General features: G+C 40.1%; 1 long non-coding RNA gene across 1 annotated transcript; it reads right to left on the bottom strand.

Annotated features, from left to right (window-relative positions):
• Positions 1-20,408: 20,408 nt before the first annotated feature.
• LOC110293748 (uncharacterized) lies at positions 20,409-49,339 on the bottom strand. Its single transcript, XR_003836399.2, has 3 exons — positions 49,263-49,339; positions 38,896-39,001; positions 20,409-21,218 (listed from the first exon to the last, which is right to left on the bottom strand). It is a non-coding gene; the product is annotated as an uncharacterized LOC110293748 (long non-coding RNA).
• Positions 49,340-72,089: the final 22,750 nt, after the last annotated feature.

Below are 72,089 nucleotides of genomic sequence, written 5' to 3'. Positions count from 1 at the left end.
TAAGGTTTGAATTTCACTGGTATCATTTGCTTGTATGCAGTCTTGGGCAAGCTATTGATTTCTCTGTGTCTCAGTTACATCAATGTTAACACAAAGATAATGGTGGTATCTCATTGAATGATTATGATATCCAAGATAATTCAATAATATTCTAAGTATAGAGCATTTGCCATGGGCCGTGCTCAATTAATGCTATTATGTTATTTGTGCTAGACATGGCATTGTTGAGTACGGCAGTCTTTTCACTGAGCTAGGAATAAGTAGTTTCTACGGATTTTGCAGCATCCCCCTATAAATAAGTCACAGCTAGAATTAAGATGAAGTATATTTAATTTTCACTATTCAGTAAATATTCCAAAGGACTAGAACCAGAACTTATAAAGCATACAATTGGAACTGGGCCACATGATGCAACAAACTTTTATTGATTAGTTATTATGTTCTTGGTTTTGTTCCAGGTGTTTTTAGTAAGCCGGATGTGGGGCTCTTTAAAATGGCATTTAATTAGATTAGATTGGACAAGCGGATGGAAACAGTAAAGCATAAGCAAATTGTACAGCATATTAAAGATTAAAACATTCCAGAATAGTTGGGAGCATCTTTTCTTTCCAAAGCCATGAGCGACTTGGCTGTGGAATTGCCATGTAAAGAACAAAATGTGCAAATAGCCTACGATGAACACTGGGAAGCAGCATAAAGTGAAACAGAGGGTCCAGCTCAGAGGGGGGAAAGCCAGGTGAAGGATGCAGGAATGTGGGCAAAAATGCTTGAAAACATTTTAAAGTTAATGACATGGACATTAGCAGTGATGCTGACAAGTGGAATTTTCAAGAATATTTAGAAGTCACCTTTCAATCTTTATAAAAAGAAATGGAAAAAGACAGGCAATGTAGACAAAAATTTGATCACCATACAGAGGAAAAATCTAAGTGGCATCAGCATTGGAAACCCTTGTTTTTCGGTTTTAAAAAAGTGATCACTATTCTATTTGGGGGGGGGAAGGATATAAAATGTTAACATGATTACTTGCTTTCTGGTACACATACTTTCAAATGAAAGTAAGAAAATGATAGCTAAAATCAAGAATATAGTATCCATTAGCCACTTTTCTTTTTTCTTTTTTTTTCTTATTGACAGTATCCAGTATTTATTTTTTTATGAGAATAGATAACATGTAAGAGATTTCTAGATTCATAAGATGTTCTTTCCTATGAATTTCTCTGATATTTCCAACACTCTGAGACAGCCATATCTATGGCAACGAACTCACAGATGTAGTGATCCAGCTTCCAAGCTATACTGATGATCAGTGGCCCTGTGGAACTATGGCTCAATTCCATCTGCTACAGTCTGTATCTGGTTTCTGTTACTTCTTTTATTTCCCTTACATTAATCAAAATTCTTTGGTCAAATACAGTAAAACAACATGGAGTCTATTAGATCAACATATCCAAATTATGTTGGAAGTAGCCCAGATGTCAAAGAAAATATGTATTCCACAGATGTTCCTTTCTGGAAAGATTAAAAGACCCAAAATTTTCAAAGGCAACTGTTAGAAGACATATGAATATGTATGATGTAGGCAAACATGTCCATCATGGTCTGAGCATACGCCATCACATGGCCAGTAGTGAAATAGAAAGCAGGGTGGAGAAAGACAGACTAGGACAGTCTGAAATGAGGCAGAGACAATGACAGCTGTGAGACCCTGGGCACCACTTAAGAATTCTCAACAAACTGAAAAATCTCCCTCTGGGAATAACTAACGAGTAGTTTTCATGCCTCCAACATCAGCTCAGCCAGTGGACATCTTTTTCATAGCAGACAGTACCTCATGACTGACCAAAATTATTTAAGTAATACTTAATATTTCTTATATGTGTAAAGGAATTTTAGGTTTCATTCATATTATTCACACAACTACCCTGTGAAGTAAGTACTACTCTCATCCCTATGCACAAATACAGAAACTCAGATGCAAACATATTAAATCCAAATAGTGTGCGGACTAACAGGATGCATATAGTATTGTTATTTCTAATCCTTATAATGTTATTGGCAGTTAGATCTTATGAACATATGATTACATTTTAAAATGGAAATGTAAACACACACAGACACACACACACAGACACACACACACACACACACACACACACACACACACACACACTGATTGGAAAAGCTAAATAGTAGTCTCCAGCAGTCAGTTGGCACTCTATCTCATTATGGGCATGAGGAACTGACAGGGTTAAAAATTACATCCACACTATAAACAACTGGAGAACTAGACAAAATATAGGGCATATCTACTTTCAGCTCTTGGATCATGGACAGCACAAGATAGAAATTTAGAGAGGGGGAAGCCAGCAAGGCTTTCTGCATGGGGAAATTTCTCGACTGTGGTGCCAGGAGAAATCTCCCTCGACATTCACTGGACAGGAAAGGCAGAGATTTAAGTTTGAAAAAGCAAAAACATCTACACTTGCGAGGCAGACTACCCAACGAGAGGGAGCTAACTGGATCGTTCCAAACATCTTCCTGAATGCCTCCCTGGTTCTCTGATGGATAGTAATGTATCAGGAAAAAAAATACAGGGCAAATTTAAGACAAACACAGTCAATCTGGAGTGTTCTCAAATTCCCACCAGCCACAGGAAAGAAATCTTGCTGATTATGTAGAGCATTCTGTAAATATTCCCCCAAACAGAAATGTAAAGGCAGGGCTAAGTCCTAAAATAAAAACTACTCTAAACTTCTCCAAAGGGGCTTAAGAACAGTGACATACAGCTAGCATTGCTGCCTACCAAGACAAAAGTGAACATTTTATTACAATATAAAATTCAGCACACAAAACATCAAACTAAAGTTTATTAAATGCCTGGAATATTAAATACTACTGTAGATGTAACAGTAAAATAAAATATGGCCTGTAATCAGAAGACGATTTAGTTAATAGCCTGTGAACAGGAAATGACAAACTTAGCAGACTGCAATGTCAAAATCGCTTTGAGAAATATACCTCACATGCTCAAGGACGGAGAGCAATCAGGTATACGCACAATGGAAAGAGGGATGGAAACTAATAAGGACCAAAGAGAGGAGGCTAGAGAGATGGGCCAGTGGGTAAGGGCACCTGCTGCTCTTGCAGAGCTCCTGAGTTAATTTCCCAGCACCTACATAGCAGCTCACAACTATTTGTAACTCCAATTCCAGCGGCTCTGACGCTTCCCTCTGACCTCCAAGGGCAGGTGCTTATACACACATTAAAAAGACAAGTTTTTTTTAAAGCAAAGAACCAAGAGGAACTCTAAGAATTAGAACATGGAATATCCGAACATGTTGCTAGATAGGATTAGTAGCAAACACAGCAGAAACAATTGTATCACAGGTAGAATGAAAAATCCATGGGTTCTAAGGTCTTTCCTTTTCCTGCAGTGCTTTATCCTTTATAGGGTTATGTAAACCTCTGTAGCTACCAATTAAAATTCCCCCAGTTCCAGGGGCTAGGAGCAGAGGGCAAATGTAAACTGATGAAGCGAAGAGTGGTTTCAGACTCAGAATACCTAGGTGAACATGCACAAATCTAAAAAACAAAAGAAAGGAACAGAAAGGCCTACCTCACACACAATGGCAGCAGAGAATACTGGTAAGAAAATGTTAGTGGCAATAAATACATCTATTAATCTTTTTCCAATAGATGGTGGCAGAATAACCAGAACTTATCAAATAGAACTTAAGGAACTAAGTGTGCACCATTGACTAGAGGGCCTGAACCAGCCTTAGGAAGAGGGCCATGTGGAGGAAAGAGGTTGCCCTAGTTGCCAAAAGAGCTTGTGAACTAAGTGTGGGGTATGTTTAAAGCCAGCAGACCAGATGACCCAAGGGAACACATACTCTTCTGATGCAGGCAAAGTAGGTGGAAATCTCATAGGTTATGACAATTTGCCCGAGGGGGAAAAATAGATAGCTAATTTTACAGTGGGATGGATACTTTTTATATTTCTTTTATTTTTTATTTTTCTTCTGAAATATATTAATTCTTCAGAAAGATCTTGACTTGGACACTTGGTCAATTTAGTAAGACTTTAATTTTGCAAAAAGAAGCGTTCTCATAATGATTTTTCAGAGTGGATAAATAAGTAGATACCACCTGTACATTAACCAGCATTACTAATTTAATATTTACTGCCAACTTTTTAGAGTCCCTCCCTCCCTCCCCCATCCCTCTCTCTCTCCCTCCCTCCCTCCCTCTCAACACCCTTCACTCATGGTTTCTTTACTTCTCAAAGTCCTAAGAAGTCCTCTTTTCGTAGGGAACAAAACAAAGTTCCTACTGGTGTTACTTCTTCCTTTCCTGAAGAAACATCTGAGGGATTAAGAGAGACAACCACAGAAGAATTACTGGAACCTCTGAGGACATTACATTCATTAATGTAAGCTTTGAGAAAAAAAAATCCCAGTTGTCTTCATTTGTTGGTAGAACAAAGAGAAAAATAATAAACCAGAAGACAATAAAATATTAAAGAGCTCTGAACTTTGTTCTTGGCTTTCTTAATCTAGGGAGCAGTTTCCAAGGCTCTAAGCAATTACCAAGTGACAGAGTCATCTAAAATCAATACTGCATACTTGTGTAAGCCCTGGACATCAGATTGCAAGACCAGTGCCCAACCTGGCCCAGAGATTAATGAGTTTGCTGAGCAATGAAATCTAACTATCTGGTCACACCTTTTTCTTGGCATAATCAGCAGCCAAGATGAAGGCTGACTGGTGTGGAGGCTATGACCTAAAATGGTCAACAAAAATGCTGAGATCATGCATGTGTATCAAAAGATCAGATGGGAAGCTGTCCAAAGGACCTTTTGACCGTAATACCAGGAACCCAAGTTCATGTGGATACCAGGTACTACTGTGGCTTACAGAATCGATGTCTCTCACACACAAGGCACTCATCCACACAAAAACAAGTAGCAGGTGAGGTACTGCTACTTAAATACTTAAAAGAACTAAATTGAGGTAGAATGCTATTTCTGTAAATGTTTTTGTAACCACAAAAAAATCTGAAGTTTGAAGAGGGACGTGTTGAACATATTTCTTTAAATTCAAGTTCATTTTATCCTGGGCTTAATTACATCCATTGACATTAGACCAACTTATCTTCATGATCAACTTCCTGAGGGCATCCTTGTTTGATGCCATCTGTCAGTGTCGGATTCACTTCAACTAGTCTAGGAAGCCATGAAACCCAATCTGTGCACCTCCAGTCACATAGAAAGGCAAAAAGAGACCATTCTAAGGACTGTTGTTCAGAGTGGGCCCTCTTGAAATTCAAGAGATGATGGCACAGAAACTGAAACACACACCCAACAACAGGCAGTAATTGGGACACAGGTAGAGTAGGCTGGAAAGCTGTTAGTGTCATTGATAAGCATCTTGTATGGTAATAGTTCTTCTCTGTGGGGCAGGAAAAAAGGTTCTTAACAAAATCTTACACACAGAAACAAATGTCCTCTTTGTCACTGTGGCTGTGCAAAAGATATAGGTAGTCCCATAATGGAACCATTCATATGCCTTGGGAATGTACACAGAGCCACTGCCTATTTGTCACATCCACCCTGAAGGTAAGAACAAGATTATGATCACTGTTAAATAAACCAACTCCTAGTTGGAGGGTACTGATAACTTTTAAGGTTGGTTATAATTGTTTCTCACACCTCAGGGTTGTTTTTGTTTTGTTTATTTGTTTTTTAATCATCAGTATCTCATGCACAAAGAAGAAAATGGAATAGTCAAAAAATATAGAAGTAGAAACTGGGCACACACCCACCTTGTGTGCTCATGAGCGCACCCATACATACATACATACATACACACACACACACACTACACACACATACACACACCACACACATACAACACATGCATATACCATAAAACACACCACATACACATAGCACACATACATACTACAAAACACAGCACACACACATACACACACCATGAAATAAATAAAGCAGGACACCATAATGACTGGTATTAAGTACTGAGATGGAAACTATCATAGTATGTCATATTGAGGGTTATCACATGGACTTCTCAGGCAGTATACTTAATATAACTTATGGTCATATCTTTTAGATTTTCACATTACCTTTCCACATGGCAAAAGAAAGATGATTCTTGTATGTGTTGGGGGTGGGCATGTGTCTGAGTACACACAAGTGGAAGTCAAAAACAGACATTGAGCCTTTAATTTTGAGAGATCCTTCTTGTAGTTCACAAATTAGCTAGACTACTGTGTCAGAAAACTTAGGGATCCTCCTGTCTTCTTCTTTCCCAGTGCTGGGATTATGGATTCCATTGCTCTATCAGGCTGCTTGTTCCATGGGTTCCAGGGATCTGACAGTACTTAACAACCGAGTCATCTTTCTGAACCCAGTGGTTGATGTTTGTTGTTTTCTTTTCTCCCCCTTTCTTTAATATTTTCTTCTCTTTTACCCCTCCTCTCTCTTCCTCTCCTTCCCTTCCCTTTACTCACTTCTCTTTCGAGACAACATCTCATGTAGCTTAGGATGGCCTCCAAATCACCATGTAGCTGATGTAGGCCTCAAATGCCTGATCATCCTGCCTCTACCTGAGACTACATGCATCTATTACCAACCCTTCTCCTCATTTTACGTAATATATTGTCATACCTATTCATAGTTAGAACTCTATATACCAACGAGAAAAGATGCCCATGTATATGTGAGAGAGATAGGTGCTTGAAAGGGAGGACCTCAGATTGTAGCTCAGTGGCACAATGCCGGCTGGGCATGTATGGTGCACTTGGTCCCATCGCTGGAATCACTAAAGCCAAAGGAGATAGGTACAAAGCAGTTTGTAATTTATTGAAGTATAGGCCCAGTCACTTTTAAAGAGAAGGTAATAAGGGAGCTGGAAACACGGCTGAGGTTAAGCACTGATTGCTCGTTCAGAGGTCCTCAGTTCAATTCCCAGCAACTACATGAAGTCTCAAAACCATGTATAACAGGATCTGGTGGATGCCATCTTCTGACCGGCAAGCATTCATATTGACCCTTATATATGTAAAAAAAATAATTAACTAAAAAAATTCACCTTTTCAGGGGACATGGGGAGGCGGTGATAACTACCCTGCAAGTCTAAAACTTTTATATTGGACTTTAGTTGATTTCTCATTGTTTGTTAGATGATTATCATTAAGACGATTGGTTCAGATACAGTGGAACACAGGTTTTATAAGTTAAAGCTAGGTGCTTTTCCGCTAACATTAAGTAATGGGCTTTTTCTAGATCATATGCAAATAAGCTAATGGAAAGAGCTTTTTAAGTTGTAAGCATTCCCCAATATAACGTTGTCTCATGCCACTGGTGCAAACAATGGTTTATTTACTTTGGCTTCTCCATGTGGTATCTGATTTGTGTATAACATATACTTAAAGTCGTCACAGAAATAATTCATGATGTTCAGTTGACAGTGCTATGACTTCTGGAATGCTTTTTCTCTTAAAAAGTCATAAAACAATACACTAGGAAATTAATTTATTGGCAGGTGTGCACTTTAGAGCTCTCAGAGAAAAGGGAAGGCAACCAAGCCTGCTTTTTAATTTGAGATAAAAAACAAATTTGAGGGCACCTGATGTAATCCGTGGAAATAAGCACAGTGCACTTAGGCAAGGTAGATGTCTTTGGCAGTCTTTTATTTCTTTTATATTTATTATTACTTCTATTTATTGTTACTATTATTGTTGTTGTTACTATTGAAAACCAGATGCATGGTGTGTGTGGCTGTGTGGAATGTGTAGGAATGTGGATGCTACGACACACATGTGGAGATCAGCGGACAGCCGTTTTTCTCCATCTACATTCATGTGTGTTCCAAGGATCAAACTTGGGTTGCCAGGCTTGCTTGACTGAGCCATCTCACTTACCCATTTTTTTTCTAAGTTCTTTTTTTTCTTTTCTTTTTTTTCATTTGAATTCTTTTAATTTTTATTTTTTAATTAGGTATTTGCTACATTTACATTTCAAATGCTATCACAAAAGTCCCCCAGACCCTCCCCCCTACTCCCCTACCCACCCACTCCTACTTCTTAGCCCTGGCATTCCCCGTACTGAGGCATATAAAGTCTGCAAGACCAAGGGGCCTCTCTTCCCAATGATGGCCTACTAGGCCATCTTCTGATACATATGCAGCTAGAGACAGGAGCTCCGGGGGTACTGGTTAGTTCATATTGTTGTTCCACCTATAGGGTTGCAGATCCCTTTAGCTCCTTGGGTATTTTCTCTAGCTCCTCCATTGGGGGCCCTGTGATCTGTCCAATAGCTGACTGTGAGCATCCACTTTTGTGTTTGCCAGGCCCCTACATAGCCTCACAAGAGACAGCTATATCAGGGTCCTTTCAGCAAAATCTTGCTGGTGTATGCAATGGTGTCAGTGTTTGGAGGCTGATTATGGGATGGATCCCCGGGTATGGCAGTCTCTAGATGGTCCATCCTTTTGTCTCAGCTCCAAACTTTGTCTCTGTAACTCCTTCCATGAGTGTTTTGTTCCCAGTTCTAAGAAGGGGCAAAGTGTCCACACTTTGGTTTTCGTTCTTCTTGAGTTTCATGTGTTTTGCAAATTGTATCTTGTATCTTGGGTATTCTAAGTTTCTGGGCTAATATCCACTTATCAGTGAGTATATATCATGTGAGTTCTTTTGTGATTGGGTTACCTCTCTCAGGATGATGCCGTACAGGTCCATCCATTTGCCTAGGAATTTCATAAATTCATTCTTTTTAATAGCTGAGTAGTACTCCATTGTGTAAATGTACCACATTTTCTGAATCCATTCCTCTGTTGATCACATGCCCATCTTTGGCAGCCTGTTCAAGTATGAAGCTCTAGCTTCAGTGTGTGACACACAATTCATTTTGAGACTTTTCTGGAAGGCACTGTTGTCTTTAGTTCTTCTTTTTGTTCCTCCCAAAAGAAGTGTGCTTTCTTTTCTTCTTAGCTTACTATATAATAATCTTGTTAGTGAGAGGTTTTTTTTTTTTTTTAAGCCATAAACATTTGTTTCACTTAATGACAATCCTGCCCATCATACCAACTACTGTGTGTTGAGAGCAGAGACACAAGACCAGTGATTTGACCCCTTAGAAACCAGGATTAAGATTATATTACATTGGCTTTTTATCATTCCTTTCAGTCTTGCTGAGAGGAAGAACAAGTCATTAACTGTTAGATTCTCTTACAATTTTATCATATCTTAAAGGAAGCTAACAACACAGCCCACATACCAGAACACAGTACAAGGGATTACAAAAGACAGTCAGAGACTAGAGAAATGCCAAAGAAAAATTCTGCTCATGACTGCTTCCTAAAATTCAGTCAATTGATGTTTAAAAAGTAAATACAGTCAATGATAAGGGAATACTTGCGTCTGATTCTAAGTACAGTCACTGTGTGCACGGAGTGGCTTAATGGAATGCTCGGTACTACACAACAAGGAGTAAGAGCAAAATTTTAAAATCTTGGAAATTTCACAGAGTATTAGGCCTGTTGACTAGAAAAAAACCTCTTTCTTCTTTATAGACTCTTCAAATTGTTAATTTAGTAAATTACAGAGCAAAACTCCACCTGTAGCTTGAATCAAAATAACATGCTCTGCTAATCAGATATGGCATGAAAAGGTGCAATATTGCATTTTATTCTCACATAATTTATCAAAATCTAAGCAGGTAGAAGAAAGGGGTGAGCATAGAAAACTGGGGAATCACATGGGTTCTCTTTGGGAAACCTAAGAAAGAGAGGCACTAAGTCCTTAAGATTTGAGACTGCGTCATCAGCAATCCTGTCTTACCAGTGTGAAGTCTAGACCATAAAATACATTAAAAATAGGTAGAAAAAAGAGGAAGACAAGAATTGCGGGTATGATTTTATCAAAAAAATCATCTGAGTGCTAGTGGAAGTCGTATTAGGATATTTAATTAGAGTATTATAATTCTAAATGTTAAATGTACAAGAATATGTAACTGTTTATCTTAGTGGGGGCATTTGCTAAGTGGTGACAGGACTCACAGCCCTATGAGGCAGACATGCCTTGCTCAGAATTTGTATGATGTCAGCAGTCACGGTTTGTTGCAGGTTTGTCATGCATGGACTAGAAGTACTGCATGACCAAGGTCATAGTCATTCAAGAAATCACTGATGTGTTCAGTCCCTAGAGAGGCTAGGCACTATCATGTCACCATATTGAAAAGTGAAATTGTGACACATGGAGGGTCTGCTGCAATCTACAGTGAGGAATGAAGATGAGAGGAGATGATACACAGACCAAATCTGGTAGTATATTACACACACACACACACACACACACACATACACACACATATATATATATACATATACATATACATCCTACCTGTATTCATCCCTTTCGGGCTAAGGCTACCGTGACACATATGTACAGGAAAGGAAAAGTGAAGAGGACAACTCGATGATCTCTCTAAGGGGATGGGATTAGAGAAGAAATGAATAATAGTGACACAGAGAATGAAGGCTGGAGAGAAGAGTGGATCCTTCAAGATGCTATCTTTGGTGCTGGATCCCTTCTACATGCATGTCTTTCAAGTTCATACACTGCACATTTTCTTTTCAACGTAGCCTGAGACAGTATCTGATCCTTAAGCTCTATGGACATAACTAAAATAACTTATGTGAGAAAGTATTCTGGGAAGTAGCTGCAGTATTTCAGATGCATATCTGTGCATATTGGAGTTGTTTTTTTTTGTTTGTTTTGTTTTGTTTTGTTTGTTTTGAGACAGTATTGCTATGTAGCCTTCACAGGCCTGCAACTTGCTATGTAGACGAGTCTGGCCTCAAATTTTGGAGATCTGTCTGCCTCTGCCTCTTCAGTGCTGGAATTAAAGGTGTGCACCACCATGTTCAACCTTGGAGGTTTTTGTATATAACAGAATATTTGGTAATCAGGTACTCAATAGATATATTATGACACAAGCCTTTATTCTGGGTATTGCAAAGATTCATAAATACACAAACTACCATTTTAATATACTTTCAGAAAAATCTCTCCCTTTCTTATAAAAAAGCAGAAGAATAAACAGCTGCTCACCTATGGCAGGTACACAGTGCTGTTTTGTCGAAATCTGTAGTTTATGGGATTAAGTTACAAACAAAATACCATTAGAAAAAAAGAAATTGATTTCATTTGGGAAGATCAGGGACAATTTCACTAAGGAAAAGTCAATTTTTGTATGGATGGTTTCACATCAAAAAGGAGCATGGAAAGTTAATACACAAAAGAAAATATGAATGAATATAAGATTTTTAGAAGAGTTGCTAAGGTGCACATATTTGGAAGACGAAGGGGAAAGACAGTGTGGGGGTTAATGTTCGCTATCACCTTGACTGTATGTAGAATCAGCACAGGAGCACATCTGTCGGTTTGTCTCAGAGGGAGCTTCCAGGGACTTTAACTGAGAAGTAAAGACCCATCCTCAACAGAGGCAGAACTAGTTCATGGGCTCTGGTACTGGACTGAATAAAGAGGAGAAAGCAAGCAGAATACAGGCATTCCTTTCTATTTGCTTCCTGACTAAAGAAACAAGACAACCTGTCCCTACTCCTGAAACCATGTCTTTCCTGCCATAATAGGTATCACCCAAACTGTAAGCTAAAATAAAGATGTTCTAACTCAAGTTGCTTCTTGTAAGATTTTGACCACAGCAATGATGAAAGAAACAAATACAGAGAATTGGCACCAAGACATGGGGTTGTTGCCGTGGAAGACCTGACTGGGGTCTGTAGGTCTTTGGAATGAGTTTACAGAGTTAAGTTGAAGAATTTGGAGCTGTAGGCTGAAGGAGCCCTAGTAAGTAGATCTTAGTGGGCTATTCTTGTGGGATTTGGGAAGAGTAGGATGCTGAGACAAACACAAATGGTGAAGGGACAGCTCATGAGGTAGGGAGAACAATAACTCGTTTGGGAACTGGACTAGAGGCCATTTGTGCTATATTCTGCATGAAATCTGCTTTCTGTCTGTATCCTGAGAACCCAAGTAGAGTTAAATTCAAAAGTAATGGACTAATTATTATGGCTTAGAAAATTTTGAGACAGGATAATATGTAGTCTGTATCCTGGTTACTGATACTTGTTTGTTTCTATACTTCTTCCAAAGTTTGAAACACAGTATCTCTATTAATTCTTTGAGAATTTCACACAATGCATTTTGATTGTACTTAACCATGTTCTTTCCTGTTACTACAGATGCACCACTAACCTGTACCAACCCACCTGGTATCCTGTTTTTTATTTTATAACCCATGGAATCCAGTCTATCAATGCTCTTATCCAAGTCCACAGTGAAAGAGAACAAGTAGAAGAGAAAGACAAGAAAAATATGTAGTTCAAGGTAGATTCTCTTTTATGCAAGTACAAAGGGTGGGAAGCAGGAACATGGTATGAATGAAAGGCAAGGAGGAGAAGAGGCCTTAAATGGTGGGGGGAATAGTAGAAGATGTGTAATATGAAATATTAGTAAGGGAGAAGACTGGAATTAAAAGTTCAAGTAGGGATGATATAGGAGGAAAAGGAGAATTTTCAGTGTGTAGGTGTAATCAAAACTAAAGATTATGAAAAAGTGCCTTATAAAAACTTAATGCAAAGTGTCCACATGACGTAGTCGGCCATCAGTGAAAGGAGAGGCCCATTGGTCTTGTAAACTTTATATGCCTCAGTAGGGAAACGCCGGGACCAAGAAGTGGGAGTAGGGGGGAGGAGAGGAGGGTGAAGGTTTTGGGGAACTTTTGGGGTAGCACTGGAAATGTAAATGAAGAAAATACCTAATTAATAAAAAAATAAAAACTTAATGCTTTGTGAGCTTATTAAATTATAATTAAATAAAAAGAATTCAAAAAGAGCTATCTTGCATAGGTGAATAATGTTGTTTCCCCAAAGATATGGATGATTAAATGAAAACCTGACTGAAAGGCACAGGATGTCTCCCCCCCTCCCCCATGTGTGATTAGTCAGGATGACTCCAGAGGGCCCGGAACAATGCAGAAGATTGCCATTGCTCTTAGCTGTCCACCAGGCCTCAATTGTAAGACCCTATTATTGAAGGTCCAATATTTCCTTACTTTGGGAATGAGAATGCTTAGTTAGTGTCATTGTATATTGTAAAGAGATAACTTATTTCAGTCAATTCAATGAGATTCATAATCACCTTGAAAATGCTCCTGTGGCATTGCTATAAAGCTCTTCCTAGAGCGATTTAGCTAAGGAAGACCCACCTGGATGTGGCAGCACCATTTCATGGGACTGAACAAAAAGGAGAAAGATTTGGGCACCTGATTCATCTCCCTCTTTCATTCCTAGCTGCAGATGCTATGTGATACTTCTGCATCCAGGCACTTCACATCTTGAATCCATGCTCTTCCCTACTAGCATTGACAGAATCTGCTTAAACTGTAAGCTAAAAGAAGCTTCCATTCTTAAGCTGTTTGTCAGGAATCCAGTTACAGCAGTGGGAAAAAAAAGCAAATTTAACCACAAGTGCTTTTGTTCAAACTTGTGGAGTACCTTGATCATACTAGATCAAGAATGTATTAAGACTATCAGATACTTTAGGAGAACTAGGAAATAAAATGCTTTAGAACATTTTTAGCAGGGGTATGAAGTAGATTTGGGTTGAGTGTGTGCGGTGGACTAAAAGTTGGAAGAACTGGAAGATCTTATAATGTGTAATTGGAAGCTGGATATGAATGTAGGCAATGTCAGCAAGAATGAGAATCAGCCAGTGTATATGAGAGACTGTAGAGATGGAAATTTCAGGATGTGTGAGCTACTAGATGGAAATAGGCAGTTGAGGATAGGTGAGATAGAAAGCAAGTGACATTTGGTTCTCAAGGTAGAGTGGTGATGAAGTGTTTCATCGAGATGTCATTTGGGTGAAGGGAGTTTCTGGTTTTCTACAAGTTGAGCTGGTTGTACCATCTGCATAGCCCGTGCAGTAACAAAGAAGGCAAGTGGAAATGCAAAACAGTAATAAAACAGAAGTCTGAGCTAGAAAGATGTGTTTAGTGTATGCAAGAGCTGAAAATATGATGCACATATTAAGGAAGAATGAGAAATTAAGATGCAAAATAAGGGAAAGGAGTAATTTAAAACATTCCTGAAGAGGAGGGAAAGAAAGGCCAGGAGAAGACATCTAACTACAGTGTCTGTCTCCTCCTGGTCTCTAAGTGAAGAACGGCCCCGCAGCAGAGAGGAGGACCAGCTTCCAGAAGGCTTCACATTCCAGGATATGCACAAGGGAAAAAGTGAATGAGCCTATGGAGAGAATCTGAATATTCAAGAGAAAAACTTCATAAGGCATGGTGGTACTGGCCCTTAATCCAAGAACTTGGGAGGCAGACATGGGCAGATCTGTAAGTTTAAGGCCAGCTTGGTCTACATTGAAAATTCCAGGCCAACCAGGGCTAGAGTGAGACCTTGTCTTAAAATCAAAGTGAAACAGTAACAAATTATAAACCTCATTTTATGTGACAATGACTTTAGATACAGCAGTCATCACATTCCTAAAAGCTGTGCTCATTAGTCAGGCTTAGAAGAGCTGTGTGGTCCCTGCTTGTATAATGTATATGATCTGTTCTTCCCCTCACTACAATGAACATTCCAGACATTTCTGTCCCTGATGTACTAAAAATCTGCAACTTTTGAAATCCCACACCTGCCTGCTGCCTTACAATGATACTCCATACATCTAATTTCAATCTTAACTAACACAAATTCCTCTTTCCTGGATTGTATTTTCCTTATTTCCATACACTATGCCACTTAAACTCCTCATGTAGCCTGCTTATCTGTTTTCTTTTGACTGAAAGTAGTGGGAAGGTGCTACACATGTTTTATGAGGATGGATTAAAGACTTTTGGATGAATGACTGAAAGATTCTATCTAGTAGAGTAAGTTAGGTAAGAATTTTCTTTGTGTTCATTTGGTACAGGTTTACATGGAGGCAATTAGTGTGGAGTCTTCCTCAGTCTCTTGTTTTCCACCGTATTTTGTCTGACAGGGTCTCAGTCAACCTAGAGTTCATATATCAATACCCCAGAAGTTTCTGGTGACCTTCTGATTTCTGCTTCTTCAATGCTGGGATTCCAGGCAGGTGATGTTGTACGTGTGTGTGTATGTGTGTGTGTGTGTGTGTGTGTGAAGTCAGATCCTCCAGCTTGAACGGCAGGAAGTTTACCAACTGAGACATCTCCCAGGCCCAAGGTGAGAATACTGATAGAACCTTGACTTTTAGTTCAAGTATTAAGACAATTATATATGCAAAATTACGTGGTTGAAAACAATTATAAGAACATGACCATTTAGAATGTGTTTAGAGAAATGTTTAGAAAATATCCATGTAAAAACTGAACATTTTAAAGTGGGAATTTCTTCTCTTGAGCTTGAGACTGTATCTATTGATCTATTGTACTTTATCATCATACTTTTTTTTTTCGGTTTTTAACCTTTCTCAACATGATCTTTCTTTTCAGTATACCCGAGTTGGATGTCTACAACGATCCCTGCCTCCCAACCCAGGAAGAAAGGAAATCAAAGGTTTTCATGCTAAGTCTCTGAAGTCCATTATGGGAAATTAATCTGGAATCAGCAAATCAAGTCCCTTATTTTTCTGCAGAGTTAAGCAATCAGGCAGGACATTTCTAAGTATGCAAACCACTAATGCAAAGCACAGCTCATTTCTCAGGCACTCCATTTCCCCTTTTTCATTTCCCCATGCATACTTGATTCTTCTCCATGTAGGTATGTCTAGACTTCTTGTTGAAGTTTGGACAAATGGTCTTTGATGATACCTTTCTAAATCAAAGGTCTCATGGCAGGTACACAGGCACCACACAGCAACTGCTCTTACTGGTTTGTCTTTCGTTGCTCTATCTCTTTTTTGAATGTAAACTAAGGTGTTGCAAGCTTTCTAGATTACACAGAAAGGGTTTCTGCTTTTGTTGCATATTGCAGATCATGCACCTCCATCGATGTAAAATGCTAGTTTGACAGTGAAGATCATCTCATCTCCAAGAAAATACAAACACCGAGAGAACTACTCAAACAAACTCTTAGACTGACGAGTCAGCTTCTAATTGAACCTGCTTATCATTTACCGACAATGTTCTTTAGGAGATGCACTGCTGGGGTGGATGCTCCCAATCTTGCCTGCTATGTCTACTGTGCCCCTCAAGAGCATGGCTACAAGATGAGTCTCCCATATGACTGAGTCCTTACTTTCCTGTTACACACCAACCACCTAATTGTAAGCAATTAGGATGGCCTCTTTCCTTATGATCTGCCAAGTGATATTAACCCTTAATAGTAATACAACAACTGTGTGTGTGTTGGGGGTGGGGTGGATGAGTGTGTGCATAATTTTTAGGCAAAGTACACTAATCCTCACTTTAAAAATTCCTTCATGCACAAACACTCCTCATATCTCAAAATGAATCATACACTGGAGAAACTTTAGGTAAAATTTTAGCTTGTTCTTTAGGAGACTTTCCCCAGGGGGTTCCCCCATATGATTTTACTTTAACTTTAGTTTCCCAAAGTTAAAAAAAAGAGCAATATTTTCCTAGTGTCTGTCATATTTACTGACCATATGTTTCTTAACATTTTGTTTAAGTTGCATTTTAAAAGGAAACTCTATTGTGTATTTTTCTGTTATGAAGCCTATCTGGTAGTTTAATAGGAATGAAAACAATGTCCACATATCACTGGAAACCAAAAGCAGGCCAGTGGTTCTCCTGTGGTTTGGAGCTTTGCTAGGCGATGCACTGCTGGGGTGGATGCTTCCAATCTTGCCTGCTATGTCTACTGTGCCCCTCAAGAGCATGGCTACAAGATGAGTCTCCCATATCTGTTACATACCAACAACCTAATTGTAAGCAATTAGGATGTCCTCTAGACAGGATTAAAAGAGTGATTTTATTAAAATCTCAACTACTGCCAAAGCAAAGTTTTGTAGGTGTGGAAAATAAGAGTTGAAGGGATTTATAAACAATATAAAATTAATACCTACTTAGATCTTGTTTCTAGCTATAGAGTTTGACACTTCACAGCACTCTATTTTACACCTTGTTCAACTTGGATCGAACAAGTCAATGAGACAGAAAGTGATTGTGAGTCATGAGTCATTATCGAGGTACTCTTGATTTCTATTTATTTGTTTTACAGCCAGGGATTGGACCCATGGCCTTGACATTAGGGAAGTGCCCTGTCACTGTGCTACACTCCCAGTGTGGCTTTGATGCTTTTATGTAGCCCATAGAGACTTTCAAATCATGATCCTCCTGTCGCTCCCTCTTGAGTACTGACTGGCCTTTTAGGCATACATGGCCATAACTCTACTTACGCACTTTTGTCTGTTGTTATATACTTGCAGTGCTGGGGACTGAACCCCTGACATACTATTACTGAGTTACATCTGATCTCCTCATATGGTTTTTAGCAACATATGAGAAGCAGAAATTTAATTTGAGACAAAGATAAGTAGAAAAGTACTTTATATTGGATGAGAACAAGTTATATGCCTTTAACTCAGAATTCTTTTTTTAAAATTACAATTCAAGAAGATGTTGAAAAACATTATATGTGTATGTGCCTGTGTGCACACAAGTATGCATGTTGCATGTATATCTCAGTAAGAATATGGAGGTCAGAGAAAAAAAAATGGTCCTATCCCTCCATCTCGAGAGTCCTGGAGATCAAACACAGGTTGTTAGGCTTAACAGCAGAGGCCCTTATATTCTGAGACATTTTCATGGCTTTGAAAAAAATTAAGTAAATTCCTATTAAAATCTATAACTAGTCTCTTTTTATATATTATCTTCCATCTTCATATGTAGTTCATTTTTACAGCTGTTATTTTCCTTTTACCCCCTTTCTTTATAATATTTCACATAAGCTTTCCTGCCATTACATGCTGTACAACTAAGGGAGTCAATTAAATGATTTGCCCTGAATCCTGACTAGTACAAGAAAAGGACGGGGCTGGAGCCTGCATAAATCTTTCTGCATTTCAATCTGAGTTCTTTCTATTACACAACACTGCTTCCAAATGAAATGCTGTCCTAATTTATAAAAATATCTGCAAAAACATAAACTTAAGGAGAAATAGATCAATTAAGATATGCACCCTGGGGTTAAAGAAAGATTTACAACTGTTAAGAGAGTCCTATAAACCTTGGAAATTCCCCTTCTGCGTAATTAGACCTCATCTGTAGCCTCAGGGAGTTCATGTATCATTTACATTTTGACAGTAGACCTTCAGGAGAGTGACTATTTAGAGGTTAAAGATTTGGGTCAACATTATATCAATCAGTAAGGAAAACAAAACAACTTGGGAGTTGTAATGTAAGCCCCTGGAGAAAAGATCATGGAAGTTAAAAACTGTGCAGAAGCACTGTGGCTGTCCCGGGCGCAATGCTCAGGAGTACAGATATATGGGCTGTTTATATAAGTGACTTCAGAGGATACAATATGATCACAAAACACCGTTCCAGTTTTTGCAAGCAAAGACACAGCGGGAAAGCAGACTCTTCTCATGGTTGTGGCCAACTTTCATACTGAAAAACTACCTTTTCAAATACTTGCCCTCTGACTTAGGACCTAAGCTGAATGTCTTCAAAGTATGGTGCCTTCTCAAATAGAATCCAAATCAACAGGGTGCTCATTAGAAACAGAGATTCTTAGGTCTCCGTGAACATCTATTAAATCCAGATCTCTAGGGGATGGTTTGGGAATCTGCATTTTAAAAGAAATTCTCCCAGTGACTGGAAATGAAATGTCACTTAAAAATCCAGGACATGTAAAAGCTCTTGGTAAAGTTAGACTGTTGGTTTGTTAGCATCTCTTTGATGTTTCTCTGTGCTAAGCCCCACTCCATGACCATCCACTTGGCATAACAAGTTGAGTGCAGGTGCTTATAAATTACAACCAAACCCTTTCAGATGAGGAGGGCTTAATCTACACTTCCAAGTTCATTCCCACTTGGAACCCAGCTTATCAGCTGCACTGAGGTGGAGCAGGCAGAGGATATCTCTACAATGGATGCAGTCACAACTCTGGAAAAGGTAAACAACAACAACAACAACAACAAAATCCCTCAAGGTCCAACAACTTTTAAAAACTAAGTATAGGTGGAAATATATTTTTAAAAATAGCAGTTCTTACAATGTTGTAAGCTCTAGTCTATTGATTCCTCAACATTTTTTTCCCGTTAAAATAATGAATGAACAAAGCAACATGGCTGTCAGGTCTCAGATGTTAAAGGGGGTCCTCAAAGTCTTCGTGAACAGTGTGACATTTATAATGACCTCCAAGTGTTGCTTGCTATTGTGTTCTTTATTTCTAGAAATGAAAGAACAAAGGTGGCAGATTTACCAGGTCCTAAGAGAATCAAACATATACATACCTAAGATCAGAAAAAGTACCTAATATTTTGAAGTAATTTAATTATCATATTGCCTTATAAATGGAATATCATATTGCCTTATAAATGCTTATCTTACACTTGGAAGTGTAGATAAGCCCTCCTGTTTACCCTTGTGTAAACAGAATACACACACACACACACACACACACACACACACACACACACACACAATGTAGGCCAAATTGCCACAGCTTTGTGCTGCCCACCTGTGAAATTTAGGGCTTTGTTCAGTCTACTCTCAGAGGCATGAACACAGCATACTGAGTTTGTTCTAGGTGCAGTACTTACAATGCCCAGCCAAGAAGAATGACAGTTATTTTCCTCTGTGAAGAAGCATCAAGTGAATATAAAATTTAGTGTATTAGGAACAAAACTTCTTACTAAAACTATAAAGCTTTACAATATGAATATCAGATAGTCCAGCATTCTTATTATAAAGATGTAGTGTATGCATGAAGCCCACAGGCTGGTAGACAACAAATAACCCCAGAAAAAGGAAGGTAGGGGTGGGAAGGAACCAGAGGACACATTTGAGATCCATGATAATTTTCTGCTTTCAACACTTCTGTGTCTTCATGTAGAATGCTACATGCTCTATAGGTCTGGAATTTCCACTTAAGATCACCCGCTTCTAAGTAAAGAAACAACTTCCAGGCAGTAAAATAATTAAAACTCATGACATTTTTACCAGTATGAGCACATCATACATTTTCTAGATAAAAGCATCTAGATATGATTAAGACTAATCTCACTAACTTACCTCAAGGATCCTGTGTGGTCAGTATGATCTTGCATCAGAGAAAATTATGGTTTAACTAAGAACACAGAAGTGACACCCATGCTGAAACCGCAAAAGTAACTTTTATTTTGAATATAATCTCTTTTCAATACAATATTTTGTCTTCTCTGAGTTGTAGACCCGATAATAACTTTATTGTGGCTCCTTTAAGATGTTGGGTTTGCAGGCTTAGAAATCAGTAGCATTTGTTTATTCTTTGTTACTTATAAACCAGTGTTTCATCACAGCCATTCATGGCATGATTAAAATCTCACTATTTGACACTTCTGTTGCACAATAAGTCCAGGGTAGAGTCGCAAAGACATGACTTGAGGACTTGCAAACGTCAGGGTTTAGGGGTATGGTGAACAGAAATGAAGATGGGTGTCCCTTAAAGGACTTACAACCTGGTTCAGGAAATCAAGCAGCAACCAAGTAAATGAACATGGACAGGTAGTGCCCAATGATTCTGACAAGTCAGAGCAGGGTCATGAGGTGAACAGTGGCTGGGCACATGTAAGGTTTTATAGACTGTGCCATGGTGAAAGAGTTCTCCACTGATGCCCAAAAGATAAGACAAGGCAGTAGAGGCAGGAATATTCCTGGTGCAGCCAAGAACAGCCCCAAAAGGCCAGTGTGCCTAGAACAGAGTAAGTGATTCGGTATAGGACTGGAGAGAAGTCATGGTGAGACAGACCAAGTTGTAGGGCCCTACATATCATGGATGGCTTGTAGCAAGACAAGGAGGATCAGCACAGAGGTAGCCAAGCTGCTGTCAGACAGGAAAGATGGCAATATGTTGGCATAGCAGGTTCTCAGTTCAACAGCTATGCCAGCATCTTGCCTCCTCTCCAGTTCCGAGTTACAGGACCAATACCATGCCTCTTCATTGTTTTTCCACAATCTCTCCTTCCACCTGAGGAGAGAAAACACACCCATTAGTTGAAAACACAAGTTGTTTCCTAATGTAACAATGCAGTCCTAAGAGTGTCCAATTTTGAAGGCAGTTATGCACAGGGAGGTTGTGGTTAAGTTCCTGTTTTAAATATTCCTTGAATAACATGAATCTCAAAATATTTGCTGATTGTGAAATGACAAGGTGGTTCCGAAGTAAAATTAAGTCATAAACTGACAACGATGAATACAGCCATTTTCATAGTCCATAGGAGTGCAGTGACCTCTGTACAGTATTGTGCATAGCATAATATTCTGCTTGGCTAATCTTGGCCATTTAGATGCCCCTTAATAATAGTAAGCTGTCACTTCATGGGGTGTGGATGTGTCATTGCTCCATGACTCTTAAACATAAATCTCTTCAGTCCAAGAATTCTCAGAGTGGAATATTTTTCACAAATACAACTGAAAAAGTTCTACGTTCAAAGATGTTCACTACAATATTAGTCTTAATTGTTAAAGGCTAGAAAGATCATGAATGTCCATCGACATTACAGACACCAACTAAATGAATTATGATGTAGTTATAAAATATTCTTTCCTGGTCCTTATAGAAGATTAAGGCACAATAATGACATTATATATGATAATTTCTGTGTAAAATGTATATCTAACAAGATTATGCTTATAACATTTTTCATGAAGGGTACAGAAGTGACAATTTTAGGTGATTTTATTATTTTACGATAACTAGAATCATATATTACTTTTGTTTCCTGCTTTACTAGGTTTCTGTAAAACTATTACTTACAAGCGGTGGGTGAGTAAAAGTGCAACAGAGCTACAGAGGTAAGGCATTTACTCACTTGGATGTAGCTAACATCAACTGTGTTTCCTAGAAGCAAAAGTTGAGCATGACACATACAGCCACTCGGTGGAATACGTGAACTACGTGCAGCACCTTTTCTTGGTCAGCTAGGCTATGAAGGAGCTATTGCACAAGCCCCTCACTTTCTTGCCTGGAGTCAGGTAAAAGAGTGTAAAGATACTAATTGATGTGAGAATATTTAAGAGATGATACTCATTATTGTAAATATATTTAATAGTTCTTGGTTCACCCAGAACAGCACATGGTTCAAATATGAATGTCAAATGAATAGATTAAGTAACAAAATACAGCATAATATGAAGATTTCATGGAGCAGTTTCTACAAAAAAGCTCATTTTTTTCCTTCATTTTCCTCACCTGTTATGCTTGTGATTACGATGCAAACACAGGTTACATCGAGTTAGAAGGTCCATGCTACACACTTAAAAACACCCCATGACCTTTTTCAGAGTCATTGTATCACATGGGAATTTCAGATTCATGTTGCACAGAAGCATGACGGTGGGTGATTATTTGATTTACCAATTACCAGAGACAATAATTATCTGAGAACTTACTGGCTATTTGATGAGGCTCATTTAAGGGAAAGATGGGGTAATACAGTAATTCATCTCTCCCTCCTACTTCCTGTTCCCCTACTTTAAATGCCTCAATTTATAGTTCAAACGTTCAGAAGTAGATAGTTTTGTACCCCATCTCAGTTTCTTCTCTGCTGCTGTGATAAAATAACCTCATATAGCTGAAGGGAGAAAGCATTTCCTTGAGCTTGCAGTTCAAAGGGCAGTTCACCATGGCAGGGAGTCAAGGCCGTGCGGTGGGTGGTGGGGTGGGGTGTCCAGGCTGACGCAGCTGCTCACTCTGTGTCCATTATCAGAACATACAGAGTTTCTCAACTCTCCTCTTTATGTGCAGGGAATGTTCTCACATCAGTTAACGGAAACAAGATAATCCCCACAGGCATTCCTATCACCTATCACCCAGATGATGATACATTCTGTCTGTTGACAAGTCACTCTTACCATTACACTACCCCTGTAAAGAAAGTTGTTAACATTGTTACACATTGTGGGTTGTTTTTCCATTTTAATATTTCTATGATACTCAGTGAGTCAAGGATTCCAAGTGACTGCTGGTAATATATCCCCCTCGTGACATAAACTTCAAGCCTAATCATAATTACGTTACAACTAGAAAATAAAACAAGACAAAAAAAATGGATTACAAATCCCTAATTGCAAGCCCTTAGCAGTTAAAGTGGAATTATAAGAGCTGCTGGCAGTAAAACCCCTTGAGGTACGTGGACCATTTATAATTTTCATATCCTAAAAGGGTTTTTTCTTTTGTGTCTCTTTATTAGTGTGAATATCCAAATCCAAACTAGTTTTTACTTTGAAACTAGCAGTCTGTTTTCCTTTGTAAACACTGACTTGAGGCCACTCTAGAAGCAATGCTAACATGTCCTGGACACACAGGAAGAGCTAGCTACACTGCTGTCCTTCCTATGCAGAGATAAGGAAGGGAACCAACTCAACCACAGCAACTACAAAACTGGCAGAGCCGCACACAGTGACTCTTTGTAGAACTGGAATATAGTTTATTTAATGTGCCATGTTTAAAATAGTTGTCCTAAGAAAGCTGGTATGGGGAGTTGCAGATGATTATGGATGAAGAGCAGAATGTACTAGTTTTTAAGTACAGCATTATGGAAAAATTTGTGGTCCAATCAAGAACATAACTGTGGGGGGAAAATAACATTTACTGAATGTGTTGGGATTACTTTCGGGTACAGACAATTTCACAGGATGTGCTTAAAGCTACTCCCTAACTGATAGAAGCCAGATGTGTTTGCCTTGCATCTGGTGGGCTGCAAAAAGGCATATGTATACACACACACACACACACACACACAAACAAAGATATATACATATTATACACGCGTACATGTATCTATAGGTTATAGTGGAAAAAAATACCATTCCTTAGATATGGGCAATGATAATATGCAGGTCACTGGAAGGGCTCAAAATCTACATAAGAACTCCAGGTATCAATGTCACACGCTGTGTAGCTCATTACATATACAAATATCCTGATAAGAGGAGAATCTCCAAGGAGGAAGGGAAGTATATGCTCGCACACACATACACACAGAGCATATAAAAATTAACTCATAGAAACAAAAACACATACTTCAAATTGTACTAAAGAACTCAGCCATATGAATTTTAGGGGGAAATTACATTATGAGGTTTTAAAAAAGAGTTTCTTTTTAAAGGATGATGTACAGAAAAGAAAATGAAATAATATCACTTAGGTTTCCCAAGTGCCTTTTCAGTAGGACTGTATGTACAGGCACGTCCATCATTTACATAGTTTTAGTTTTATAGAATTCTTTCTATGGAAGAAAATGACTAAAGACAGAACTGCTTTAATTTAGGAATAGTTATGAGGTTCAAGTGAACATCTGTATAACTGCTACAACTACTAATACAGAGAAGAACTGTCCCAAACAAGTTTTATTCCCTGCTTGCCCTGTCTTGACTGCTGAAGGACCCCACCCCATGCTCTTCCCTCATCCCCACCCACTGTCTATCTTTCTCATAGTACACACAGAGTATCAGGCTGGTCTCCTCTCAGGGAGCCTCACTTATCAGGGTTACACCCTTCTACCCATCCTTGAGTTCTTTCCCGTTAGAGGAGAGAAGGAAGAAATATAAGTCTTCACCATCTTAATTTTCAAGTGTATTCTATACAGAATTAGGTTTTAGCTAGTAGAAAAATGTGGAAGATGCTTTAATAGGCTCTCCAGTAAAGAAGGCCAAAATGAAGCCATTTTCTAATTGTCTAAATCCATAGTAACCCAGTGAGAAAGAGGGAAGGAGAAGCAATTAGCTTTTTAAAGTACCACTGTATGACTATTTTCCCTACATAATCTCTGAAAACATGGCAGTAATAGGAATTAGCTCTGTCTGTAAGTGGTGTTGAGAGGGTCTAGTGGCCTCAAGGAAGTCACTGATTCCATCAGTGTCAGACACCTGTTCATGTGAAGCACTGTTGGAAGTAAGGCTTGGGCATCTGGTCACAGTGAGTTCCCAAGAGGGAGCTGGAGTAAAGGTGAGTCCTACACACAGCACAGGGTGGATAGTGCTGGCACCAACTTACGACGAGTAAAAGCCAAGATGACGTTCAGATGGATTCTAGAGCCTGTCCATATGACTCTGCACTTGTCACCCTGGCCTTGAGCGAGCTGTAGGACTTATTTTGGTTGACCTGTGATGTTCGACTGTTATGTTGCATGTATCTTGACCTGTATGACACAGGTCACATGACAAGACTACAACCTCATTTTAGCCTGGAAGTGTGCTGATAATTTCCTCATTAGTAAATCACCTCATTTATCTAAGCCTTGTCCTTACCAGGGACAAATGATACCTACCTTCTATGGTCACAGAGAGAGTCAGATGAGATATTACCATAACTCATATATTATAATAAATACAATGATGTCTGCACAAGCTTTCAACAACATCTGGCATATGAAAGGTCTTTATTACAACCTAACATACAGCCTGTTATAGCTTCTACCCTTTTGGATAAATATTAACAAGTTAGTGATAACTGTGGACTGAACACTTGTGCTCCTCAAACTGGAATCTTTCCTAACCCCTAACAAGGCTGCATTCGAAGATGGGGCCCTCAGGTAATTAAAGTAATTAAGGTTAAGGAAGGTCCTAAAGGGTGATAACCTGATCCAACAAGATTTGTGACCTTATAAGAAGAGATGCACCAGAGAATTTGCTATACCACTCCCACCCCCTTAGCCCCCAACTCCTGCCTTGGAAGGAAGTAAATAAAAGTCTATGAAGACACAGCAGGAAAAGTGGTCACCTGCAAGCCAGGAAAGCTGTCTGTCTCATCAGAACTGAGATTGCCATTTTTTCTAAATGGTGGTCCAAACAGACCAATGCCATGGCAGCAACAACCAATTCCTTCCCATGAGACTAAGGAACACTATGCACACCCAGATGTTTTCAGCGGTTTCACCCTGCAGGGCATTTTGGTGTCACCGGTGAAGGCATGCCAGCAACTTGGGCTCAATCACCATTTTTGTTCACATAGGCTTTTGGTCTACTAAAATCTAATGCTGTGAACTCCCACCAATGACAGGGCAGTATTCAGATCTGAAGACTCCAAAGGCTTCCAGAGGAGCTGATTCCAGACGGGGTTTCAAGGTGGAACGCAGCCTGGCCACACTAAGGAGGCTTCTGGAAGGAAAGTCCAGGTTCACCAGCTACGGGTGATCTACAGTGAGTAGCAGTCCCAGGTGACACTCTGCAGGAGAGGACAGAACTGCTTGTAACCACAGCGGCTCCCCTTGCTTTCTATACTATGCAGGCACGACATCATAACTTGATTATTTCCAAGTCTCCTAAGGCCCTACAAGGTTAAGGCGCCCCTCTCCATGTTATTCCTGTCATAAAACTGAACAGAGCTGCATGTGGTAACTTATGCTCTTGGGAGACTGAGGCAGGAGAATTGCTTTCAATCCAAGCCCACACTGATGCACATACACAGCAAGGCTCTGTGTCAAAAAGCAAATGGTTAAGAAGAACATACTACTTCCCTCTGCACGGAATCCCCTTCAATATATGTACCTCTGAGGTCTCATACTGAGCTAAACTCTGAAAACATCAAACCCCATCAAGGAATGAATGCACCGGGGGAAGAAGCTGGAGTCTCAGCATGTGTGTGCATTTCTTTTTTTTTTTCCAATTTTTTATTAGGTATTTACTTCATTTACATTTCTAATGCTCCCACCAAAGTCCTCTGGATATACATAAATCAGTACCACAGTAAATATCCACAAACACAAATGCAGAAGAGAAACAAGGAAACCCCAAGAAAACCTGGAGAGCCAAGGTCATGAGCTCCATGTCAGAGAACACGTGTGCCAGAAAGAGGACCTGGCAGGGAGTCAGCTGGATGGCCCTGCAGGCCATGGTGGCATCAGCAGCCGACTATGCACATCTCTCTACTGGCATCTAAAAATGTTCTAGCCTCAGAAAGAAGTGCCTGCTCCTGCAGGTGGCAAAGGAGCCTCTGCCTTAGACACGTGTCATTTGCAGAGCCAGGTATATTACTACAAAATTGATCGTAGTTTTGTTTACAAAGCCACTCACGTACTCTTAGTGTTTTTGTTGCTGTTGTTGCTTTGTCTATATTGAATATGACTGTTTCTTTCTAAAGCATGACATCTTTTTTGTTTGTTTGTTTGTTTGTTTGTTTGTTTGAAGACAGGGTTTCTCTGTATAGGCCTGGCTGTCCTGGAACTCACTTTGTAGACCAGGCTGGCCTCGAACTCAGAAATCTGCCTGCCTCTGCCTCCCGAGTGCTGAGATTAAAGGCATGCGCCACCACCGCCGGGCAAGCATGACATTTTGATTGTGATGTCATTCTAGAGAATGTTTGCTCTGGAAGGGTAGCACCCAACCAAAGCAGTTTGACTTCCTGACAATGGCCACTAATATATTTCATAAGCACATTGCCTTCTTTAGGGCAGAAATTTGGGAAGAACATTTTACAATTAATTTTACGCTCATTTTCACTTGTATAGCTGCAATGAGAATTTTTGGCAAGAAGGACGAAGGGTGCATTAGTTGGGTAATTTCAATTTGGGTTTATGTTTGAGATTCAGAAAGCATTGGACATCAATGGGAGGAGAGGCCCTTAGTCCTGAGAAGGCTTGATGCCCCAGTGTAGGGGAATGCCAGGACAGGGAAGCAGGTGTGGATGGGTTGGTGAGCAGAGGGAGGGGGGTATGGGATAGGGGATTTTCGGAGGGGAAACCACGAAAGGGGATAACATTTGAAATGTAAATAAAGAAAATATCTACTAAAAAAAAAAAGAAAAAGAAAGACATTCAGGAAGAAGATACACTGTCCCAGCTACACTATACTGCAAGGCATTTATTACAAGGGCCCTGATACGTGAGAACACCTGGGATAAGGCCCTTTCTCAGTCCAGTGAGACACTTAGTCTGGAATTAGCAATACACGGGTTTTATAATAGCAGAAAAGAGAAACTGTAAACAAAAGATGTATGAGTTACAGTTTACTCATTTAGACAAGCTATACAAGTGTCTTTATACAATAAATCAAAAGATGCTTATTATATGGAAGAGACAGGCACCTTTAGACATATCATTCTCTTGAAATTACACCTAGAAATCCTATTAAAATTTACTGCCTAATTTACAATAACTCAGCTTAGTCACTTTGGAAACATTAAATATGTGATTACTTTTGGTCAAAATACTTATTCTCTTCAATAAACATAACTATTATATTTCTTTTTGTGTATCCAGAACAGAGTAATCACGTAAGTGCACACATAAGACATCAGTGGGTGAATCGTGGGAAACATAACCCCTGTACATCCAATCACCTACGCACACAAGTCTCACTAGAGTTTCATTACTGAATTTATTTCTAATTTACAAAGTTATCTTAAAAACATAACCATAAGCAGCTTACACGATTTCCATATCACAAGAGCAGAGTCCTTCAAGATAAGTAGTGTGCTTTCATTTTCCCTAGATTTTACAGTCTAGTAGAGCTGAGAATACACCCATGCTGCCTGAGCAAGCTAACTTGCTCCTTCTGGGAACTCCTGCTCTCACTAGGTCCCCACCAGATCAGAAATTCCCAACCCTTGCTATCCACTAGAATCTCCACCCCTCGAAAACCTGCTGTACTCTGTACACACACAGCAGAGTGAGCAGTTCAGACTGCAAAGAGCACCAATACGTTTACAGAAGTTCTGCAATATGTATTGCAGTAGATATCACAAGTATTAGGCTCTCGGATAGCTGGGTGATTACATCACCACCAATTCCTTATCAACTAGCTAATAAAATAAGTATAGAGAAAACATGAGAAGAAGCCTGGGAACTACTGGGAGAAGGCTCCACTTACAGACATGGAAGACAGAGTCTATAATCATGAGACTATATACCCAGGCATGATCTCATCATATCATCTATGTGTCCAGGGTACACATCAGAAAAGGAGGGGCACCGCCCCAAATGCAGAAGTTTTATTTTTGTGTGTTACGTTGGGTTTCTTTATGAAATTTCATGCAAGGACTCAGTGGCTATAAACTGCTTAAGCTGTATCCCTGAGACATTCTTCAAGGTCTCCACTGAGGTGATTTTGAAATATTCATGAATATGAGTTGCCCACAGGTCCTACGGAGAAAGAACTGATGATAATCAGGGTGATGCTTGCTCTCTGTGGTTACACACCCACTCCTGTCACTGCTGACCTCTGTGGCCGAGAGAGAGCTGTTTATTCAAGATGCCCACACATCCGCAGTGGTTTTCCATCTCGCCGATGCTCTCAGGTACTTGATGCCCCTGTGGCTTTTCCCCCCCACCCCTGCACATCAATTCAGGTTACCTGTCAAGTGAATATAATCAACTCATATCCTGATTATAGCCTACGTTTAAGGCTCCAAAATTCTTTTCTAGATACAAATTTTCATTGTGGAATTAAACAAACAAACAAACAAAAAAGCTAAATGTGTACCAATGTTCTTCTAGGCTTACTCCGCCAAATTAACACTCTACTGTGGAGGCTATCTTAACTAACAAACAAAAACTACAGAGGCAATTTTCTGATTTACAGTTTGGCTCAGCCAGGATACTCTTTGGTAAAAGACCACAGGGAGAAAGGCTGGAGTGCCCAATCCCTGGGCTCATTCCCTAGGGGGTACAATGGTTGACTGTAGCTGTCAACTGCGAGCCAATCAGCTTCTCAGAAGGGCCTTTGTCCGTATAGGGTCTAAGCAGCCACTGAGCTAATGCTTAAGGCGTAACCATTTTCTTTTCAAACAAACCCATGGACTCCCCATACTGTTTCCTTTTAAAGTCACTCCTTCATTGAACACCCCCATAAAATATCCCAAGTTGTTATTTCCTGACAGGATCTTGACATTTTTCTTGGTCAAAAAAATATATTTCTGTTTGTAGTGAACGTATTTTGCAGTGAAATAGTATGTTTCACTGTTGTCTTCTAAGAAACCCAGTTTCAGTGGTGCCATTATTTTAGAGAGATAAGTCACCATCACAACAAAACAGAATGGATCGAACCGGGAGTGCCTGCTCCCCTTGTGTCAGGAGCCAGCTCCCCAGCCATTGCTGGGTGCTAAGCAGTCCAGAGCAGAGGAGAGCGAACAGAAGGGCTGCAGTGGGGACCACTTTCCAATCAGTATGGTAGTATTTCCATATCTAACAGTGCTTCTAAACCAGCTGAGTGTTAAACTGGTATATAATGATGTCCACACAGCATGATTAACCAGAGCAAAATAAACACAACTGGAAAATTATATCACCAGTAACCTAAAGTCGAGTAATACCTGGTTTTAGCTTTTATCTTTAAAAATATATAGCGGTTAAGTGGGGATGCATTCCAAGGCTCCAATACCTTCTGCTATTTCTACATATATGATAAGGCTTTAAATAATAAATTAGGTACAATGAAAGATTAACAATAACAATATTGAACATTTACAGGAATGTGGCATCATTTTTAACTCACTAATTCTTTGCTTCTGGAATTTTCCATTTAATACTTCAAGCCACAGTGGTCCAAGAGTAACTGAAACTATGGAAAGCAAAACTCTGATAAAGATAAAACCTTTATTAAATGTGTTCTCAATTTTTCCTGCCATTAAGCAGAACTCTAAAGAGCAAAAGTAAGCTATTACTTTTAAAAACTGGGATATTTTAAAAAGTGCTATATTATAAACTGGATGTTAGAAACTCTTAGTAATTGTGGTATTTATTTATACTTCATTTCATCTCAATAAAGACCCAATGCTTAACTTTTATATTCCAGGGCACAGATGAGCCCCATGCAGTTCAACATGGATAGTTAACAACTACATAGAGATGGTGTCTTAGTTAGGGTTTCCATTGCTGTGAAGAGACACTATGACCAAAGCAACTTTTAGAAATGACAACATTTAATTAGAGCTGGCCTACAGGTTCAGGGGTTCAGTCTATTATCCCCAAGGCAGGCGAGCACGGCACTGTCCAGGCGGGTATGGTGCAGTTGATGCTGAGAGTTCTACATCTTGATCTGAAGGTGGCTAGAAGAAGCCTGACCTGTCTTCCAGGCAGCTAAGAGGAGGGTCTCAAAGCCCACTCCCACAGTGACACACTTCCTCTAACAAGGCCACACCTACTCCAACAAGGCCATACCTCCTATTAGTACCACGCCTCAGGCCAAGCATATTCAAACCATCACAGATGATGAGCAGAGAAAATGAGCACAATACTTTAATACAAGCAAAAGTAGAAACGTCTAAGATGAAGAAGGACAAGGGAAAAACAGAAGTCTTTTGACGGGAAGGGGGTCACAGAAGGCTTCACAGGAGAGATGCCTGTGCTGAGCAAGCAAAAACTGAATGCACAAGAGTGATTCCAGAGGTTGGGAAGGAAAGGTGGGCACACACAAGGACACTGACTATTTATGAATGAAAAAATCCATGAAACCATATTAATATGTGTAATTAATGTTAACCAAAACACTTTTAAAAGATAAGAGGGCAGGAGGACCAGAAGTTCAAGGTCAGTCTTACTCTACAGTGAGTTTAACGCCAGCCTGAGATACAGGAGGCCCTTTATCAACACCAACCAACCAACCAGTCAAATCCTAGAAAAGACAAGATGGTACTTTTCTAGGGAAGAATGAAGAATCACCACACACCAACTGCTCAGGCATAAGTCAGGAAGAAACAATAAAGAATAGGCTCTGCTATCTGTATTCTGAAAATGTCACGTACGAAGATCTTGACTTTGACAGCAGGGAACATCATTTATGGAAAATGCACCATGTGACAAGGCATGAACTAATGTTTGCTTTTAACTGAGACCAGATTATGAAGGCTCCATCAGAAAGGACCATGTCAGCACTCCTGGTACTATACTCTTGTGGGTAGATCCTTTGTCTACTACAGAGTGTGCCTACATATATTTGCAGTATCTTCCTTTTTATTACATTGTAGCAGTTTCCTGATCACACAGAGCTGAGAGTTACTTATATAGTTGGTATTTACCTCCTCCCACATTGCCACAGCGTTGAATATTAACTCACTCTTGGTATCAGTTCATGGTGCGGAAGAGGGTTATTAGCAGCAAGGACAGCCATAAAGAAACAAGGTGCCACATTAGAATAACGGCCTGAAAAGTAAAACCGCCAGTGAAACCAAGTTTCAGAAGTTCACCACAGAAATTACTTAAAAAAAATGACAAGCTATTCTAAACTTTTAATATATAACTATATTTTTGTTTTAAAAAAACATGTTTCCATGCTAATATTTTAGGCCAGTCATTACGATGGATTAACTCTGATCTCACTATTATTACTTTTTGCTATTTCTCAGGTTAAGCATGGAAAAACAATGGTCCCAAATCTAGAAATACTTAATGAACATATCAGGCCATGGATCACAGCACAGTCTCCATAGTGAGAAATTAAATTAAACCCCGTCTATTTTGCTTACCAGTAAAGGATTTTATGTGGCCAAGCCACACTAGTCAGTTTTCTGCAGCATGAAGTAAATTATTTTCTTAGAAGCACATTACTTTACCCCACTTAGATCATTCCTCTTTGAAGCCCAGGCATCTTATTAATAAGGATATTTTAATAGTCATATTTTCGCTCAATTATAGCTCAATTTTACCCCACCTGCCTTCAGTGAGATATTCACTACAAAAAGGCAAAGCTGGCTGGAGTTCCTTTAAAGTTTCAAAAAGTTAATTAATATTCAGCAAGCACTTTGAAGATAAAATGTTAAGTGTCTAGAATAATTACTTCTTATTTTTTCTGTGCTGGGCACTGAAGCCAAGTCCTTGTGCATGCTGGGTAGGCTCTCTACCACTAAGCTATATCCGCAGATCTACTTTTTAAGGTAGAAATAAAATCACAGGAGCTGCTATTCTAAAATCTTTGATGACTGTTCTTCGTTTTTGCATCCATGGTTCAAAATCACCTCAAAGTCATGGGGAACTATAAATATAAGATAATTAAACTTGTGTTTTCCTTCAAGTGAACGTAAGGTTGATCCAAAGGCCAAAGACAACCAACTGTACTTCAGACAGTATACTTTCCACTCCATACCTGTAGGACCCTGAGCACATACATATATATACTATTCTGAGGACATTGTTCTGAGCATGAAGGAGATATTGCATCACAAAGTAATAAAATAGAAGCTGACCAGATATGGTTTCGGTTTCAAGTCTTACTTCAGCTCTAAGATCCACGCTTCCCAAAGCTAGAAATCAGAAGTGTGGACTCCCCACCCCCGCCCCCGCCCCCATCCTGCTCCCTTCACTCAGACCGGCACTCTCTTCACTTCCTAAGCTACACAGTCCAACTACTGGACAGGGAAGATCATCAAGAACCATTGATGATCGACAATGGAAGTAGATCAATTACATAAGTCATTTTAAATGTCTGTAGGAGACAGGTCGTACTCTACAGGCTTGTCTGGAACTCACCCTAGAGCCTAGGCTGCCTTTGAACTTAATAGTAATCCTCTTGTCTCAGCAAGTGAATTAGAGGCATGAGCCATCCCACCTGGATTTTTTACATTTTAACAGACTTTTAAAAGATGATATTTCAAAAGAAAAATTGCCAGAGGATCCAATAGTGAAAACCACATCTGAGACCAAAGTCACCATTTCTAGTAAAATATAGCAATTTCCTGCATGAAAATGAAAATCTGTGCCAAGGGGAGACAGCTATTCACTTTCCAGGACTTCTGCTTATGTTTAAGCCTTTGGGCTGAGTGACCTTCTAGAGAGTTAGTTTAATTATTCGCACATTTAGGTAATGTATCAAGTCACTACATGGTCATTTCTAAATTATGACACCGTTCCAAATAGTTCGGAAATGGCCCTAAACAAACATCTGCTTTAATGCAAACTCTGTATGTATGTGAAGGGGTATTTCCACTAACGATTAAAATAGAAATACAGATCAACTCCGAAAAGTACTTAGTGTGCTTCTTTTGGCAGCATTAACTATCTCGCCAAGATTTCTCTATGTAAAGGTAACTAAACATGCCCACCTCATTAGTATGAAATTTTACTGTCGATATACTAAGTGACAAAATTATTTGGTTTTAAAATAAGTTTCTCTGTAACTTATCAGCTGATACACACACACACACATATGATTTGAATACCTACTTTATATATGTGTACATTTCTTGGGTGAAAAGGATCCATGGACAGAAATAAATTAAGCCTGCGCTAGAAAATCACTTAAAGTCTTGGCATTTGTGGGAAATGATATTCAATAAACTACACCCATGACAGTTTCAATATATATGAAAGCCTACTGGCAGACAGACATTGAATTAAAAAAAAAAATCCCTAGCTTTGAAGATGTATCAAGATTGTAAGAACCAGAGGACCAGGATGCTTGTTTCTAGACAGTGTCTTTTAGACATGACAGGGATGCTACACACACATGAAATCTTGACAATCTGGCTGCCTAAATAAGACCTGCATACAAACAACACCAGCTGACGTTCCAACATGGACAGTGGAAATTTCACAGGGTTCTGCTTTCAGATGAAGAACCAGTGGTAGCAGAGAGGGAGAACAGATCTTCTCCAGGGAGGTGCTCAGAAATAGCCTTAGGTTCTCCAATCCCAAATGCTCAGCCCTAAACTCGCGTGGCATGAGCCATGGAGTACACTCAGCAGGTTGTGTATACATATGCAACAATAATAACTATAGAAGAGGCCATGCATCTGAGAAGGAATGGGAGAGAACACAGGGGGAGTTGAGTGGGGAGAGAGGGGTAGAAATGACGTCAACATAGTGCTCATGCATGGGATGATCCAAAATATTTAAAGAAAATTCTTTTTTTTTAACATATCTTAAATAATGGTCAATAGCTTTAAGACATTTCATAATTTTAATTAGATCTTTTAAAATTTTTTTGACAGTCAGGCAGTGGTGGCACATGCTTTAATCCCAGCACTTGGGAGGCAGAGGCTGAGTTCGAGGCCAGCCTGGTCTACAGAGTGAGTTCCAGAACAGCCAGGGCTATACAGAGAAACCCTGTCTCGAAAAAAAAAAATAAAAAAACAAACAAAAAAAAATGACTTTTATGTTATTTACCTACTTTCCTTGTGTTTGGTAGTATTTCCTAAAGTTACAGTAACTGTTCAGAGACCCAGTGAATTTCACAATGAATTTAACAATCTGAGAGATAAAATGTTAACAGCACAAAAGCAGCCAGAGCTGGCTGGAAGAATAAAACATCAAAGGAAAAAATTACTCCTTAAGGGCTCAGAATTGTAATATTTTGCCGATAAATATGTCAAATTTCATGTATGTACTAAATATCAGCTTCTAAAAGTCAGTAGCTCATGAACAGCAAAGTATCCATTCATTTAATCCAACTTGGAAACTAACGGATTAAAGAATTTCAATTTCTGGGAAAACATCAAAATAGCTGTTCCCATATCCCTGGGTCCCCAGCACCTTTCTTCATCCTCCACAGCACACTCCTAGAACACTGAGGGGCAATATGAGAACTGCAACACTAGGCCTTTCTTAAGTACCCTGTGTTTTAGACTCCTAAGTGACCATGCAGAAATTTATCATACAAAAAGTCTAGCGCTGCTATGAATGACTGGACATGTTAATGTCAATCTCCAAAGAGCAGAGCAAAAAAAACATACAACAAAGTCATTCGGGGACAGAGGGATGACACAAGCTTAGCTACCGAGGTAGCAGGATATATATTTGATTGGGCAAGTGTGGTCAGCTCTGGTTTGATCCTTCCCTCTAACACAAACGGATGTTTTTTGTTAAGGGACTCATTCTTTGAGGTACATACATTTCTCTGAGGTTTAATAAAGTGCATGCCAGAAAAGGTACCTTCTTGGACAAAGGTAAAGCTGTTTTGTGCTCAAATGCAAATGTGGCTTTTGCTGTGCCTCACTCGTAGATTATTTCCTGAAAATGAAGTCCTGCTTTAAGCAATGCTAGAAAACAATGAGACCTTATAGGCACTAGTGTGGGGAGATGGAGACTGAAAGCTCAGAACATCCATCCACAGTTATTTGAGCAGACTGGATAGTGGAATCCCTTTACCTAATTCAGAGAAGTAAAAGCTAGTCTCCATAAATACCCCTAATGTATGTGAAAGGCCAAATCTACACTAAGTGTACTCAGGATACACTGCTGTGGGTGGGGCTGGGGTACACACTGGAAAGAGCAGTATGCAGATGTAGAAGGATGCCCTTGATGAATCTCTTTCACTTTGTTCCCCAAACCAAGACAAAGTCAATAGCCACAAGCACACAGTCTGGAAACTAAAGGAGTACGCAACTGAGGCTAGCTTTCTAAACTTTCCTCTTGTCCATTAAGTCCCCATGGGTGTTCATACAGAAACTGTCTTGGAAAATGCAAATCTGCCTATGGTGGGTTGAATGAGCACGTCACTCCAAAGTTTACACATTTAAATACTCAGTCCCCAGTCTGTGGAACTGTTTGGAAAGGATTAGGAGGTTGGCCTTAGAGGTGTGTCATGGGGGCAGGTTTTGAGGTTTCAAAACATACAAGGACACCATTCCCAGTGTGCTCTCCGGCCCCTGATCATGGATGAAATGTGAGCTTTCAGCTGTTCTGCCACCATGTTCCTCCACCATTGTGGACTCTAACCCTCTGAAACTGTAAGCACAATTAAATAAATGCTTTCTTTTCTAAGCTGCCTTGGTCAAGGCGTTTTATCAGAGCAACAGAGAAGCAAGGCACTGGTTTGTCTCTAACAAGGTTAGAGTTCAGGGACAATTCCTTTTTGGCTATTTATGACACAATGGACACATTCCATACAAACTTGCTGCTTATCTTATCACCCTGTAAAATGTGTTGCTGGGGCCTTTCATATATAAGATAATTAAGGGTCCAAGAGTCCAGTGTTCCACCTACAGCCACAGAGCTGAGAAAAGCAGAACCAATTTCAAGCCCAGTTCTGTTTCAGGGCAGAAACAAAGGGGGGTTTTCTTATCTAGTTTCTAAGCCCCTTCATTCTTTAAGGTTTCCAGGCACTCCCCCTTCTGTGAGCACCTTTCTTTTTTTTTTTTTTTTTTTTTAAAGATTTATTTATTTATTTATTATATGTAAGTACACTGTAGCTGTCCTCAGACACTCCAGAAGAGGGCGCCAGATCTCGTTACGGATGGTTGTGAGCCACCATGTGGTTGCTGGGATTTGAACTCTGGACCTTCGGAAGAGCAGTCGGGTGCTCTTACCCACTGAGCCATCTCACCAGCCCGTGAGCACCTTTCTTATCCTCAGTGCAGGGCGTCACTCCTCTCTCAACACTTGTGGAATAAAACAGAACCAACAATGAGGTCAAAGAGTGAAATGATGTTTGCGGGTCCTAGTCCTGGACAGTGGTCTTGTTCCTAGCACATGATATGTGGCACTGCATCTGCCTTCTGTGCTTGCTTCTGACCAAGTTTCAAAACATTCTTGCTGTGTGACAAGACAGTCCTTGTGGCTGTAAATCAGAACCCACCACTCTGGTACCTAGGTGCGTAAATGCACGACTGTTTGCCTCCTCTAAGAACTTACTGAAGTACACATTCTCTACACAGAGGTGCTCATGACAGCACACTTGAAGTGCTGAAGGATGGCTGCCAAGATAAACAAGCTGCTCAGCCTTTCTATTAACAGGACTTAAACTAGTAAATGTATTTGAGGATTTAGCTAGTGGTAGAACATTTGTCTAGCAAGCACAAGGCCCTGGGTTTGGTTCTCAGCTCCAGGAAAAAAAAAAAAAAAAGACAAAAATAACAAAAACACCAAGTGGGGGGGGACCAAACAACCAAACAAAAAAACCAAGATAAGTGTGTATGCAATTCCAAAACAAACAAACAAACAAACAAACAACAAAAGGGGTTGTGGGGAGAAAGAAAGGAGTGATTATATTTTTCATGGGAATCACTGTAAGAAAGGTATTCTACATTGTGACGTGTACCAAATGTGTACAAGACTAAAATGATGTTTTGCAAAGCAAGAGGTCACTGTGAGCAACTCACTTTAACATTTTCCTACCCTCCCTTCTTTCATTTCGTAAATAACATTCAGCCTAAATCAGGCCCACAAAGCTGACTTCGTGATATCCCAGTGGGTCGGACCCCCATGCTGAAAGACTGCAGCATAGGACTATCAAATCCTGTGCTGTCACCACCTTCATCTCTTTCCCAGGGCAGACAGCATTTATGCTTCCCAATACTCTTTCAGAGTCCAGCCACACTACCATTCCCGGCAGTGCATATCACTTGGAAGGAGTCATATGAAGACATCACATGACTAACTAATTACTATGGAGTCAGGGACCAGGGATAGCATAGCTAACTTCTGTTTGCCATCTTTGTATCTCCAGGGTTTGCACAGCATCCAACACATGGCAGGCATTCAAATATTGGCTAAAAATGGAAGAACAGGGCAGGCTTTGGCTCCATAGACCCTCTGAGGCCCTTTGGCCCCTCCGTATGCCACCATGCTATCATTAAATATAAATCTTTCAATGTCCAACCATCTTGAGTACTCAAAAGTCGCCACCCTGTTCTCTAGGCAACGCCTTGCACCAGTTATCTGCACAAAGCTACTTCATAGGATATGTTTCTCTCTAGAATAACTGGTTTAGAGCTAAAGACCATGAAGATAAAGTTAACAAATAAGCTGGTTCAAGAAAGAAGATGGGAAACTTACAGGCCGGAACCTAAACTGGATACTGATGCCCAATCTCTCATTTCAACTCTTCAACAATGTGACCAATTTCACATCATTACCTCATTTTACTGGTGGGAAATCAAACCTTTAGAAAAAGAAAAAACAAAAAAACACAGGTCATGTGGTTAGCATGTTTGGCAGGGCTAGAATTTAAATCAATCAACCTCAATGCTCCCCTCCCCCCAATAGTCACCACCTGCTCTTGAAACTAAAATATAAAATTACAAAGAAACAATGACCCAAAACCTCAAACTCATTTGACTTATGTGAATTTAACAGGTTATCACACTGAATAAACAAAACCCAATACCTTAGTAATATACTTCATCATATAACTTAACTTATTCTTTACCAAACCTTTGTGAGTTATTCATTACTGGGTATGTTTTTCTTGGCAGCTGTTAGTCTTGGCTGAGACATAAATTCTTACTGTGAAGCAATTGAGATATGTTAGGTTCTCTGTTACACAGAGAAAAGTAAGGCTGTCCGTGTATGATGGGTCAAATCCAAGGGGACAATACATGAATTGGGGCAATTAAAAGAAGTTAAAAGCAGGTCATAAATTGTGGCCTTTGGCTCTCACTAGAAGCAACATGAGGAAATGCTACAAAGTAGAGCAATATGGGTCAGGTTTAACTCAGATCCACCCCCACACAAGTACATTCTGATATGTAGACACAGGGCCTGCAGTGTGTAATTTGTCCAGTTAGGACCACGAGTCACCGTAAAGCCACTAAAAAGGTCTTTTAAGAACGCACATCTCTGTTACAACTTTACAGCAGTAAATCTCAACCAGGAGCAATTCAAGGGGCGTCTGGCTATATAGCTGAGGCTATTTCTGGCTGGCACAGCTAAGAGAACAGGAATGGTGCTAAACACTGTTCAGTGAGTGGGCCCATCTCCCTCTTACAACCAATCACACAGCCAAGATGTGAGGAGTACCAAGGCAGAGAGCCCATGCTGCAGCCCTCTGTAAAACAGAGACAGTCAGAATGCCTGCCTGGATAGATGGGTTGTTGTGAGCCCTGGCCTGCTGTATGTGAAACATTTAGAACACCCTTCTTGTAAATAATGAATAGAGATGCATTCAACTGTTTGCCTGCACATCACATGAATGCCTGGTATCCACAAAGGCCAGAAGACAACATCAGATCCCCAGAGACTGGAGGTAAAGATGGTTGTAAGCACCTATGTGGGTGCTAGGAACTGACTTCAGGTCCTCTGCAAGTAGTTCTAAATGGTAAGCTTTATTTAATATGTTTAATAAAGAAAGTATACTGGCCCAGTTTTTACAAGGGATGTGACCTGTGGGTCCTATTTATAACTTTGTAGAAAATACTCCAAAAAAAAAAAAAAAAAAAAGCTACTGGGTTAGAAAGGCAAGATTGCCCATTTATAGACTCTTGGGTCTACCATTTGCCCTTCCAGGAGCCTTGGTAAATATCCTACCTTCCCTGGCCACGATTATCATTAGCCCCAAAGAGAATCTGGATCCTTCCAGATTTAAAATTTTCTCTCTCTCTGTGTGTGTGTGTGTGTAGGGGGCTTGCACATGTGTGTGCAGATGCATGTGTCCATGACCACATATGCACAGGGCAAAGAAGTATGTTGGGTTCTAATGTTATGTTTTGAGACATCACCTCCCATTAAACATGAAGCCAGCCTTTAGACTAACCTGGCTGGAGAGAATCTAACCCGGATCCTCCTCTCTGCAACACTGGAGTTACAGGTACGCATGGCCATGCCAGGCTCTTTAGGTGGATGCTGACGATTTGAACCCACGTCCTCTTGTGATATGGTGCTTACAGTTGTTCCACTTAAACCCATGCTTTCTCAATGGTAAGGCCATCATCATCAAACGAACTGAAGAACAACGCCAATTCCCAAGATGACCATTCCTCTAAATATCTGTTATTGAGGAACCTCAAATATCCAGCATTTGAGATGAGCACGATGTAGACATTAAATATTAGATTATCTGCTGTGCTTTGCAGATGAATCCCATGTCTTTAAAACATAAAGTAGAACCAGAAGACTTTCGACAGGACAGTGGCCTCAAAAGATACTGCCACACAAGCTTCTCAATTACTTCTTATAAGATGCTAAGTCAGCAGAGAGTATGGCCCAAGACCAAGACCTAAGACCTAAGACCTAAAGCAGCTGAGGACGGATACACACTGTGTTAAAGGTCCAGGCAGTGCTGTGCTTCAGGGCTGAGCAGAGGTCCCTGGGGGCAGAGCAGTCTCAGTCACCATCCCTTTTATGGGTGAAATGCACTATGGCAGGTATATGAAATTTAAAAGTAAAATGCAAACATCTGCTTTTTGTGTGTCTTTCCAGATAAGCTCTCTGATGGTCCCTGTCTGGGTGCTGTCTAGGTGCCCAGAAGGTATTTACCCAAGACTGTGTGTGTCAGTTGCCATTCACTAGGGCCATCACCCTCTGAGCTGGCTGGCACAGTTTGACCTGCACCTTAGACAGACAGAAATGGTCCTTTCCTGGACTACAGAATGAAGCACTATGCCTTAGATTACACAAGCCATTGTTTTCACTATATTACAAACATGTACTGCCATGGCAGGATTTTATTATTAAATGTGAGTTCTGGGATTTGAACTCATGTCTTCATGCTTAAAAGGCAAGCACTTTCTACCTACTTACTGAGTTATCTCAAGTCCCTCTATGTGATTCTTTATTAATAGATTGAAGACAGGTCTAATAGCAGTTCTCATGATTACCATAATGTTGAAGGTATGCAATACATAAGTCATTTCAATACGATATTAAAGTATCCAAATCCACCCCCAATAAAGTCACCACAGTTGTGGTAAATATGACAAAATTCTAAGGTTCAATCAGAGATTAGTAAAAGCCAATATAATTTTTACAGCTTTACCAACCGCACGCCACCATGAATTCTATCCAAACTCCCCCATGATCTAGACTCTAGGTAGGAAACCTGGAATTCAGAAGACTTTCTAAGGGTTTAAAAACTTTGAACAATGAAAAGAACAAAACCACAGACCTATCCTCTTGTCTAATTTCTTTCTCAGAAGTAATTCCAAAAGACTCCTCCTCTGCTACAGAACTGTGCATATACACAATTTTTGCATATACAAGCTCATTTGATATTCTCTGTGTGAAAGCCATCAGTTTAGTTTAATCTCACTTAAGAAATGAGGACGGCAGAGTAGAGTTTTAAGTTTTGTCTAAGTTTACACATACGGAAGCTAAGTGCTGAGCTGGGACTAGAACCCCTGGGCTTGGCATCTGATGTCTGTGCACGGTCCCTAGCCTCTGATTGGAAGCTATGAGGGACAGTGTGGAGCGCTATTATACATGGTGAGGCCGTTCCGGCCACAGCACCCTTTAAGTGGCCTGCTGCTCAGACTGAGCAGTCAGTCCTGGTAGCTAGTGGGCAGTCTGTGCTGCTTTCTCTGTGCATTCCCATAGATGACCATGCATAATCTAGTGTTATTTTCTAGAATGCTAGGCGCTCACATTCTGGGAATTCCATTTCTGATAATGATACTGTTTGTTCCGGTGTTTAATTTCAGTGCTACAAGTTTCTGTGCACCCCCTAATTTCCACAGGCAAAGACAATGTCTTCCCATTTGCAAATCACTTTATATTCTATTGTGTAGGGTTTGGTTGTCCTTGGGATTTTTTTCCCTACAGCCAAGCTCTCAAGCTCTCAGAGATTTTGCTTTCCTGGAATATATTCACTATGACCCAATGAATACCAGGAGGTACTCAGTGAAAAACCCTAAAGCTCTAATATTTTTGCTGTCTAAATGTCATTTGTCCACTATGAAATTTATATTCTACATTTATATTTTTAATTTAAAATCTCTAATTTTTTTCACTTTTTTGTTTTGACCTTTGAACTTAATTTGCTCTCTCTCTACAAATGAATATTTTTAATATTCATCCATATTAAAGCTCTCCTCCATAATGTGATTATTGCTTTATTTAACCTTCAAATTCTGTCCACTCTTTGGTCAGATGTTCCTGCTATTTTACCACATCTCCCACACACTGGTTTTCAGACAACAACATGTTAGCTTTGAAGGGGTCTTTATGTTTGTACAAGACCTTTACCTACCATAAAATACAAACTAGCTTGCCAAGAAGACACAGATGAGAAACTTAAATTCAAGTCGTGCTGAGCCTGGAAATTCAGGGTATGTGTTTGTATGTTAACACACATACGCCATGACACACATGTGACAAAGGACAGCTTGCAGGAGTCAGTTGGCTCTTTCCACCGTATGAGTTCAGACCTGAGAACATCAGCAGTGACAGGCACCTATATACACTGAGCCAGCCTGCTACTGTACTATTACCCACACAGACATTAGAACTTTCAAAGTACCAAAAAATAAAAATAAAAATAAAAAGTTATCCTTTTATTCAAGGTTCAGGAGAAAATTGTTCTGTGTGTTTTTCATGGAATGACCACCAGAGACAATTTAGAATCCATCTAAACTTGGTTCCCTAACGTGTTGAGTCCTAAGCTATTACTTTACTTACAGTAATAGTCTGTCTATCTCCTATACCTTTATGGATGTGGACTTGAGGCTTGAACCAATTCTAAAATTTAAGAAAGAACACACACACACTTACAATATAATGACTCTCAAACCAACTTAAAAAAATAACAAATAATCTGCTTAAATATCATGATATACAGCAAATTAAAAGCAGAGATGAGATAGGAAACACACAGACTGCACCATTTAGGAGATTTCTGAAATCTTTAATCTTTCCAGGCCTGTATTCCAGTCTGTAAAATAAAAACGATCACGGCAGCTAAATCACGAGAACTGTGGAGAAGGTCTCCCATAGGACACACAAAGCATGGGGCACAGAAAACGATCAGAAGATGAAGATAACTCTACAGTCAGTGCTGCTCTGGCAACCAAGACAGGTGAGACACATATTTTATTTGATTTTGACAAAAAGCTTTGGGTGATATTGATTCTCTGGCCCAAGAAGGCAGTTCTATATCCGTGTTAATGAGATGGGTTCTGAACTACAAGTGAATAACAATGACAAGCTGTTTTTACATTTTAATATGACCAGCACACATTATTTTTAGCTTCACTAATTAGTGCTAAAGCCTGTCAATCCGCCAGTTATTTCTAAATACACAGTTTTCTTACCGCGTCTAATTTAGTAAATTTCGGGGGGAAAAAAAAGGAGCCTACGAACACTTGTAATTGGTAAAATGAATTCTTCAAAACAAAGACAGGCTTTAAATGAATTTGTTCCTTAACTGAGACTTACTTTTCCATTTTTATTTATTGTTTTGATCAATTGTTAAGTGAAACAAAATTCTGGACATCAGCTTCGAAAAATTATCAAATGCATTTAACAATAAAGGAAAGTAGAGCTTTCAAATTCATCCTCTTTGTCATTACTTCAAATACATGGGCATTTCACCAGAACTTGAAAACCCCCAAACAGGAAAAATCATATTAAAGATTTAGTGCTTTAAAAATTAATCCGACTGGTCTTTACTTTACATTTTCCTCATTTTATTTTCAATTATTTCTTTTTCATCAAAATAGTCTCAGCGACTGGTGGTTGAAAGTGATAAATCACAAAAAGCAAGCATCTCTGAGCTAATTTGACTTAATATTTAATAAGATCAAGAGGACTTAAGTGAAATTTCCTTTTATATAAAACTAAAAATTTGTCTCCAGGAGTTAAAGTTTTATAAAACTGTGACTGCTTAATTACTAAGAGCAAACAGAAGCTAGTCATCACACATCAATCTAGGTATTTCTACTTATCTGTTACTTTGAAATAAAATCCAAACCTTTTCTTTGCTTGCACATAAAACCTCATCTTAATCCTATCTCTAAAGACAAAAGTAACAGCAACCCCCGAGGGCTTTAGTCTGCCACTGGAGATGATTGGGTACGGAGAGGTGTTTCAGAGTCACTGAAGTCACGATGAAATCTGACTTCACTTTAAAAAAAAAATTATTTTTTAAGTTTAATTAGATTCCACACTCTCTTCATTTAAGAGAGAGAGAGAGAGAGAGAGAGAGAGAGAGAGAGAGAGAGAGAGAGAGAGAGAGAGAAGTCAGTTAGTTTTGAGTTATGGCACAGAACAGGACAGGACAGGACTCACCAGGCAATAGAATGACCGGCAGAAACATGAAAGTTCTGGTCTAAAGCTACTCCTCATTTAAAAGGCTCCACTCCCCTGTAGAGCCGAAGGACTCAGACTTCCATCTGTCCAGACACTCACATTTTTAATCTGGTTTTGCTTTATTTCCGTGATGGGGATTGAACCCAGGGCTTTGTAGGTACAGAGCAAAGTCACTGTTGTTATTTAAGACTCACAAAAGAATTTGATCACTGGAGTTGCGATGATCACTAAACAGCCAGGCTTAAGTCAGGAAACAGTTAACAATCTCCACAGGTGACTCAATAGCGACTCTGTGAAAAGGACTATATCTATAGCACACTATAATTTAGCAATCTCAGACTGTGTTAGGTAGTAGCTCTCATGAGTTGGATTTTAGACTATCAGTCCCTTGCCTGTATTAAAACCCTAGATTCTAAACAATTTTCAACATAGACGGATAGAAATACTGGTCTCCACTAGACATTGCATGCTATACTTAAACCAGAGAGAGAGAAAAAAATCACTCAGCCCACAAGTTGTGGAGCACGACTTTCAGGGCTGAATTCTCTTAAGTTATGCAACATACATTCAGCTTATTAACATGGTCAAAGTCTACCTGAAACTGTCAGAGATAACTGAAGGAAGGTTTCAACTGTCAGGTTAGACTGGCTTTTAGACACAGTAGGTTTCTCCCACCACCACCATCCTGGTTCAAGATCAGAATTACTTCCAAAGGGCATCAACTTAAAACACAATGAAGACAATCCATCAAAGAATAACCTCAGCAGAAAACTTAAACCAATAGCTAAAATTTACATCTTCCAAATTATATAAGCATAAGTAAATCTCTCTCTCTCTCTCTCTCTCTCTCTCTCTCTCACACACACACACACACACACACACACACACACACGAACAACTACAATGCAAACTGTAAACAACTCAAAATAAGTGAAAAGCCTAAATATATTCTGAGCCACAGACTCCTACCCACTACCCACCCTAGAGGACTTATAATTAAATCATACTATGTCTTGATTTCGTCCCAATTACTTTGAAAGCAGCTTCAATAAGGCTACAGCCTATACACAAATGGCACTAATTTCCCCATCTGGGTATAAGTCTTTTAACTCCAGTTGTTATGCCCCTGGCAAGGAAGTAAAGCTGAGTTAGACCACGGGCTGGGTCTGCTGTGGAGCACAAGCTTCCGCTTTGCAAATGGCAGAGCTGACTCTTGTCTGTCCTGTCTTCTCTCAGGCTCAGTAAAGGGGCATGGGGTTAAGACTCTCAGACTTCTTGTGGATCTGTGTCACGAAGACTCAGGCTTATAGAGTAGAAAGAGGATCAACACGCATTGCTTGTTTTCTGAACGCTCCCCGCCCCCCCCCCCCAGCTTCCCCCACCTCAAGTTTTTTGCATCAGAATGATGTGTCAGAGGCATCACAAAGCAAGAAATGGAAGTGGACCAAAGAAGATCATACTATGAGCATTGGCAGTCATGTACATTGTATTTTCCCTGCTAAAAGTGTAGTTTTAAATTACTAGAACAATTACTGTTTTGCTCAAAAGATTGGTGCTATTTGGGATATTAAAATAATGGTGTCTCAAAAGAGTATTTCTCTGAAAATAGAAATCACCTAGCGAATTCTCTGTAATCCGAAAGTTGGCTTCAAGTGCTCAATAGCTAGGATCGGCTAGAAAATACAAAACAGAACAGACTTGATAAAGCCAGAATCAGGGTTTCAAGGTATTGGAAGCGGACTTTCCCCGCTCTGCTCTCATGCATGCAATAACTGTATATTGCTTAAAATGTTGATTACAGGAAAAGTAGAAGATCCTAGAGGATCTACAAGAGAATCTTGACCCTACACTCTACCTTTTAACCTCCTTACTCCTGAAGTCAACACAGATTCTCCCACACCCATGTGCAATGTAAAGCTTCCCCCATCATCTCCAACCTCCTCCCAAGGTTTTTTTTTTTTTTTTTTTTTTTTAAGCCTGGAGTGAAAGACAACCCGAGACTCTGCAAATGAAGCAAGCATATTAGGGTACTTACACGTACAGATTAAATAACTGATTTACTTTCTATACAACTTACTGTCATTGTTTAAAAGCCCCCAGTGAAAATGTAGCTCAAAATTCAAAGATCAAATTTCACCATTTCTTTTACTTAAGCTGCATCTATTCTAGATTCAACAAAAGTTTTTTTTTCCCCCTACATTGCAGAACTATGTAATAACAAAATTTATCACTCATTAAAACTGTTGAGACATTTGGGGGTTACTTTTTAAGCAACCAGTTATTAAATATATCAAGAAGATGTTTTAAAGCATTATTACTAGCCCTTTCTTGTTTATGATTAGAGAATTATCTATCCTAAAATGCCTTCAAATTCCATATTGTCTTTTAATACTATATTTTATCCCTTAAATGTTAGTAATTAGAGGTTACATTTTCGCCTTTTTACGTTTAAACTTAAGAGCCCCCCCCCCAATGTTCGAATGATAAAAATACTTAAGACACAAGTAATGCAATTGTGGCAATTATGAAGAATTTAATGATATCTAATCTCAAGGCGTCAATATTCCCAGCAAAACACATTCAACAAAAACCTATCACTGAAAAAAATTATTGTTAAAACAAATCAATTAATGTTCTATAATTACCCTAAATAGTTAACAACGGTATTTAATATAGCTTCAGTTCTGGGGCAAATCAAGAAAACTGATTTCAAAATGAGGGGAAAATGATACACAAAGTTTTCTTGTTCTCCATTTTTTTCCACTTCCATTTTTATAAAGATATTCAAATAGTAGATGTCTCATAGCTTTCGTCCTATAATAACCTATTTAAAACAAGCCGAGTCCACACTGTCCGTCAAGGATTTAGTCACTACTATGTACTCGTCAGAATTTATAAAACTTCAAGAGCCTTCTAGGCTCTTCTAGCTTTCAGGCTTCTTGCTCTCTCTCACATCAACCATGAAAGCAACACCTACGTATAAAATAAAGACCTAATATGATGTAAAAGAAACTTTTCCAGAAGCCCCACCCCACCTCAAAAAAAAAAAGTCTATTAAACACGAATCAAAAATGCCTATTTGGGGACCCAACCTAGTTTTCAAGAGGCCCTGTACAAGTTACAAAGGAGAAAGAAAGCTAACTATACTACTTCCTTGGTGGGGGACAACCGCACAATATTATTTTAAGCCTTTTTTTGATGATAAAAAATCAAGATAAAATACCTAAGGAACTGCCTCTGGAGATACTGAAAAAAATAACCAGAATGACAGTGGGAAACAACTTAAAAAGTTAGCTCCCCTCCAACCAAACACGAGAAACTCAATAAACCTAAAGTCGACCGTCACTTTTAAATCACTTAAAACAAAAAAATCAAGTCAACCAAAACTTCCTCCAAACAAATTATAAAACCGAGCGTTGTAGAAACTTCCGCTCACCAAGCATTTTAATCCACAGGTAATAAACTCCCGCAAAATAAATAAATAAATAATAAATAAATAAATAAATAAATGAAAAATTCCTGCCTACTTCCCCCTCTAATTCCACTTCAAAGGTGCCAGGATTTCAATGAGGAAGCTGAAAGACCCGATTCGGGTTCCAGAAACAGTCCCCTGGCAGGAGGGCCACAGCTCCAACCCTTGGTGCAGGTTGTGAGCCCTCTTGCCTGTCCCTGTCGCTTAGCTCTTTAGGAGGCCACCTGAGCTTGTTTCGCTGCCCCCGACACGGCCACTGCCTGGCTGAGGAAACCCTGCAGCAGCCGAGGAGCCGGGCCTTCCAAAGGAGGGTCACGGAGAGAAGGGGCAGGAGCTGACGAACATCCTTCATCCTCTTTTTCCACCGTACGAGTACGAACTGAAAACAAGCGAATCCTCGGCTGTGGGGTTCTCACCGCACGCCTCGTTTCTGTGCACTCCACCGGAGGGGCCCCCGGGAAGTTTCCAAAGCACCAGGAGTTTGAAATGGTGCGTGGGCAACGCGGGGACTCCCCAGCGGAGAGCGCTCCAGCACGCACGCCGCGCTCTGCTTCCCTGCGCGCTCGAGGATCGCGCGCGGCCCGAGCGTGTGGCCGAGCGCGGGTGACTGTGCGAGACCGCGCCTCCGCTCCCCACGCGCGCCGCCGAGCCTCCTCGTCCCTCGGCTCCCACCAACCCCAGGGTGGCTCGCCGCGCGCCCGGGCCGGCTTACCTGCGGCCTCCACGCACCCCGCGCGCGCCTCTGCGTCCCGCGTTGTGCGCAGGTCTAAGGCGCCGCGGGCTGTGCCACCTCCGCGCGCCCACACCTGCCGCGCGGCCCGACGCCCCGCCCCGGCCCCGCCCCGAGGGGACCGGCCGCGCCTCCGCCCGGCCAGCACCGGCTGCAGCCGGCGCAGCTCCAGAGCGCCGCGGCTCGGCAAGGTTCGCGACAGTCACCGCCGGGGCGGCAGCCACCGCGTGGCAACCTGCGCGAGCCCCGGCATTCCTGACCAGCAGGCCGGCGGCGATGCTGGCAGGGGTCTTCAGAAACCCTGGCGACTGGTGCAGCCCAGAGGTCCAATGGCGTTCAAGCCGGAGGGGAGCTCTCCCATCCCTGGTATCCCAGGTCTTGGCTGCCTTGAGGCCTTCCTGGACGGTTTTTTAACGTACCCACCTGCTCCGGATCTTGCTCTTGAGCAGCCTGAGCGTTCTGAATCTCTCCACTGGCGTTGCCTTTGTATGAATGCTCCCGTGCACTGCCCTGTCTCCAAGCACGTCATTTTTATTGTCCGATGAGATTCATGTTCAATACTAGAGTGTACAAGCAGAGACATGCGCTTTCCCAATCCTTTCCATGTAAGTTTCAATTACCTCAAAGGTAGAGGGTAGGTTGCCCCATCTTGGAAATTCTCAAGCAAATACAGAATTATACACAGCAACATATTTTCTTCTGTAGTCTGCAAGCACAGCATGAGGCCTTTTACACTGATTTAAGAGGGTGGAAATTGTCTTTGTACAAGTAAATGCAATTACATTTTAGCAAAAGTCCCATTACCCACCAAGAAAAATTCTACAGGTGGGGTGAGGAAAGGAGACGAATAAGATTCATGGTGATGTTTTATTAATGATGGGATAACATCTCAGTATAAAAAAATCACTTATTCAAACCAGGTGAAAATTACTCACCAGATGTTCCTTAATGAGGTGGTACTCATTTGCTTAGCCGACTACAGAAAAGACAAGCCAAATAGGGTTGATTTATTACACAAATTACACTAACATGCATATATATGAGCTTAAGTCTTATGTGAGAAACTCGGGTTTAATTTTTCCTTATGAAGCAGGTGCATAATTTTTTTTTTTTTAATGCTCTCTCCTACACCCAAGTTATGTGTGTTAAGGTCGTGATGATTAGTGGTTAACAGTGTTGAATGCACAATGGTAGGAGCCATTACACTTCATCTGAAAATGGCTCTGACTCATGAACTCCATTTTGAAGAACTGAAAACTCTCAAGGTTGATCCACTACCTTGATCAAAAATTAAGAATCGGCAGTTAAACATGTCACTATTAAAGTAATTGTGAAGTTTTTTGAAGTTAGCTTTAAAGTTTCTAGTCTTAGTGCAGAGGGGGGGAAATCAAATATTCCCAAATCATGAAAAGCACGCCTTAAAATTGAGAACCTAGAAAGAGCTAAGTGTCTGTCTACCCATAGAAAACCCAAAAGCATGCTTTGAAGTGCAAAATTATTACTCTAATTTTATTTATTGAATCAGGATGTTGTCAAATGTAGGTGGCCATTTAAACATAATTCTCTTGGTGAAATGGGGAGGGGTGGTTAATATAAACCCGGCCAGGAAAGACTCAAACTCCAACAGAAAACCCAATAGATGAGCAACTACAGGCACTTCATTTATGGGACTTTTTTTCTTTAAGGTTTAAGCAGAAGTCTAAATTAATATTACAGATAAGACTACTTAATGCTTATCTAAAATTATATAGCATGATACTTTGAATGGCAAATAACCAAAAAAGATAATACATTTCAAATTATAAACATCAATGTAAAGAAAAACAAACATTTGCCTTTCAGACTTTGATCCAGGCAGACAAGTTGTTTGTCCCCCAAACAAATACAGAAGATGGCATCATAATTTTGAACACCCAAGTGCTACACAAAGCATAGAAAAGAGGCCCCCTTCTCACCCATTAAAGTTCTGATGAACTTGTGAATGGAACATAGCAAACAGTTTCAGTGTTGGCTGCTCACCCAACCCATTGGTAAGGTTGCCAGTTTCTTAGACTTTAAATATGATTTTTTAAGAAATATTTCTTTTTAATGGAAAAAAAAAACTAACAGACAACATAACAGCTATCTTCCCATAGCGTTCCCATCTGTTAAAACTAGACGGTGGTGGATGAATATCTGAGAGTATTCTCAAATGTCTTAGAGTTAAAGATAAGATGAAAGTAAATGAAAAAAAATATGTGATGAATAAAACATTAAAGCTTTCAAAAACAAATGTGGTTCCTCATTTGTCCTTAGGAAACATAAAGTTTTCAGATGTTTAAGAGAATCTTCTTCTAGCTTTAATTTTTTTTGAAAGCTCCAATCCCATGCCTTTTATTTTTTATAGTATTAGGTGTAGGAGGAGGGGTGGGAGGAATGCATTTTGGGTTATGTGTGCAGTGAGAAACGAATAACCTAATGGAGACAGTGCATGCTCTTCACATGGAATAGCATGGGTAAATAGCAGCAAGCCAAGGCTGTCATCTGACACCATGTCTTTTATTCCATGCTGAGGTTTAGAATGTCACTTCATACAATTAGTGTTGTTTTCTCTAAACATTCTATCTCACCTAATTTCCATACAGAAGAACAGTTAAAGAAATACATGAATTATTGAAATAAACTGAGTGAAGTAGAAAAAGAATCATATTTAAGTTTGTTTCTTAGATGGATTTTTATAGAAATGTGTTCAAAAGGTATTTGATTCTATTCCATTATACATGAAACGAGCCGTCTGGACGGCTCTGGTGAGGGAGCTTGCCTAGGGATCCAACTTTAATTCCTAGACCCACATGATGGAAGGAATGACCCACTCCTGCCAGTTATCCTTTGACCTCCACCCGTATGCCACGGCTTATACCTGTGCATGTACACACACACACACACACACACACACACACACACCCTTCACAGGCTAAGTAGATAAATAAATATAATATTTTTAAAAATTGAAATGATATCTTTGGATTGCCTTTAGTTACATAAAATTTATCAAATGCTGTATCAGTTTCCAGAATCTTTCAGCCTTGCTCATTCAGCTCCCATTTTAGGAGCTGTCAGGAGACTTCTCTTTATTGAAAATGTAGTGAGTAACACCGGCTGCTCACACACAGTGGCTAACATGCACACGGCTCTGAATTTCTCTCACAAACAATCTTTCTGATCCCGGGCCTTGCTCATCTTTGAATCATCGGTGTTTTGAATCCACAAAGGGTAACAATGAGAAGGAAGTAGTTCTCAACTGCAAACACACGAGGAAGCTTATAATAGGTCTACACAGACTTGATATCAATTACTAACTGGGCTGTGACAGTGTAAGTTTTGCTAAGTTTTGATCTAACTCTGAGTTCATCTCTTGAAAGCAATATCATAATAGCTCCAGCCTGGCTCCGGGCTACGGATGCAAATCATCCATATTCATTACTTATAATTTGCTTCACAACTTACAGAGACATCAAATGTTAAGTACCACAAAAGCAGAGAAACATTGAAACCCAACTGTAATAAGCGTAAGATCATTCCAAAGAAAAAAAGTCAGTTATTCTTCTTACCCAAACCCTGGTGATGGCTTCCCCGTCTGTTAGCTTTAGGTTACATGAGTGATGACTGAGTGAGGTAAGGATATAGATGGGAGAGCATGGGAGGGGCTGCTGGGAAGGGCTTTGTGCAGTAGATGTGTAGGATTGGATCCACAGTTAGAGACTTCCCACTCACTAAGAGTGCACCACAGACTAGCAGCACTGGCCTCACTGGGAGCTTGCAGGAAATACTGCTGAGCCAGGACTGGCTTTTCAAGATGCTCGATCTTCAAAGTACACACCAGTGTCTAGCAAATGCTGCCCACTGAGATCAAGAACTGAGAGAAATGGTTGCCTGTCCTGTGGTTTTGGCTGCCTGGTATCTCTAGCTGGAAAACCAGAGAAATAATCTGTTAAAAAAAACCCGGGATTATTTTGTTTTTAAATGAGGGTCTCAAATGAGAGAAAAGATTTCTCTCAGTAAGGATTTTAGATGAGTCTTTTAAAATTCTATTAGGATCACAAGCTAGTTCAACACATTCACCTGGAGGGTGGGCATGGCCTTTGGTGTTTGTTCTGGGCAGTTTTCTGTTTCGATTCAGGTTCTTCAGGATTAGATGAAGAATCCTGAGTCAAGTCTCTGCAGTTTTTAGAGACTGAGAAGTCCAACGGTGTAGAGTGTGACTCTGCCTGCTTACTTTCCTTAAAAGGCACATGTGTGTATCGGCTTCTCCAGTGCTCTGTGGCCAGCTGTTTAGAAGCCTTGTGTCTCCTGCCTTTGTCTTCCACCCTCCATCAAATCCATCCCCAGACCACCACTTGCTAAACTTATATCCAATCAATACCCTGTCTGATAATTAGTAATCAAAAAAGAATCCCTCCAATATCATCTAGATAAAGTATTTTTCATCAAGAAATGTTTTCCTTAAGAACTAGAAATGCAAAATGGTCGATCTAAACTCACGGAAATGTTGCGATGCCCATTTCTTAGTGTATGTGTGAGAAAATAGTAAGCCCAGATGTCCCCATAAAAAAAAAAAAAGACATAGCAAACAAAACAAAACAAAAAAACAAGAAACAAGGAACCTGTGGATTTCTTTCAATAAGGTTGGGACGCCCTAAATTAGATTCACCCATTTCTTATTCTAAAGAAATTGGCCAGTCCCTTAAGAATGCAGTCATGCTGAAGATGAAAAATGCAGACGTGGTCCTTTGTGCTTTGAAAAGGACAGTGATGGTCAGCTGCTTCTATTTTGAAAAGAAAGTTCTAGAAATCATGTTTGGAGGAATCATGGGTTTTGTGTTTGTAAACTAACTTAGAAACGTGACAATGAGTCTCAGGCACCTTTTACTGGCATTATCGAGTACAGTGGGAAGTACAGTCAGGGCCTCATAATGGAGCAGAGGTCTTCTGTAGACGCACCATGTCCCTTATCATGGATAAATTTCCAAGATCCTTATTCTGTCTTTTGGTTTTTCAACCAGAAAAACAAAAACAAACAAAAAACAGTGAAAATACTAAAATGCCGACATTCTGTAATCACTGCAGATAGAGAGAAAGAGAGAGACAGAGAGAAGGAGAGAAAGACTCTTAAATTGTGGTGCTGGGCAAATGGAGTGTGCTGTGCTGTGTGGAGCACATCAAAGCCTTCGGCCTTCAAATGTCTTTGGGCTGTTGGTTTTAAGGCTAAAAAACCAGCAACATTTGGAACCACATCAAGGATTCCATCGCATCCCCACTCCCCATCCAGTGAATGACTAGTTAAAAGGCCACGCCAAATGCATGTTGGATACAAGAAAAAACAAGTTCATAGCCTAGGAAACCTGGCACATTCTTGAAATCCTTGTCCAGTCATGGGATGAGAGAAAGAATCTCAGCAGATGTCCAATTAAGACACAAATTTATGTGTGCATCCTTTTCTACCCCCTGCCCCCCGCCCCCTGTATGAGTTCGTGTGTGTGTGTGTGTGTGTGTGTGTGTGTGTGTGTGTATTAAAGAAAGAGTCCAGATTATCTTTCCTTATGGCCACTATCCTCCACACACACTGCAATGACCCACCCAAAATGAAAGCTGGCTATCTTTAGGGATGCTATCATGAAATCTGGAGACAGGAGGCTTTCTTGTTGCTTGCATGTGTTAAACAGGGATGGGAGTTGGGGATGGGTCTCCCAGCACTCGGGAGGCTGATGCAAGTGGATCCCTGTGTATTCAAGGTCAACCTCTTCATAGTTTCAGGTCAGCCAGGGCTATATAATGAGACCCTGTCTTTAAGAAAGAAAAAAGGGAGTCTTTTTCTTGATGCTGCCTGTTTAATCAATCTCTTTTACTTGACACACATCAATATGTGCCCAGTGCTAGACTTTTCCACAAGTCACCCTCAACTGATTCTGAATCTCTGCTAGGTTGCTCTGTCTCCTGCTGTCTCACATTTAGAAAGCAGAAAAAACAACTCCTCCAAAAAACTGCTTTGCCCGGCCTTGCTTCCCTTCCGATGACAGGCACCCTGCCTTACTTTGCTCTGCCTGATTAGTCTGTCCCATTTTCAAAGAGCTCTTCAGTAAGATCAGAAGTAAATACCTTGTCCAGTACTTTAATTTTCAAACTTGGTATTCTATTTTATGTGTTTTATGAAGATAAAGAGAAATAGACAGAGGTTCAAGATATCCTGTGTGTTTCTAAGGTATTAAAAACCTTGAGTCCCCAGAGCTTTTCACGTTCTAACAAGCATTATAGTCCATGGCTTTCCCCTTCGGACCCTTCCCCACATGTTCCACTGTTTAATAGTGGATTGCTTACAAAACCCAGCCGAAATGAAAACAAGAGCAATTTACATATTAGAAATTTTTTTAATGAAAGATTTTTTTTCACCAACTTATAATGAGTGACTGTGAAGTGCTCAGCTCTTAATGGATCATCTATATCAACCTCCTCCTTGCATCATCCCAGGAACAGTGTGAAGAGAGGGCTGGAATCAAAGCCAGAGGATGGGGAGGGCTGCTGAGAGACAGTGTCTCCTAGAGATGATGGTGTTGTTGTTGCGCTTATAAACTCACAGCAGCTGTGCCTGCCTGAACAAGGGCAGCGCAAGATCAAGCCAGTCTGCACAAGATCAAGCCAGTCCAGCCACCTGCAGTGACAGGTAAAAGGATCATAAAGCCCTATCACTACTCATTGGTATCAAAATCCCCATGGCAGTGAAGAGCTCAAAGCTAAAGTAGCCTGGGCAGGTACCAAGGATGAGACAGTAAGTGGCAAAGTGGATATTGGAATCATGGTCATACAACTCTCATAGAACTGTCAGTGAAGGAATTACTGAAAAGCAGATCTTGGCTAACATTTCCTTAATATTAAAAAAAAAACAGTTCTAACATATCACTGTTATTTAAATAAATTACCCTGAGATAAAACTGAGGTGCAATATACATATACACAGAAATTTTGGGAGCAGGAACATCTAGCTTTTCAAAGAACAGAGAGCAACTTAGAGAATCAAAGTTCCAGGCTAAGACTATCTATTTGCTTGTCACATTTCTTTTTTTTTTTCTTGTAAGCTCCCAAGTTTGCAACACAAGAATACAGCTCAGTATAAGCACTTACCATGTTTCCAAACTCATTAAAGATGAAAGCTGGATGTTGATAAAGTAAATAGATTTCTTTAAAGAATGCTTTTTTTCCCTGCCTTGATCCATGTTAAAATTTGTGATGAGAAAGAGCTAGAGGTTAGCTCTGGTTTTTCACCATTTTATTTAAGTGCATCTGAGCAATGAAAATGTAACTATTGAAATATAATCTTAGTGATTTTTTTTTGTCTTTTGTCAGTATGCTATAATCTGTATGTTAGAGCTTTGCTCAAACCAGATTGAGTTCCTGACTTGATATTAGCCAACAAATTCTACTTAATGCATTCTAACTAAGAGATCACGTTCTCTGTTACTTTAGAAATGTAGGGCGTGCTAAGTTAGTATGACATCATTCTTCTTCTCCAGTGGAATACGAACTCTGGTTTTTAAGTGCTTTCTTGGAAATGAGTTCTCCTCACACTGCCTTGTCAGCTTATTTTCAACAAAATCCTTTAAGATGCGTTTGCAGTACGAGGTCATTGTTAAAGACTTCTAATTAGAGAACTGCAGAATAATGGAGACAGGACAGCCTAGCTACCTGAAGACCACACCCTTGCCATGAGGACTTTTTGTGTTGAACAGTGTCGTTTGAGTTTATCTCCTTGTATATTTAAGTATTTTAGAAATTGCCCTAAGTCCTAGCAATTCTCAAAATTGAGGTATTTTTTCCATCTCCTTTTCTGCTGTCTAACATAGTATACAAATGTGATTAGGTAGAACTCCCTGTTTGTACTGTGTGCACACATCCCTCCCTTGTCACTGTTTTTGGAGAAAGAAACTTTTTGCTGATATAAAATGAAGACATGAGAAAATTGACTGGCTTTGCAATGAACAGAACCTTGTAGAAGCTGAGATAGAACTTAGAAGAAACATATTTAAATTCCCTATAGGTTGTTCAGGACTTCATCTTTGCTGCCAACAATGACGCTTCCCCTACTCATTGGGAAAATCTGAAATGTAGCACATTTTCCTTTAGGAAAAAAACCAAACAAACAGCTTTTAATAAGGCAGAGTGTTACTGCCCCCAACAAGGAATTTGACTAATCCCTGGGAGGGAAAGGGAGGATTACCTAGCTTTGTGTTTGAGAGCACTTTTTGCTTTTGCAGAGGACACAGGTTTGGTTCCCAATACCCACATGGTGGCTCACAAACATCCCTAACTCCAGTTTCATAATACCAGATGCCCTCCCTCTTCTGAACTCTGGGGACCCATGGTGTGCATGCACACATGGTGGCAAAGAAGCCATACACATAAATTTTAAAATAAACATTCAGTATGTCACGTATCCAAGGAGAAAAAAATAAAGCTGGATGAGGACTAAGCACGACAGAAAGTTTACAAGGGGTACTATTAAAAGTCTTTCTGATAATAATAGCTACTGTGTACTGGGGATGGTAAAGCTGGGCATCAGGCTTCAATGCTTTCTGATTTTACACTAGGAACTGAGCAATGAGCATTGGCTTTGATTGTACTCACGTAAGTAAGCCTTGTGGCATCGCCATGAGGTTGATGCACCTGTTCTGTTCACTTCCAGATAAGAAAATTGAAGAGAAGCTTATCCAAAGCCACCAGATTTGAAGGACATAAACTTAGTTGTTCTAAGCCTAGTGTCCTCAAATCAACACATTCTACGTAAATTTTCAAGTTACATTCATTTAAATGAAATCAGGAATTGTTCTGTGTTGTGAACAAAGTTTCTACCATCAGATCCAGACAGACTATATTTGGAGATTTTAGCTCCTTCATTAGCAGTGTGTGTCTGCTGGGGCTGGCTGCCACTCCCTGCATGTCCTCCCTGCCTCACACTGAGGCTCATCTGTCTGTGCACATATTTTCTCTTTTTCCTCCTGGAACTTTTGCTGAAACTCTGATCAACTCTCTTTCTTTCTTTGAGGTTGGTCCTGAATCATGCCTCTTGCCTTTGTCTGCACCAAGAATTCATGAGATGAGAGATCTTTGTACATATGTCTGTGTGATTCATAGTTCACATTCAAGTACAAAAGGAATGCTGGAAGAGGCAGATGGAGTCAGTCTCCTGGAAGGGAAGATAGACTACAATAACCACACACCTCTCATGATGGCATCCAGCAATGGAGGATACCAGTCACATCTAAAGAGCTTCAGCCATTTAGTTCCAGGGAACTTATTTGAGCTTGCTCAACAGGCTTGTCTGCTCTGGTCTCTTCATTGAGCTTTCATTTTAAATTGCCTTCGATGTTGCATTTGTTGAAAGTGGAGATAGCAGTTCACTGTGGCAACGCACTTTTATAATACCACAACCAACAAAGGCTCAGAAAATGGGTTCTGGAAAGGAGGCAATATAATGGAGTCTTACAGATTTTTTGCAGAACTGGAGGCCACGTGTCTACAAAGGAATCTCCCTCTGTGATTGCTGGGCATGGAATCAGTTCTGATTTAGAATTCTGTATAGCTCTGGTCAGGTAGTCTACCACACTGAGTTTGGTTTCCATATGAAACAACATGTTCAGGATTATTTTTATGACATCTCTAAATACTTGTGCACTAAATAGAATTGTTTAAAATTTCTGAGTGAATACGCAAGTCATAATTCTTCTAATGGCGATCATTCATTTAGGTGCTTCAACAGACAGATCTATGAAGTACATACACCACAAACTGGTGTCTAGGTGAGATGTTACCGAAGCTGGAAAATTGAAGCTGGGATCCATCATGTTCTGAGCTGCCTACGTAGAGATGTTATCTTATTCATTTCTGTATATCTAATGTGGATCACAGTACATATAGCATAATAGTTTGTTTTTACAGGTTATTGAATAGCTTGCCTCTGCTGAGACTCAGGAGGAAATCTGATAGTGGAGATAATCCAACTTCAAAGTAAGTCGCCAAGCACTGATGAATGGAGAAAGACAAAACTGAAAAATAGGCTAGGCAGGGTAGGAGAGCTGAGTGGGCAAAGTGGCAGTGATGGATAGCTGGAGGACCTTGGCTTGGATATGGCCAAAAAGATGCTCCCCACAGACATTAGTGTCAGCTGCTGTGTTAGAGGGACCCAAGTTATGTGGTGGCTTCACAGCGCTCAACACACTGGTCATGGGGTTGGGTGCTTGTTTTCACCAGCCCTAAGCAAGTGCATTGAAAATAACTTCCCACAGAGCTAGTCCCAGAACAGCATAGTATTGAACTTGGCATAAAGAGTTGTATAAAGTAACTAGTATCTGAGTATGATCTACTCTGATCTTCACGAGTCCTGTGCCCAGATCAGCTTCAGGAGTAGTCTTTAACCTAGATCCAGTTTTTGTCAGAATATAATCATGATGGTGATGGTGTCGGTGACAATAATGAAGAGGATAGGGAGACTAAAGTCCAAACTTACTAACACTTACTATGTGCCCAGTGCTAGGAACATGTTTACTAATTCTGACACCATCAGACTGTCCCAATTCTTAAAGTAATAGAGAGTTTAAAGTGTGCACTATCTTTGAGCAGCAGTTTTCTTTGCTGGGCCTACTTCTGTCCACAATGAGCAAGGCAGGGAAGGATGACTGTGTTTCATATCATAATTGTGCACTGCTGAGCTATGTCCATGGGATGTACAACTCTCTATCCTCCCCTGATTGGTTTAGACATGAGGTCAAGCAGTGCACCTGCCCCTTCCCCTTTCCTGGCAAAAAGTCTGTAATTGCATCTGTGTCCAAGCTGCTGTTGGAATTCAGAAGATAGACCTTCAAAGTACTGAGTTCACTGTCTGAAGCAGTGAGCACTCTGTAAATATTAAATATTTCAGGGATTGATGAAAATCAGAAATGTATGTTCTTCCTCACAAGCAATCCCCACTCTGAAGTTACAAAGAGAGTCATTTGTGAACACCATGAGGTTGCAGGGTACAAATCCGTTTTATCTTTTGTGCTCTAACAGAAACACGTGGTTCTTTGTCTCAAAGCAAAATGGAAATTGTTTTTCTTTCCACCACAGTATTAATTCCCTTGGTTAGAGAGTAAGAAAATCATTGGTCCATTTCTGAACTGTGAATAAGCAAACACAAAGAGAGAGAGGGAGCGAGCGAGAGAAGCGGGGTTTGTTGAGCAGACACGGTCCATTCCAGACTGATGACACAACGTTGAGTTAAGAATAGTGAAGATAGAGAAGGCAGCCACACAGAACTCACCACAGGCTTGCTGTTAACTCCCAGATGTCTGGACTCAGGGCAGTGTCTTCTCGCTGCTGCGGGGACTCATCTCAAAGGTGTGCCTTTAAATAAACTGAAAAAAATAATTCCTGAAGAGAAAGCTTGCCTTTCGTGTCTCTTCTCACGACACTGGGTGCTGTCCTCAGTGACTATGGACACTGGGCTCTGTCCTCAGTGACTGTAGACACAGGTCTTTCATCTCGCCATTTCCCAGCTTAGGTCTCCTGTCCTTGGTGATGTCCTGTGTAGTTGCTTTGTTTTGGTGTCTCTGGGAGGCCTGCCAACTCTGGCCTCAAAGATCCCAAATGATGAGATAGAAAGTTCCAGACAGTGTTACACTTGCTCTTCTTCTCCAAGCTTTTCTTTGCTGAGCTCCCTCCCTTGTTTTACATCTTCTTTCTCTTAGGTGGTGCCTCTTAAGCCAGAGATATTGAAGTCATGGAATTGGATAGTTGGCATGATACTGAAAGTCCTCAAACCCAACTTTCAGTGCAAGAATCTCTCACAGCAACATGAACATTCCTCACAAAGTGATGGCTCATTCTATTTAGTTCATTAAAAGAGCTTCCTCGTGATTTTAGATCTTTAACCATTTATATTTCTAGCTAATGAAGGTGTGCACATGCTTATGTGGGGTATATATTCCTTTCTCTTTCACCTGATTTCTCTGTGTCAGGTTTTGAATCATCCTTTCTGAATAGTACAGAGAAATGGAAGAGTGAAAGAGGATCGTGATTTTTAAAGTTTACAGACTGTAAGGTTTGTTTGGTTCATCCATTCACTCACAAACTAGATCACTCTACAAGACAGGCTTTGCAATGAATTCTGGGGATAAATGATAATGCACATAATATTGTCTTTATAGAGTTTATAATCCAGCAAGAAATACAAACATTAGGAAAAATTACCCTATGTCATCAACAGAATCAGTGTGCAGTGGGGCACAACTTCATGTATGGAAGGATTGTAAGCCCACTGTGATTAGACTCAGAGCAAGGGATATGGAGTATCCACAATGAATCAGGGTCTTGCTGGGCTCTGGCCTCTACTCTGACAAAATAAGAAACCAGAGGAGAATCTTCAGCTGTGAGTCAAAGGTTTTAGGCATTTTACCATCACCATTGCAACGTTCTGGGTGGGTGTTGGGTATCACTCTGCTTCAGATGTGGTCACAGCAGTCAGCACTGCTCCAGGTAGGACCCAATGAGTCTGCCATAGACTGGGCCACCTCTCTTTGCTCTTTACAATCCTAATGATTTGTTTGTGTGAATGGCCAGTTTGTCACTCTGAATGGTGCTATATAGACCTCGTGGCCAGTGAGGACTAATCCTTGCTTTGATTTGGCACTATGACCCCAGTTCGCTATACAGAACCTAGTTATAAAAGACCCCCAGGTTGAACTTAGACATCTAGAAATGATTAATTATTTTCTATTTCTCCACCATTCATATCCTATCTGATCAGAGACTTGATTACAATGGGTTTTTTCCTCTCTCTTCTATACTTTTACTAAATATAAGCTTGGGAAATAGTTAGAAAATAAGAAGTTAATAACTCAGACTGAGATAACTGCAGCTGACATCACTTGCTAAGCATCTTCACGGCAGTTGGGAACCACTGTAATATGCGTTTATAGACCACATTAAAGCGCATTATTGTGAGGTCCTATGAATCTACCTTCAAATGTCATCAGATGATTTTTTTATGGGCTTCTTGTTTCGGGATATTAAGGTCCCCTGGTTTTTACTTCATAAAGAAAGGCATGATGATAAAGGCATATGCCAATAATCCAGTCACTTAGGAAGTAGAGGCAGGAGAATAAAAATGAAAAGGTTATCCTGGACTCCATGAGACCCTGTCTCAAACATCAACAAGAAAGGAAGAAGGGAAAAAATGAGCAGAGGCAACCCTCATGCTTAAATATTTGCCTGCATTTAAGAGTGGTCCCTCATGTGACCTCAAACATATACTTAAAGCTTATTTTATACATTTTGAATTTCCCTTACCAAACTACCTGGCAAAAAGATATGCCTATTGTTTTTGTTTGTGTGTGTGTTTAAGTGCAAATAAAATTTTCCCACTGCTTTGAGGCTGTATAAGTATATTATCATCTTAACTTTCATTTTAAGTATTTTAAATGTTGAAATTTTAAGAAAAATGGTTTATTAAAACACTTCTATTCCTTTTATGTAAACATCCAGTTCTTTTCTCTTTCCCATGCTTGATGGTTTTATTGATTTCTTTTTATAAATGCATATAATCCTTTCAAATGTAAAATTTTAAACTCTTAGGTTACCATAGAACTTATGGTGTTTATTTCAATGTATTTATAAATTTTAATTCTGCTTACAACACTTAAAAAGTACAACAAAGCATTTAGAACAGTCTCACCCACACAGACACCATTTATCTATGACTGCGGTAAAAGTGCAGAAATTTCCTTTCCTGATTTAGTTTCTTTTTCAGTTTGATGTAAATAAACTGAAAAGGAAGAAAAAGAAAGAAAGAAATTAGATTCCTAAGCTTCACTCTAAAAATAGCAAACAAACAAAAAGATAACAACAAAAAAGAACAACGTATAAAACCTGAATAAATCCTTCCATGTGCAGTTACAAACAAGTCAAGGAGAGTCCCATTTCCCTAATAAAACTAAAAACTTTAAAAAGTAATTGTGAGCCGGGCGTGGTGGCGCACGCCTTTAATCCCAGCACTCGGGAGGCAGAGGCAGGCGGATTTCTGAGTTCGAGGCCAGCCTGGTCTACAAAGTGAGTTCCAGGACAGCCAGAGCTACACAGAGAAACCCTGTCTCGAAAAACCACAAAAAAAAAAAAAAAAAAAAAAAAAGTAATTGTGGATATGAGTTAAGGTCTGCAAAAACTAAATCTGAGACTTGCCTCAATGTGTGTGTGTGTGTGTGTGTGTGTGTGTGTGTGTGTGTGATGAAACAGAGCTCTAAAAAGAATCTAATAAGATTTATATAATTTATTCCTTTCTGGGGTGTGGTAACTTCTCAGCCACCATTAAAATATTACCTTGACATTTATTACAATTTTCATTTAAATTTTAACTTTTAATGAATTCTCTTTAGTCAAACCTTTGGGGCCTAACAGGTCAGAATCTATTTGCTCATCTGTAAATGGAAGAATGCTGCCACCTTGAAATACTCTGGTCAGACTACCTGTGCTAGAGAAGATCAAGTAAGGAGTTAGTTACTGCTCACAGCAGAGCCTTGTAATACTGAATTCTGTTCCATTTCACCATCCTACCTCAGGCCAAGAGAGACTGGTTTTTGAAAAAAAGGAGGGATGCATTTATATGTGGTTGTTCTATGTGGACATGAGTCCTCATAGTGTTCTGGGACATTTAAATAGAAAAATATGTGGTGGATGACTTCTACATATTATGCACTTTTTAACCAGCATATTTGGAAATCAACATGAGTCTGGTGTTGCGAAAGGCACTGGTCATACAACTCTTCAGGCACGCATAAAACACTATGGAATTTTGTGGGTAAACCATCTGAAAAAAAATACTTAATTGAATTTTACCCCTAGGTCTAGTTGTGTCTGCTGCACTGCTCAAACACTAACTTACCCAGAAGCAGAGAACTGGCCATCAAGCGCTGAAGCACAAGTGACGTTTCCTCTACAAGTGTGCTGTGTGACAAGGGAAAGAGTGGGAGAAAATGATATGCTCTTTGAACCAACTGAGAACAGAAACAAGGGTTCTTCTAATACCATCCTGGTCCCATTAAAAACAGGATACTCCAAGGCAGTTCCCATAACATTAATCAGCCATTTTTTTTTCCTTGAAGGAATTACTGATCTATCTCAAATCAGGCTGATTATTGATCCCTTTGCCCTCTGTGGAATGTTCCTTGAAGGAGCCATGATTTCAACAACAAGGCCACCTATCATGGGTGTGCTCTGATAATCATATTATTCAGGTATTTCTCTCATAGTTATTTTTCATCTCCACAGTATATATCCTAAAACTTTGGTAAGACTGAGAAATTTGATTTTAGAGAATCGAGGAAAAATAGGTGATTATCTCCTGCCTTCTTGATTTGTTTTATTTGCTAGGATAGGAAACTTATGTTCTATAATTGACAGAATTCTTATCACTAACTGTGATTCCTAAATTTCCTCCTAACACTTAGCAAAATCCCGATTTGAAGAGCACACCTCGAGAAATAGTCGTCATTTATCTCAACTGACATGTTTCTAATCTTTCCCATGATTCTCTGTATAATCAAAATTTCAATTATTTCTGCTCCTTGTTTCCCAAATCGGACTTGACTCAAGAAAATCCCATAATTTGTTAGGATACATTTTCTTTCTGAGGAAACCAACTATTGAAACTAGTGGAATTTGGAGCTCCCAAGCAACTTTTCTACACTTTGATGAAATGATTCTACACTGTTTAGTCATTGTAAGTGCTCTACAGACGATTACTGAAGAGTCATGGCCTACATTCTCAAGGTCCCCTCTCCTCTCATTCATTTTTATACATTCTGGGAGCTCTTGACAGTTTGGTAAGTAGATCATTGGTAAATTCACCTTTCCAGGTTCTAAGATGTGTCTATTTAGGAGACCAAATAGAACAGGAAAATTAAACAAGGAAGAAAAGCAAGGGCTGAGAGAGAAAATACAGCTGAAAGCTTGAGAAAGAACAAACTAAAATCAAAGACAAGAAAAAACGCCAGGGCATCACAAAGATGTTTTATTAAGTTGCTCATTTTCTGAGTCTTTTGAAAGCTGCCCCATCTTTGCAACAAGTAGATTTGGTCTCAAGTCAAGGCGTGGGAAGTTTTCAAAAGAAATCTGGGAGGTGACAGAAATCTGTCCTAGCTTCTGATCACAGTAATGTGACACACTTTATTGCTGGATCATTGTTAGTTTAGCAGTAGATGCCAAAGCAAACACTTGCAGAAATGATATCACCAGCGGAAGGATTAAATCTTTAAAGTAACAAGCACTCCTTCGGCTGAGCCTCCGGCCAGAGTGCCATCTCTACCACCATTTCCTCTCGCCCACCTGTTCTCATAGTGCTCCCAACGTTTAGCATTGTACATACATTCAAGGAACACACACCTCACTGAACCTCTAAGAGTGTGAACAGGATTGTGTGCGACTGACAAAAAATCAACTTTGGTGCTCTGTCTGGAGTGGGGAAAAATCCAAATGACCGAGAGGATGTAGCGTGAAATACGAACCTGATTTGAACCTGTTGTAAGGTGCAGCTGGCATCCAACTCGTTTGCTTTTGCTTGCTTCAGGTTTTCTAAGCACCTTTCATGTTGATGTTGCTTCCTTGTTCCTTTGGTCTTTAGCTCATTTTGATCCTATAAAAATTAATGTTAACTATGCCTCCCTCGTACTGACCAGTCTCTCTCCTTCCCTGAATATATGAAATAAGACACCGACCCAAACAACCAAGTAAACTGAACTAGAAGAGTCGCCGAGTGCTGGGGGAACTAAACTTCCTCGAATTAAACCACCCACACTGTTTTCCTGACCTCAAGAGGGCTTTTCCTGCTCTCAGAACCTCTCAGTGTTCGCACGTTGCCTTTTGACTGTCAGCGATGCTTTTAGAAAAGACCTAGAGGGCGTCTTTAAGCTAGTGAATATTCTTGGTTCTTGTTACATTATTTTACTCCCTGTAGCTCATCAAATAACTCAGGAATACATTTGACTGATTTATCTGAAGCAGAGGTTGTGGAGAAAGAGGCTGGGAGCCATCAGAAAAGACTGCTTTGTAATGCTCTCTCTCATCGTTCGACAGGGGAAGCCTTACTTGAACACAGCTACTGCTGACTTAGGAAAACAGCTTTCTGGGAATAGGTGTTTGTAACAACTTGCCCAAAAGCAGAAAAACTGTGAGACAATTACAGCAGAACGTGTGAGTATGTACATTTTTTTTCTTTATTACCACTATTTTGGCTTGTAATACACTTTCACGTCTCTCAGTTCCTTCTGTTACCATGGGTTAGACTGCATTTCCAGCAGAAGGCATAGGGAAATCTTTCCGATCTAACCACCCACAGCCTATCAGAAGACAGCATAAAATTAATGTGTCCTCACAGAATCAATGCACACTAGTCTGGCTGTGCCTGTTTCCATTTCTGACTCCTGGATGTGGTATCTCTTTATGTGTATATGTGCAGGAGTGTGGGTGAGTGTGTAGGTGTGGTATAATGTCAATTACTGCTATATTCAAAGGGATTTCAACTACACATGAGGCATAAAAATAAAAGATCACTTTTAATTAGGAGCAAGGGTAGATTAATGACTGACTGTCCACTGTTAGTTCATTTTGAAAATTAGAATTTAACACTCTTGAACGGTGGACTTAAAAATCAAACATACTGCAAAACTGTGAATCCAACTTGGACATAGTAACAGCATGACAAACCCTCAGGGACCACTCCTCTGTATCACTTCTTCCATTTGAAAGCAGCACCATTCTGTCTTACTTCAGTCATAGGTATTCTTGTTTAACCCAGCCTTTCTCCATTCTTTCTCCCTTCCCTATTGCTGTGGTGAGCCTTGGAGTCTCAAACAGGAAAAGAAATCTTGGAGATATGAGATAAAGTAAAGATCTTATACAAGAGCAAATATACACACACAGTCACAAAATGGACTACTTTAAATACCTTATAACAATGAAAATCAGGCTAGCATTTTTTTTTCTTTAAACCTCATCATACCACAAACTGGATATTTATGGAGACAAATATTAACATTTGTGCATAAGTCATTGGCAGGATTTTTAACAAAATGAATGGTGTTATATAGAGAACTTTCTGTCCCTAATTTTACAAGTGTTACAACAGGATTGATTATGTTTCTTAATCTTTCATTGCAACCCTTTTCATGAGCGTTGATCTGTATATGAAACTCATAGGCATGCCTGCTCTGTAGATGGTGGCGCAACGTAGTGGTTAGGATTTCAAACTTGGCTGAGGATGGAGCAGAGTGGTAGGTCATGTGTGTAGCATGGAAGGAAGGAAGGCAGACAGGGAGGGAGGGAGGGAGGGAGGGAGGGAGGGAGGAAGGAAGGAAGGAAGGAAGGAAGGAAGGAAGGAAGGAAGGAAGGAAGGAAGGAAGGAAGGAAGGAGATGGATGATAACAGTAATTCAGCCTGTGAGTCAGTTATGGAGGTACCTGTGTAGCATCTCAGCTTTTGAGAGGCTGAGGCAGAAAAATTATCATGAAAATGAGGCTTGCCTGTGCTTCATAATAAGTCTGAGGCTAGCATAAGCGACATAGTATGACCCTTCTTTCAAAAAGCCACCAAGATCTTAGATTGTGGATCCAGACTGCTAGATTTCAAATACTGAATGCTTTAGGGGCTACATGACTTTCAGAAAGGTGCTTAAACCTCAGCTCTCTCATGTGAAAATACACACATCTGTAACCTCTATTTCCTTGAACTGCTTACTATTCAAGTGCTTCCTGAAGTGTTTAAAGGCTCAAATTGGATATTGCTTTGGGTACGTGTGTGTGTGCGCGTGCGTGCGTGCACGTGCATGTGCAAATGCATTAATGGCTACAAATTACTGGGTTTTCTAATTGACTATTTCACTCATATAGTAATTGCCTGAAAATCTCAAGTTAGCCCAATTTAGGGACATGGTTCCTATTTTTAGGGGGAAAAAACCTGCAGAGCATTGGCCTAGGAAAAGATTCAGTATGTATGTGTAGTTGAAGTTTCCATGTCATTGCTACCTTACATCTAGTCCTTCAGTTCCTTTCCCAGTCTCTTCTTCCACAGTTCTTGCAAATCTATTTCTTGGAGTTTTAGCAGCATACATCAATTAGCTATTCAGCAGCTGTTGTCTCCTCTCTGTCTTTTCTGTTTGCCAACATTATGGTTTCTGGCACATTCTCTCCTTTGCATTCTGTTCTCTATAACTCCAACCTTTCGACAAGCCCAGACATTTGAAGCCTGCTCTCTCTCTCTCTCTCTCTCTCTCTCTCTCTCTCTCTCTCTCTCTCTCTCTCTCTCTCTCTCTCTCTCTCTCTCTCCATCTTTCCTTCCTCTGTGTCCTCTAGTCCCTTGCTCTGGCCTGGCAGTGGAAACAGACTTAGTGACATGGATACAAAGAGGGGAACTCCAGTTCAAAGAGGTGCAGAATGTAGCAGTGTCTCTCTTTTGTTAGATTCTTGAGAGCATTGTATAGGGACAATTAATTACACCTAAAATTTAATTTGTGATTTAAAGGGGAATTTGCATGCATTTTCTTTGAGGTTAAAACTATTTTCATTATTCGAATTTCTTACAGGTTAGGTGGCAGGTGATATTTATTTTCAATATACCTTCAAAACACCACAAAGTCCCCAGATGTTTCTACATTTACTCTTCTATATTAGTTGTTCAGATTTATCAGTAACATCCTTTTAGAAGTCTAAATCGCATGATTTAGAAGAGGCACATTATTAAATTATTCTCTAACTTTTTACTCCTTCGTCAGCTTTCACTCCACCTTTTTTTTTTCCCTACCGTTTAGACATCTACATGCCTGATCTCAAGCTTCATGGCACCGCCACTAACCTCAAGCCAGAGGCTAGGAGAGAATAATGGAGCTTTCTTCACTGATCAGGGCGGAGTAATGCAGTTGTTCACCTTCCCTGGGGCTCATTGCACAATGTATCTTTGCCATCTCTGCTCTGTCCTGGCAGTGGTCCAGCCCCAGCCTCGTGCCAGCATGACCTGAATGCCCCATTTTTGCCAGACCCCAAGTCTTCTGTCTGTAAGGGATTTAATGTGCACTGCTAACACTGAATTCTTCCTTCCTGGTCTCTTGGTTTGGTGAAGCCCTCCACTCCCTAACACAGTTGTGTATTGAGACTCTATAATTTGCTTGAGCTTGACTTCATGCTAAAAGTGAAAGACTTCTTCTCTACCCTCCAGGAGCTGACCAACTACCCAGGAAGGCAGAAAATAAATGGTAAGAATGTACATTGAGTCACTCCTTAACTGAGGATGGATTGAGTGCACAAAGTGCTGTCCCACACAGACCTGTGATTGGCAGGGTCCTTGTTGCCTTTGGAGCACTCTGACAAAAGCACCATTCTCATGGAAGAGATTCTAGGTTGGTAGCGTGTCCTGACCCAATGGTAGCATTGCATGGATTCTTCTTTTACTATTTACTGAGTGTATAAAGTCTTTTGAATTCTTCCATTTACCGTCAGTGGGAAGCAGTTTTCCTTCCTTAGCGAAGCCATAAGACTCTCCCTCAGCATGCCCATGAGAACTACCAAAGTGTAGTTTGCATCCCAGCTGTTTTAAGTGTGGTCTTTCTCTTCCAAGTTGGAAATTCACAGAGTATAATCTCTGTTCATCTCAGTGCCTTGAATATTACTGATGCTTAATAGATATTTTTAAAATGAATCAGAAAAAGAAAATAGAAAGAAACCCTTTCTGATGAGAGGCCCTGGGCATGACGTGTCAGCAGCTACCTGCTATGACTCTCATTTCCTGTTGACTTTAGAGTCTACTACCAGAGCGATTTTAGCAGATACAGAAGTTCTTATCCATGTGTAATATGTAAACGAGAAACATTACAAATTATGATGACTTGTCTTTATTTTTAGTAAATGTACCATTCCCACAAACCCTGTGGTTTAAAGTTTTATAGTTTGATGAAAAAGGCACAATAAAAAACAATGGGTAGACAGACCTATCTTAAAATCGGCTTAGTTAGCATAGGTAACCTTGACCTTGAAGGCCAAGTGAAATAAACTGGTGAAAAGTATCAATATAGAACATTTAATAGATTTCTACAGCAGTGATTCTTAGTAATTGTATAACAATGCAAGGGAGCATTAACATAGACTTGTGTCTCCTGATAGTCTGCACAATCTCTCTCACGCAGGCTGCTTAGAACCTGCAGGCACCAAGGTGCTTCTATCATTATAAACCCTATTTTACTTTTCACAAGCTGGGGTTTCAGGACTCAAGTAACTTGGACAACATCCCTTGCTGAATGTGTAAAGGACTAGGATCCACTACTATCTAACCCTAAGTCCCACCCTTTATACTGTATATGCATCAGAAATTTTACTGACCTACCCCATCAGATGTTGTGGAGCTCCCATTTTAATAAATTTTAGTATATTATAAGTAAAATTAATAATCTGTTCACTCTAAAGAGGTAGTCCTTAGGTGGCTATTTCATTGTTTGAAGCTTTTTTTTCATCATACTATACGGGTTTGAAATGGGGGTGCATAATTGAGCTAAAGGGTCTTAGAAGTGTAATGTAAAAGGCTTTAGACTTACACCCTGGGAAACTCCACAAGCTGAATTATCATTCCATTTGAAAACGTTGAAGTAATGTTTGACAAGCTCCTGAAAGGAGCCTGCCATCCCACTCTTCTCATGAGAGGTTGTGTCAGTGGGATGGGAGGAGAAATGTAGATGGTTCACTTAGTAACTTACGTTTCAGCATTCACTTCTTTCTTAAAATAGAATGTTTTTACTACTTCTTTGATAGTTTTTTTCTTTTCTATTACTTCTATTTTTTTTTCTTACAGTCCAGTTGTTGTCCTACTCCCGGTCCCTCCTCCTACAGTTCCTCATCCCATTCCTCCTCCCCACTGTCTTCAAGAGGATGCTCCCCTGCCCTGTGATCATATTCACCCTTACCCCCCCCATCTCTCTCTCTCTCTTATTTTTCCCATACCCGCATTCCTGCACTACCCATCCCAATTCCATGTTCCCCTAGTTTTTTTCTTTTTCTTCTTTTTAAAAGTAACCCTCCGACTTCCGGCCGGACCAGCACCAGGATAGCTAGAGCGCAGGGTCGGCTGACACCCACCAGCTACCCAGGAACCCCGCCACAGGATTTTGAGACTGCTGGTGAGTGGAACACAGCTTCTGCTCCAGCCCAATCACGCGGGACCTGGGACTGCTTTGGTTGGGGAGGCAGAAATTCGGCCCCAGTAGGGCCACAAGCCTCTCCAGTCAGAAAAGCGCCGAGGTAGCTAAGGCGCAGGGTCGGCTGACACTCGCCAGCTACCCACAACACCCGCCACAGGATCTTAAGACTTCTGGTGAGTGAAACACAGCTTCTGCTCCAATCCAATTGCGCGGGACCTGAGACTGCTTTGGTTGGGGAGGCAGAAATCCGGCCTCAGTAGGGCCACAAGCCTCTCTGGTCAGAAAAGCGCCAGGGTAGCTAGGGCGCAGGGTTGGCTGACACTCGCCAGCTACACACAACAACCACCACAGGATCTTAAGACTTCTGGTGAGTGGAACACAGCTTCTGCTCCAATCCAATTGTGCGCGGGACCTGAGACTGCATTAGTTAGGGAAGCAGAAAACGGCCTGAGTAGGACCACAGGCCACTTCCGGCCGGACCAGCACCGGGGTAGCTAGAGTGCAGGGTCAGCTGACACCCGCCAGCTACCCACGACACCCGCCACAGGATTTTGAGACTGCTGGTGAGTGGAACACAG

Source organism: Mus caroli, unplaced genomic scaffold, assembly GCF_978045245.1.
Source record: "Mus caroli unplaced genomic scaffold, Mus_caroli_1 scaffold_6, whole genome shotgun sequence".
NCBI lineage: Eukaryota > Metazoa > Chordata > Mammalia > Rodentia > Muridae > Mus > Mus caroli.
The sequence above is the reverse complement of the archived record's forward strand: the minus strand, read 5'-3'. Positions and strand labels throughout refer to the sequence as shown.